Genomic DNA, 72089 nt, shown 5'->3' on the forward strand with positions numbered 1-72089 from the left:
GATTAGAGATGATGCTTATGAGAGCTCAAGATTGTATAAGGAGAAGACTAGAAAGTGGCATGACCAACATATACGAAACAAGAGCTTTAAGGTTGGAGACAAGGTTTTTCTTTTCAACTTAAGGCTTTGTTTGTTTTCGGGTAAACTCAAGTCCAAGTGGTCGGGTCCTTTTGTGATATCGAAGACTACTCCTTATGGTTCTTTTAAGTTAGATGCGGATGGTAACAAGTTCATGGTCAATGGTCATCGTTTAAAGCATTACTTTTGCAAGGAAGAAGTTGGTCTCATTGAATGTATTATGCTTGATCCTTTAAATCCAAAGCCTCCCCCTTGATAAATTTTCCTCATGGTCAAACTAGTGACCTCATAAAGAAGCTCTTCTCGGGAGGCAACCCGAGTTTCTAACTCTTTTTTTTTTTCTACTTTTCTTTTTTTTATACCGATTTCACTCTTCTTTTTTCCTTTTGAATTTTATTTTTTTACCCTTTTGGTTAATAGGTGTTTGGATTATGAGGGGTAAAGACTTTTCTATGTTGAAGTTGAGAAAAGAAAGGAATTCAAGGATGCTTTGCGGGACCCAGTGTGCGGGCGCGCAGCCTTGTCAGAACCCGCACACATTTGGTCTAAATTTAAGTTTTGAGGCAGAAGGTTTGCACGACCTAGTTCGCGACCAGTGTGCGGGCGCGCGGGGGTAATGTGGGCGGGTGTGCAGCCCTGTCTGAACCCGCACATATGTGGTCGACATTTAAAAAAAGAGGCAGAGAGTTAGTGCGACCCAGTGCGCGACCCGTGTGCGGGCACGCATGTTTCTGTGCGGGCGCGCAAATCGCGTGTGCGGGCGCTCAAAGCTAGGTAAATCGGGGCTTAAGTTGCTTTTCCCCATTTCACCCTCACATTTTCGTGAACTCTTCATTCATGCTCTCTTCTCTCTCCTCACAAACTCAAACCCTAACCCTTCAATTTCACCCATAACTCACAAATTCCTTTGATTTTCCTTCAAATTAATCAAACTTTTTCACTTTACTCACAAATTTACCCACTTTCTCTCTCCAAAATACCAAAATTTCACTACAAGAAAAATGTCTTTTCGTAGCAATTATTTCGTAGCGATTGTACATTTGTTACAATATGCAAGGATGTTTGTGAAATAATTAAGGAAGTCGTATCATTTTACAATCGCCATGGTTTTCCCATATAAAATCGATACAAAAAACATAATAATACATATCCACACTATTTTTACACATTTATATAATTTTGAGAAATCGTATCATTTACAATCGCCACTAAATCCTAAAAATCGATAGAAAAGCCTTTTTAACACTAGATATATAAATAATGTTTAACAAATAATACATAAAATATGTCATACCTTATTGGTGAAACATTTAATATAAGAGTTTGAGGTTACATGTTCGAATCTTGTAAAGATCATACGCATGTTTATTATTTTTGAAGAAAATGAGTTAAACATTTATTGTGATTGTAATCCCTACACTAATCACCACGATTGGATGTAGTTTTTCGTATCGATTATTGAGGCCAACCCTAGCGATGAAAACCATTACTAAATGCTAAGGCAACTGGGGGTATTGTATCGAATGACCATTCGTTGGGAAAGCTTTTTGTTGCAATTACAATCGATACTAAAGGTGAAAATAATCGCTACGAAAAGGTTATTTTCTTGTAGTGTTTCCTCCATTTTCATGGTTGTGAAAGCTTTGTTGAAGGTGGTAGTCTTGGGGGTTCTTGGTGGTGTTCGAGATTCTCCTTAGTGGTATAACTCTAAATTTTGCTACTTTATTGCTTATTTTCACTTGTTTATGCAAAATTTTTTAGTTACTTAGCATGGTTTAGCTTAAGTGAGTTTTATGTGATTTTGGATTTCTTTGCTAAGGATTTGTTGGTTTTTAGTGTGATATTTTGTGATTGTGAAACATTTTTGTTGGCATTATTAATTTTGAAGCTATTTTCATGGAATTTATTTGAGTAATTTTGTGTTATTGTTAGTATTGATTATAATGCAACTATTTACATGAAAATTGCTTGTTATCATAATGTGTTGTGATTGTGTGGATTGTTGTTGATCCTAATTGTTGTTGGAGCTATATTTGTGTGGTTAGTTTTTGTTACTAACCTTTTGCAAATTGTTAAAGCTCGGTTTGTTGTTGTGGTTCAAATTTGGTTGAGTTCGAAGTGAGTTCCCACTTGGTTTAGTTGTCGGTGTGTTCTTTGAGATATTTGCATTGCTTGGTGCCGCAATGAACAAAAGAAAGAGTAGAAAGGAGCCCCGGTTGAGAGTCGAGGAGCCTAGTGCTCAAGCTCAAAACCAAGCACCCAATGTTCCCCCTTGAATGAAATTCTTAAACATGCTTCATTCTACCTTCTACAATGACCTTCAAAGCCGAAAGCTTAATCCCTCAAGACACTATGATCAACGCTCTATGAGAGCTTTGGGGATAGATGATGACATAAGATCACTCCTTCACAACCTAGAGATGAGTGAGTTCATTAAACACCAACATTGAACATACAAAGAACCCACTTTTGAATTCCTAGCCTCCTTTGTAAAAGAACCTAATGGGAACAACGAATTCCAAATATCCTTCCAATTATTCAACAACTACATACCATGACTCTTACTGATCTCAATGCCTTGTTGGACTTTAACCCCAATGCGGTTCTCCTTGCCCCATCCTTGAGCCTTTTCCCCGAGCATGACGCATTCCATTGGTGGCGAACGATTATCGATTTTGACGAGTTCAATACAAGGTATTCGGTGCAAACCAAACCATCCACCCTGTTCTCCGTATCCTTCACCGCATCTTGGGGTATGCGGTGTTTAGTAAGCAAGTTTTGAGCAAGCTCTCACATGAAGAGCTCTTTAATCTATGGGTTGCTACTAGAGAGGAGTTGAGAGGGCGGCTCAACATGGGGTATTGGTTCGTCCTGTGCTGCGAGGCAATCAAGTCAAGCAACAAGACGGTTGAAATCGCCCTTGGTGGGATGATCACTAGGATTGCTAAGAAGCTTAATCATGAACGCTTCTTTCCCGCATGTACTCAAGTTGGGTCCGGTAAGGATCTATTCATTGATATCCAACAAATGAGAAGGTCGGGGTTCATCCAAGGAACTGCCGATGCCAAAAAATTTCATGCTTGGTATGTTGAGCGCGAGCACCATTGCATCTTGCCTTACACCAGCCGCAATCTTTGGAGCGGAATGCTAGGAATGTATGGGAAATTCCGCAAGACAATGGTGTGTTACCCACCGCTTTGGGTGGCGCAAGGAATTTGGTAGTAAACCAACAAAAACAACAACAACAACAACAACAACAACATCAAGGCATGAGTAGCCTTGAGCAGCAAATGATGAGCATGCAACTTGGCATGCAAAGCTTGATAGAGAACCAGCAAGGTATGTTCATGCAAACCCAAGCTCTCTTTGGTGCGGCCGTAGATAGTGATGAGATCACCCCCCCCCGGTCAATTACCCTTATTGGCCGCCTCAGCAAGGCCCAGTCCCTTAATGGAAGGGATCGCAACCTACTTGGCCCTATTGGCAAGGGCCCTCCTCCCAAGGCGTTCCCCAGGTAGACTACCCGACGGAAACCGGGTACGATTATCGTGCTCCGAGAGGGAGTGATTTAAGGGGTGAACCCAACTATCCTTATGTCGACCCTTCCAACCCTTTCCCTCTTCAAATTCTCGCCCATTTTGACCCGTTGCCTTAATGGCAACGAACCTCTATCGAGGTCACTATGGTTGGCCCCCGGGTTTCACCGGTGGTTGAGACCCACATGGCATTCCTCGGACGGGTTCTCTTATGACCCCAAGGATGATGGGGATGATGACGAAGCTGGCCCTAGTGGCCACTAGCCTCCCTCGTTTTTATGTCTCCCATTTTCCCCCTCCCATTTTTTTAATTTGGCGCACCGCGGACGGTGCATTGTTTTAGTGTGGGGGGTATAAGAAGCAAAGGGATTTTTTTTGGTGGTGTGGGGAATGGTTTAGCATCATGCTAGTGTGGGGGGGGACTCCATTGTAGGTGGTAGAGCTTGTATGGTTTGGTTAGTTCTAACATGTTTTTATGTTGATTGATTTTCTTGATTGTGATGATGATGTTTCAGGGTGATTTTGATGAGATTTTTCTAATGAATTTTCAATGAAAATTTGAGTGTTTGTGTAGGTGATGGCGCTCCAAAGAAGGAAAATCCAAACTCCCAATAATCCAAATTTCCCTTGATCCAATCTTTGTAGATAGTTTTTTATTTATATTTCTTCCTTTTGTTTAAAGTTTTAGTCTCCTTCTTTAATATTTAACTTTTTTTTATCTTAGTAGTTTCTTTTGTTTTGGCTTGCTTTTCAAGCTTGGAAACGGAGATGAAGGAAGGTAAGGAAAACTCGAGCTCCCTCGGTGAGATTGTATAATTTATCTTGTCTTCATTTCAAGCGGCGTTTGGTGAGACCTTTCCTCTTTTATTTTCTTTTTCTTTGGGTTTTTAGTTTAGGTTTAGCTTAGGAAGAAGTTGAATGGTTCGAGGATGTTTACTTTTGGTTCTACGGAACCTAGGATCGTTGATGTTGTTATCGAACGATCACTTGTATGACGATTGGGATTTAATTGGATTATATGCCTCATTTGTGAACCTTTTTTATTTCTTCCTCTTTCTTTTGTTTTGTTTTCCCCTTTTTGTGTTACAAGCATAACTATGACAAGTTGGAATGATTTTTGATTTGGAATTTGCTTATTCTTTTGGATTGGTTTTCCTCTCTTGATGATGTGTCTTTGAATGCTTATCTTCCTAGTTGATGAGGGTTTTCACGGTTTGAGAATTCTTGGGGTTGAGTTAGACACATTTTAAGCTAAGTTAACACGGCTAAGAACTTTTTAGGACGTTTGAACCCCTAGCTCACGGGAAAGTTGTAAGATGGTGTTGCTCTCTATAGTGGATAGGATTACCTTTAGTTGGTATTTGCTTACTTCCCACCCCTTGTGAGGCCTAATATTGTTCAAGCCTTCATCATTCTTGTTGAGCGGCATTTAAGATCCTTGACTATGCGTATCTTAATCCTTGTGTTGGCCTCTAGTTCCCGAGATCGTAACCAAGAAACTCTATAGGAGGAAAAAGGGCGTTTCTTATTTTTGGTTACAAATTTGGTTTTCATTTTTGCATCAAATTACTTGCTAACCAATTTGAGCCTTATTTCCCTTTATTGACTTAACCATATTACAAAACTATCAGCCTATGTCTTACCGAACCTTGTAGTTAGTGAAGCATTGGCTTGTGAGGTTTGAGTTTTGAGATTGCTAGATATGAGCAAGAAAATGCATAAATTGGTTCAAGTATAATTTTGACAATTGAACATGTAAAGAATATGCAAAGGCTTGAGAAGAAAGATGCAATTCCAGAAGACCAAGTTTTAAAAAAAATAAAAATAAAATAAAAAATAAAAAATAAAAAAATGATGATGAAAAATGAATGGATGATGAAAAGGGATGAAGTGATGTTGTGAGGTTTGTATGGAAGGTTGTAGTTTGAGTTTAGGTTCACTTCTTAGGTTGTTCATGAGAGATGGCCATTCTTTTACTTTACTTAGGATTTGCCACCAAAATTTTCAAATTGATTCCCAACCTTAACCCTTAGCCATGACATTACAACCCTAGTTAAGACCCTTGGACTTTAGAGGAGCGAGGTCAAAGACCGGTGGAGGGAGATAGATTTCAACCCAATGGAGAGAGTATGAATAGTTGAGATGTCGGGATGACCTTATGATTCCACATAAATTTTCTTTTTCCGGTTCCCTTGAGGAATCATGAGGAGCTAACTAAGGGATGAATTGAAGCTAGTGGAGAGAACGCGGACTGTCTTGGTTGGGGCTAGGGCGGAGAATGAAATCATTAGTTCTCTATACTTAGCTTAGGTTTGTCTCTTTCAACCTTGAGCATCTTAGAACGTATTTATGCCACTCTTTTATCCTTTTTTCTCTAAGGATTCTCCCCTCATTTGCACTTGTTTGGTCCTTTTCTATGCATTTTACCTTAGTTTTGTTTTCTCCTTTCCTTCTCCTTTATCTTTTCTTTTCTTAGGTTTTTTTGCCTTCTCTTTATTTTGATTTCCATGCTTCTGCTTTATAGGTATCATATGCCGAAAGAAGGAGGACTTCAAGGAGCCAAGTAAGCTATTCTGTGCGGGCTACTGCGCGGGCGCGCAGCCAAGCTGATGAAAAAGAGCCAAACCAGAGAGTTTCCGCGACCTACTGTGCGGTCTCCGTGCGGGCGCGCATCTTTACTGCGCGGGCGCGCCTCGTTTCCCTGTACCCTCAAAGTAGCGGCCGCACAATATTGTGAGAGGGCGCACATTACTATTGCGCAAGCGCGCATACTTCGCGTGCGAGCGTGCACTGTTGGGTTTCTTATTTCTTTGTGCCTTGTTGCTCAAGTTTCTTTCTTTTGGGGGAGCTACATATATATAGTCCGGACACTTTGTAATGCGTTTTTAACTTAGTTCTAATTCCAGAGAATATTAGCTTAATCTAGAGAGAGAAAGTGGATTATTACTCAAGTTTCCTTATTATATTCAACTTTGGTCAAGTTTAATCTTCAATCAAGCAACATTTCAAGTTTTCATCTTTCATTAATCCTTTCTTTAGTAATCTCTAATCCTTTCTTCTAGCTTTATTTACTTGCTTTATTCTTGCTTATTTTTGTTATTCCTATTAGTTCATCTAGTTATTATTGATTTCATTGTTCTTAATTCTGTTTTGTTTTGAGTTTCTTGAGTTTTTTTCTAGTTTTGATATTATGTTTAATCTCCCTTCTCTAGGCTAATTTCTTAGATAGGGAAAGGGGGTGGAAAATATTTGTTGATATTGGATGAATGATGATGGTTGGATTGAACTCATGCCATAAATTAATGAAAGATATGATTTTTGATAGCTTGAGATTATTGTAGCACTCTGTTTGATGTTTTCTAGTTTAAATGCATGAAAGTGATTTGAACTAGATTAAGATCATCTCTATTTTAATGATTGTATGAGAATGAGTTATTAAAGTGGAGTTTTTATGGATTGTGCTTCTTTATTCACTTGATTTGATTGTAACTAATAGGATGCATGAGAATGATGCTTATTAGTATAGACCTTTTTCATTGATTTTCCTAGACTATTGCATGAGAATGAATTGTTTAGGTAGAATCTTGTGTTCTTTGGCATGTGTTTCATGATTATCATTATTATTCCCCTCTTTCTAATCATATTTGACACCCCCATATCCGTAGTGTCTTTTTCCCTTTATTTTAATCATCATTTTCTTGCTTATTTGTAGTTTTAGCTCTCTTTACTCAACAAAACAAAAAAAAACAATCCCCTTTTTTTTACTCTTGCATTAGTGAATATTGATGTTGAATTAGTGTGCTTCCCTAGTGGTTCGACTCTTTACTTGCCACTAACTAGTTTGGTGAAAATTTAGGTATTATAAATGATTAATTTGTTTAGGGTAGTAGTTTAACGACCTATTTAACCCTTGATCACTTCACCACACTCAGGCGACATAATGTCATGTTAAATACCAAAAAATGTGTTTTTAGTGTTAAGTCTGGGAAGTTTCTCGTATTCTTGATTAATCAAGGGAGGATAGAGGCGACATAATGTCATGTTAAATACAGGCAGTGATTGACATAAGTCACCCCACACCGTCAAGGAACCTTAGAGGCTTACCGATTTCCTGGCTACGCTTGGGAGATTCCTCAGCCGGTCAGGTGACAAGTGACTTTATTTCTTCCAAGCAATCAGGAAGAAAACTATATTTGAATAAGGAGATGATGCTGAGGCGGCCTTTCAAAAGTTAAAAGAACATCTACACTCCTTGCCAAGGCTTGTTAGCCCTTTGCCAAAGGAGACGCTATATATGTACCTAGCTGCCTCAGATCATGCCCTCATTGTCCATCTCCTAGCAGTGATAGACGGTATTTAGCTCCCAGTCTATTTATTTAGCCATGTCCTTAGAAATGCCGAGCTCCGGTACCCTATGTTTGAAAAATTTAGCCTTACACTTTACATGGCTGTTAAAAAGTTGAAACCATACTTCTTGGCACATCCGGTGGTGATCTATACAGATCAACCCCTCAAGCGGTCAATGACTACGCTGGAGTCATCCGGTAGAATGCTCAAATGGGCTATTGAAATGCAATGTCTTGAAATCACCTATGAACCAAGAAAGGCAGTGAAGGGTCATGCGTTTGCCGACTTCATTGGCGAGTTGACAAGATTATTTGCTCCGGATAACCTTGATCAGGTTTGGAAGGTGCATGTAGACGGAAGCTCTACTATGAATGGTTGTGGTGTAAGCATAATTTGTCAGTCTCCGGAAGGAGATAAATATGAATATGCACTATGGTTCAAGTTCTAAGCCTCATAAAATGAGACGGATTATGAAGCCCTGCTAGCCGGCATCCTCATGTGTAAAGCGGATGGGGAAACAAAAATTGAAGTCTATTCTGATTCTCAGCTAGTCGTTAGCCAATACCATGGTGAGTATGAAGCCACCCATCCGGCTATAATCAAATATTTGCAGGCGGTCAAAGCTGAAGCTGGGACACTTAAACAATTTCATCTAAGTCAAGTGCCCAGGTCTGAAACAACTAGGCAGGTTCTCTATCAAAATTTGCATCCTTCGCCTCATGTGATACGCCTCGGTCAGTCTTCAGGGAATTGATGGGAAAACGAAGCATATCTAATGACGAGCCCATAGGAGTGCTAGGCTGAAGTTCTACTTGGATGGATGGAATCAAGGCGTATCTAACAGTTGGCACACTCCCTGATTCACCCCAGGAGGCGACCGTACTGAAGAAGTGTGCTGCAAACTTCGAGATAAAGGAAGGAGAGCTCTTCAAAGCAGGGTTTTTAAAGCCTCTATTGAAGTGCGCTACCTAGAAAGGGGAAAGAAGTTCTCAAAAAATTACCTTTGGGATAATGTGCCTCTCATGCAGGCGGTAGGTCTTTAGCTGTCAAAGCCAGGCGGCATTATTTCTTGCCCACTTTTGAGTCAGATTCCATTGAGTTTGTTAAAAAAATGTGATAAGTGTCAAAGATTTGGCAAGCTAATCCAATACCTGACTACTGACCTGACGGCAATCCACATCCTAGTCCCGTTTGATAAATAGGACATGGACATTCTAGGTCCTCACACGCCTGCAACAGGTGGAAAGCACTATATTCAGGTGGCTGTGGATTATTTCACCAAGTGGGTGGAAGCAGAGGCGGTCAAGGGCATCAAGTCAAAGGTTGTCATCTCCTTCATCTGGAAGAACATTATCACCAGGTTTGGGGTTCCTATGTCTATAGTGTTTGATAATGGACCTCACGCCTCGGGTTAAAACTTGGTTGGGAGATCAAGGGATCTTACATTGTTTTACATCATTCGCCCGACCCAAAGTTAACGGCCAAGTTGAAGCCTTAAACAAACTCATCTCAGACATTATGAAAAAGAAAATTAAAAGAGCTGGTGGTTTATGGGATGAAGAATTAATTCATATCCTATGGTCCATCCGGACAACTGAAAAAGGTGCAACCGACAAAACCCCAATTCTCATGGTTTACGGTGCTGATGTCGTCTTGCCCATCGAGCATTATGAGCCGACTCTACGAGTCATGTTATACGATAAAAAGGAAAATTGGGAGGCCATACGGCTAGCATTGGACTCACTCTCGGAGCATAGGGAAAATGTTGTGTTGCGTCAGGAGATTTACCTTTTGAGAATGACTCGTGCCTATAACAAGAAAGTGCACAAACAACCCTTAAAAGTTGGGGACTTTGTGTTACGTAAGATGGAGGCAATTGGTAGGGCTAATGAGCAAGGAAAGCTAACTCCTAATTGGAATGGCCCCTACCGGATCTATGAAGAAGAGAGAAACGGCACTTACCGGCAGGAAACTCCAGACGGTAGGCAGCTGCCTAGGACTTGGAATGTAGACAACTTGAAAAACTACTACTTCTAAGACTTGTAAATATTTTTAAATAAAAATCCTGTCAATAAAAAAGTTGTGTTTTGTTTTTAAATTGCTTTAATTACTTACTTTGGATATATATACATGCGTAATGTTCGACCATCATTTGTGCAATATACAGACGGTCCATAGAATCAATTAAACTAAGTTAAAAGAATAGTGGCTAAAATTATATTTAATTTAAGAGGCCAAAGGCTGCATGAAAATTTATTTTATAAATTCATCTGCTCCCATATGAGTATGGCGTCCGGCAACGCTCTTTCGGGTGTTATCGTCACAGAGAGCATTCTATCGTTTGCTCTACAAGCATATGCAGACAACGAATATTGAACGACCTAATTGGTCAACTCATAGTTGTCTGAACAAAATAGTCTAATACAACGATTAAGTGTAAAGACCGGATGTTAAAAGATATCAGCCGGTCGATAACTGAAGTTCTCTGTTAGACTATTCGACGAAATTGTACTAGTCACCTCGATAGGGCAGACGAATTAGGTGCAAAGGATTGTAGGCACCCTAGTCGACTTTAAGTTGTCTAGGGAGCATTAGAAAGGCGGACAATTGTCTCTGTCCCATAAATTGTCATGCGGCAATTTCCCGCCTGGTTCATTAAAAGATGGTTTATACTGGATTGCGAGTACCCCAGAACCCGGTTGGGTAAAACGGTACTTTTTTATTATGTGGACAACTATGTACTTGGTTTTGGGCAATCACTAATGTAATTGATTGACTTAGGAACATTTCATACTCTTTAAAGTATCAAACATTCCCAAGTCAATTAATTAAAGAACTACTAAAACCAACCACACAACCCCTAGGGGAAAGAGTAGTCAGTATACTAATTGTCGCATACTATAAAACGTTAGGCAAACATTGCCAAATTTAAGTGCAAAAAATAAAACAAAATTAACAAATTCATCAAGCTGACTAAGTCTGCAAATTTCATTCAAGGCCGGTCAAACCCGGATAATAACATTAATCGGATAAACATCCGGGACAAAGGAAAATGAAAATTGTCACCTAACTCCTTAGTCGATAAAAACACATAAATACTCGGCTCACAAGCCGAAAAAATTTCATTGACATACTGCCGCAGAAGAAGGGAGGTTGCATTAAGGTTGTTGAGCCTGCTCTGACTAGCCCTGGTCTGATGGGAGGCTTGCTTCATTTTGCGCATTAGGGACCTGGCCACCTTGGACTTGATCAATTTGAGCTTCATTAGCCTGGACCTGATTTTCCTGGTTAGCAGCCGGCTATCCCTCATTATCAGAGACCTAAAAGCCTTGTTAAAGGGCCCATGCCTTAAAAGGAGGTGGGGCCGACTGATTGAGCGCCTAAGAATTATACATCAAACTCAATGTTTAGGTGGAGTAGACCCATGCAATTCGCATCTGGGCTTTAGTGTCCCGCTCATTTCAAGCCACCAGCCGTTTTTGATCCTTGGTTATCACGTCTTGGTGCTGATTTCTTTACTGGACGAGCTCGACACTCAAGCGGCTGACCTATAACCTTAGTTGGGCATTCTCCTAGTTAGCTCCCTCCAAGGCCTTGAGGTCTGATTGGGAATTCTTCAAATCCAGCTCTAACTTGGCCACCCGGTCGTTAGCGGGGTCATTAGCAGTCGTCAAGTTCTTTATCATCTCCTCCTGTTTCAACTATACTACTTTAATGTCAACATCACATTTTATTTTACTATATTAATTAGAGTTAAGAGCTTGAACGGCGCAATGTTTAGCATTTTTTACCCCTTCAACCTTCCGCCTGAAGGGGACCCGTAGCCCGACTACTCTCAGCATCGCCTGAAAAGGTGGGGTCATACGGTTATCCAAGTGATTGAATAACTTTAAAAAGTGAAGTTCTAGGTAATAAGTTACCTCAGCCAGCAGGCCATGGATCCGGTTAAAATCCACTGCCTACACATTAGGCACAAAGTGTTTCTCTATCCATATGAGGGTCCGCACCATCCTCTTGGAAAACTCCTCACCAAACAAATTACTTGCTGAGAAAGTTGTGTAGGCGGCACCCGACCCATGTCGGCTTCTCATCGAACCTTCAAACGGGTTGACCCTAGTCTTGACTCGTATATACTCAGCCGGCTAGGGGGTTCGATTTGTGTCTTACATTGGACTCAAAGTTGGGAAGACTCCACTTTAGCCGATGTAGAGCCGCCTACAGCAGTGGGTGGCTCGCCACTCTTTGATTCTTCAGAGACATCCGGCTTTTTCCCTTACTATGAGCTTTCACTCAGAGCCTTAATTATAGCCCGACTTTTGGCCCCGGTTGTGGGTCTGCCAGGTTTGGATGAAGAAGACGTGCGGGGAGGATCTTTCCTTGCTGTTTTAGAAGGGGTCTTCGCCATCTCATCCCCCGGCCGTTTGAATAGCTTTGTAATTGAGCGGGGAATTTATTTGCTTCCACTCTACAAATGAAAAATGAGTTACAAACGAAAAATTTATACTTCCTCCGTTCTTTTTTATTGCACCATGAGGGATTTCAAACTTCCCAATGCATTACTTTAGCTATTAATATCTTCAATTTTACTTTTGTAAAAATTATAAAAATTTGATATTTGAAAAGTAAATTTTGAGACGAATCTAACTAGATCCCACATGACTATGTTTTTTCCTAATGGATAAATCACAAATGATGGTCAAAGAAATTAAGTGAATAGTGTAAAAGTGCTTATGGTGCAATAAAAGAAAAACGGAGGAAGTATATTAAAGGAAAGGGGTACAACCGGTAAGTAACTAAGTTAGTATAAAAGCTAGAAAGTCTAGTAGGCGGGCTTACCCCTCCTTTCTTGGCCTCCTTAGCTTCCAAGGCGACCTTTCTCTCAAGCAGCTGCTCTTTCCTCTGTTGAGCAGCCGACTTGGCAGGCGTCATTTATGGAGGAACCATGTTCTTTGCTTCTTCTGCAAAAAGAAAGGAAACAATTGGTTAAAAAGACCAATTGAGGCAATTAAGGCATCAATACAAACGACAAATTGCCGGATATGTAGTAAGTCTACCCTATGGGAACATGGTGCTAAGCCCACAGGCGGAGAGGAATGCCTCAATCTTCAAAAAATCCGGATGGGGTATCCAGTTCTTTGGAACAATTATTTGAGTCCCATCCTCCAAGGGTTCAGTCTTGGTTTCAAAAAAGCCAGGCTCCATTATTTGCTCGTAGGCCCTGGATGACTTCTAAGTAAGGGCGCATTTTTTCCCGAGCAGTGCCAAATCTTGATTGTAACGGCGTAGAAACTGTTTGTGTCCAAGTGTTGGAGAGGAGATCAAGTAAAACCTCTCCTACCAGCCGGACCACTTGGACGGCTTGTCCAAAGACATCAGGTATTGCGGGTGTATGGTTAGAGTGTACCACGCCCCATACCCGCCTGGGGCCCGGCTCATGTAATGCATGTGACCAAACGACGCAAAACTCGGTTCTATGTTTTGAAACTCGTAGGCGGCGATGTAGCTCAGAATGTTTATCCACGAGTTGGGGGTAAGCTTCCAGACTCCCAGGTCATACCCTTTCAAAATTTTCTTATTCCCTTTGTGAAGGGGAAAAGTAGAGCTTGGCTTTTATCACGGCTTCAAAGCAGCCGAAATCGTTTTAGGCATTTTTAAGCTCATCCTCCTAGGCAATCGTTGCCTCAGGCGGCGGTACTTCTATCCTCCATCCTTCCCCAACCGGATGAGCCTCCGGAAAGGCTCAAAAGCTACCCTTATAACCGCCAAGTCCCAGGAAGCATCTTAGTTTCCAAGGGATAGGGCTTATCCGATCCTTTAGGCGGCTGCTGGTAGTCAGCCGCCATATTCTCTTGGCCAAAGCCCGATGCCTCTACCCTAGATCTTTCGGTGGCTTCCTGATCGCCTGACCCTTCTTCATCAAGAGGCATCATCCTCGCCGTCTGCCTCTTCTAAGATTGTGTAACTATGGATTTTAGGGGTGCTATGCACGGGAGAACCCGCCGGCTCCTGCTCCTCCTCCGAACCCTCATATTCCTCCTTAGAAATAACTTCATAAGCAGGCACTCTCCTAGCGCGTCGCTTCCTAGGATTGACAGTCGTTTGTTTAACTCTAGCCATTGTGTCCTTCATAGACACAGAGATGGAGAAGTCCGATGAGCAAAGCAGGTCCGAATGTCCAGAAAAGGCACCCCTGGTTCTAGATTCAATTGTATTTGGAGACCGGGTGAATGACCTAAGCGGTGTTGTGTGGGTTGATAGAGAGTCCATTTTAGTTTTGAAGCTTAACTACAAGCAAAAAAGTTTAAAAATCTTGGAGGGAGTAGAGGGGGTTACCTTTAAACTTAGCTCTGAAAATCTAAAAACTACTACACGCAGTGATCGGATGTACTCCTCTAAATGCAGGCGGAAATCCCAAATTTACAGCAGACGATGCAGAGCCTCTCTCTTTAGAAATTCTCTCTCTTTCTCTATCTAAAAAGTCAAATGCTTGTTGAAAATGAGGAAAGGCAGAGGGTAAAAATTTCTATTTATAGAGTAATAAAACGGGGGCATCCCCGTTAGACCCTGGAAGGTGAAGAATTTTTATTGTTCACGTGCTACTTGTGAGGTGATGCAGGGGAAGTGGGATGTTTGTGGTTTGGTGTGGCTGATGGAGCAACGACAAACTCCATAAATCACAGCAACAAATCTCCAATTATCCCCAAATTGCAAACCCATACGGGGCGGACTCTTTGTATTACGAAGCGGTCGATCCTCTTTTATTTACTTTCTCCAATTTGAGGCAGAATGCGAGAGCGGCCTCTTCGATGGGTGTACGCGGACGCTCCTATGAGTCATTAGAAATCACGTGATTTCCTTGTGGATCCTTAAGCATTTCGAAATCCAACGGCTGCGATTAACTTACTCTAATCAACAGGTGAGATTAGAGATGATGGTGTTTGAATTGGTGATTATGGTCGTTGATGATGACAATGCGTGAAGGATGATGAAGATCAGGGATCAGAGCAGCCACGAAATGATGAATTCGTGGGGGTCTGATTGTTTTTGGGGGGTTTTGGTTTATTTTCCTTTTTTTATTATTTTTTTTTTTAATTCACTCCCTTCGTTTCAAAGTGATGTTCCTGTTTCTTAAATTGATGCAAATTTTTACCCATCTTTGACCCCAAATATCTTTAATCTCACACTAGCAAAAATTATAAAAGTTAGATATTAATTATCTACTGACCAAGACGAATCAAACTAGATCTCACATGACTATATTTGTTCTTATAGATTAGGAGAAATTTGGATGATTCTCTCGTTTTTAAAAAAGTAAAACATTCCAAACAAGAACATCATTGTAAAATTGAGGGAATATTTATTTTTCTATTTACCTTTTCTTTTCTTTTCTTTATCTTCTTTTATTTTAGTTTTGTTATTTAATTAATATTATTAGTTTTACTTTTCTTTTTATTTTCTTTTAATTTTATTAATTTGATTAGTTTAATAGTTTTATTTTAGCTTTAATTCTAGTTTTATCTTGATTTTCATGTTCTTCTTTATCATGTTAGTTTAGATTTTATTCTAGGGATTTCGATAAAGATTAGGAAAATTTGAAAATAATAATCCCACCTTTTGCACCTTATAACCTCAAAATAATCCTACCTTTTCGAATTCTAGAAATAATCCCACCTTGTAACCCTACCTTCCCAAAATGAACCTTTTACCGGTTTATGAAATTAAAACATGTTTTAGAAGGTGACTTGACACTTGTCACCTTCTAATTAGTCCTAATTTTAAATAGTTAAAAAAACAAAACAATATAAAATAAAAAATAACAAAATTCTCCCAGCCCTACGACCACCCCCTTTATCACCACCATCACATCCCATGCCGCTGCACCTTACCACAATCATAACCTGAAACCCCCACCAAACTTTGAACTCGAAGCCCCACCAACCTTGAACCCAAAGCCCCACCTAACTAGAAGGAAATGGAAGTTAACAAACGTCTAGATCGATAGCGAAACAGCCTCGTCCCCACCAACCCACAAAAACAACCTCCACCCCCGATTTAGGCTGATTAGTGGGTTGAGTTGCAAATTATAGCGCTATTTTTGTTCAAATTGGAGGCCATTTAGGCTCATGGGATGTCATTTTTCGTGATTATTGGCGTGTGAGGCAGTGGGTGTTATACAGCGGGGAGGCATAGGGTTTGTGGTTGTTTGCGTGTTGGTGGCGAGCTGTTTGGTGACGCGACGCCGCTGGTTTGTTGTTACGAGGTTAGGGATGGTGGTTGCACTGTTAGGGGTGCAGTGGGGTGGAGGTCAGGTGGTGGTGTGGGTGGAGGTTAGGCATGTGATTAAAGGGGGTGGGGATGGGAATAGGTTGGAATTATGATTTTGGAAGGGGTCAAGTGGTGGTGTGGAGGTGGTTATGGTGGTTGACATGGATGTAGCTATGGAAGGGGTGAGATGAGAGAAGAGAGTGTAGAGAAAAATAAATAAAATAAAATAAAAATCTAACTTGTTTTACAGGTTGAAGGTAAAAAGGTTTATTTTGCAAAGATGGGGTTACAAGGTGGGATTATTTCTGGAATTCGAAAAGGTGGGATTATTTTGAGTAGATGGGCGAAAGGTGGGATTAATCTTTTCAATTTTTCCTAAAGATTATGTTGATGAATTGAATGATTTATTGTGATTTGTATGCAATTGATTCTTGATTATTGTGTATGGATGATGCTTATATGAATAAGAATCTTTCTAGCTAATTGATTCTGCGTTCTTAATTGTGCTTTCAATCAATTGCACGAGTGAGTTGTTTAGAGTTTAAATTCCTCCATACCTAAGCTAGGCTAGTTGTACGGGTGTGAATTAGTTTAGGTAACATGCTTAATTGCGCAAGAGTTAGTTGAGTATGCTTATTGTTCCTAATTTAGGTCATTTTCATCTAATTGCAATGTTGTTGTTGAATGCATTAATTTAATGGATTCTAATTTCCTTAGTCTTCGTTGTTTGCTCTAAGTAGTGTTTAGATGTTCCTCTCTCTATATCTCGATCATCCTATTAGTCTAATTAGCATAGATTAATACACTCAGTCTTCGTGGTTTGACCCTTTACTAGCCACTAACTAGTTTAGTGTAAGTTTAGGTATTATAAATTTCTAATTTTGTTAGGGTTAGTAGTCCCAACAACATATTAACTCTACGACCAAATTTTGTCACCGTTACCGGGGACTAAGGTGTTCTTTTATTTGTGTTGATTAGATTAGCTAGGTTTTTGTATATGATTTGTTTTTTTTTTTTTGTTTGCTTTTCTTTGTTTTTTGTAAAAAAAAAAATGGCCTGTTTACCTTTTCCTCTACTAGATGATGAACCCTTCCATGCTGACTTTGATAGATTATATGGTTTTCTTAATTTTTCATGGGTGTTGTCTTAGTGATGCTTGTACTATAGCTTATTGGGGAATGAATGAGTATACTAGAGGAATGATTGAGAACATGTATAATGGTAGATTCCGTCATTTTTCAATGCATGATGCTTGGAATTTCTACGTTTGGTTTGCTAGGGATACTTGTGATAGGGATTCTCATGTTTCTAACTTTGATATAAATTGTAAAAATTCTTCTAATTTTTGCATGAAATCACATGATGTGCCTAATGCTCCTTAAGAAGAACCTATTATGCATGTTGACCCCTCTCCCTTATATGCTCATTATGATGAGGTTTGTGCTAATTTTGATGGTATGCAATTTGATTTTGATCATGAACCTCAACCCAATATCATTGATTCCCAAATTCTTTCTCAAATACAATATCTCACCAAACAAGTCCAAGAGCTTCAAGAGGAACAAAAATTGAGAGAAGTGAGACTTGCCCAAGTGATGACTGTTAAGGTTGATGTAACTTGATGTGAGGCACCTCATTTGGAGTGTGAGAGTGTTTTTGAGGATGATGTGGGACAAGGATGTGAAGGTTAGGGAAGATTTTCTTATGATGAGAGGATTTTTTAGGATTTTGATCCTTTTCATTCCCTATTTGAGCTTGAGTGCCATCCATCCCCATATTCACCCCCTTTGAGAGCTTCCCTTGGTGAGGATCTGAGTGAGCCATCTTCAATTTTGAATGAGGGATTTCATGAGGATGATGATGATGAGTTTAAGCTACCAAGAGATATTGAGAGTCCCTTGAGTGATGGTGGAGGAGTCGAGAATGAAGAAAATTTTGATTTTGAGGATTCCAACCCCCTTCCCCATATTGATGAGTCTACTTTTCATATTTGTGACCATTATATCTACTTGTCTTTGGACTCCTTTGATGTTATTTCTAGTCCATTCATTGAAGGAGTAACAAAACATTATAGCCTTTTGAGAGAGTTCATTGGCAATGCTTCATGGTAAAGGGATGAGTTTGAGAGAAACCTTTATCCTTTCATGCATGGTTTAGAGACTCTAGTCTCTGAGGATATTGAGGGAGTTGTTGTTTATCAATGTGATAGAGAGGATGGTGAGGTTATTTCTCTTGGAGAGTTTTTGTTTGAGGGATATGTGAGTCATGACTGTTCTTTTGAGTATTCTATGATTGATTTTCATTCCCTCATTGGTGATGTGAGGATTTATGAGACCATTGTTTCTCCTCCCCTTTCTCATGTCCCTTTTTCAAGGAAATTTAACCATATCTCCTACTATCCTATGTTCCTCCCCTCTTTTGTCAAAAAGCCTTTTTAGGACCCTCTCTTCTTTGAAGAGCTTCTTCCTTTTCATCCTCCAATTATTGAGGAAATAAGTGATTGTGCCACCGAAAAAGATTTTGAGGAGGTTTTGCTATTTTATTCTTTTTCTTATTCTTCTCTTCTTCTTCTTCTTCTTCTTCTTCTTCTTCCTCTTCTTCTTCTTACTTTCTTAATTTTTCTTTTAATTTTTCTTTTTTCTTTTGGCATCCTCCTCCTCACTTGCGTTCAATAATCTTGTTGCAAGCTCTTATTTTGTCAGTTGCGTACTTGTTATCTTATGAAATAATTAGTAGTGCATTTGAAAAGCTCTTGCGTTTGTTGCAAAACTATTTACTAGGCAGTCTCGCTTGGACGTTAAACAAGCCTTTCTCGGGAAGTAACCCGAGTTTTTATTGCTTTCATTTTCTTTTCTTTTTATATTAGATTTTCTCTCATGGAAATATTTGTGTGATTTTTCTAGGTACATGACTTGATATATTCTTATGCAATGGTTTGGATCAAGAATCAAGGAAGTTTTTACTCCTATTTTTGCTAGCACACAAAAATCAAGATTCAATTTAAGAGGAAATTGGCTTTGAAAGGTTAAATTGGTTCATTTGCGGGTATTTACACCCACCTATATCCAGTTATTCCTTGCTCTTCCTCTTATGGTTGGCGACTTGGTGGACATTTGTTGGTTTGTTGGATTGATTTCTTTCTTTTCCCCTCCCTTGGACTCTTTGGTTTATGTTTGACCATATTATCTCATTCCAACTTGGGGCGGTTATTCTATCATGTTTGGTGGGATGTTGATTCATGTATGTCGTGCACTTGAGTATATGCATTTCCATGTATTTTCTTATATTTCAAAAAATCCAAAAAGATTTTTTTTACTTTCAAGGTTATTTTGGCAAATTGTTTTTTGTTTGTTCTTGTTTTGGACATTCTATTTTGGGACTTGTATTCTTGAAAAGTTTTTCTTCCTAAGTGGGAAATGTGTGCACAGTTTGAGAGTGTCATTGGTTACTCTAGGATACTATAACCTAAGGTAGCCGGTTTAAGAACTTTTGGGTTCCATGAAGCCTTAGTTCACGGGAATGTGGTAAGATGGGGTTGCTTTTCATAGTGGATTTGAAACCCTTGGTTGGTAATTGATATATATCCCTTGTGAGTTTCATTTGTTCTAGCCTTCATCATCTTGTTGAGCGGCAATTTAGGATCCTTGGCTATGCATGTCTTAATCCTTGTTTTGACCTCTAGCTCCCAAGATCATGACCAAGCCATTCTAGGGGAGGAAAAGAGCACCTTTTCTTATTTTTCTTTCTCTTATTTTTGTTTTGTTACATATTTTGTTTTTATTTTGCATTTGCTCCTCTTGCTAACCCTTTGAGCCTATTTCCTTTCTTAATTATGCCACATTACAAGCCATATGACCTTTTATTTCCCTAAACCTTAGTTTTGTGAAGCATTTGGGATTGAGAGTATATTTTGTTTTGTGATGGTTTGTTTGAAAATGAGAAAACAATATGCTCTTTTAGACCAAGCAAGAAAGTAAATTGTATATATTATGTTTAATAAAGTAAATACATTCAAGAAAAATCCGTCCATAGTTAAAAAAGGCAAGGACATCAAATAAGAGTTAAAAAAATACATAAAAGTTAGAAAAGATTCAAAAACACAAAAATATTTTAGTTGGCTTCGTTTTTCTTCCCTTGTTTAAGTATTGAGGACAATGCTTCGTTCAAGCTTGGGGGGAGCGTTACTTTGTTTTTGTATATATTTTGTGTTGGTGTTGAGTAAGCTTGGGGGAGATGGCTTTATTGGTATTTTTGTTTGAGGTTTTGTGACTTCTTGAGTTTGTTTTTGAGGTTTGATCACCCTTTTGCTTCACTTAAGAAATTTCACCAAATTTTTTAAATTTGTACCCTGCCTAGACCCCTAGTCTTACATTACAACCAATAAAATAACCTTAACCTTCTCAAAGTTTTTCATTTTTTTATCTTTTTCCGGTTCCTTCGAGGAATTATGAGAAGCTAGCTTAAGGGTTGATGTGAAGCTAGTGGAGACAATGTGGCCCGATTGGTTGGAACGAGGGTAGATAGAGTCCTCATTAGTTCTCTATGCTTAGCATATGTTATGTTTCAATCAACCATTAACATCTTGGAACGTGCATACATTGTCTATTTAGAAAGATTTGCATTCGTTGGTGCTTGTTCTTATCTCTTGTCCAAATATGAACTTTGTGTTTTCTTTCTCTTTGTATGTTTCTTTTTATTTTCTTTTTACTGCCTTGCCTTGGTTATTGTCAAGAGTTGTGGGTTATGCTCTTAGGAAACCTCATGAGAGCACACTCGTCCTCTAGGGCAATCTGGGGGTTTAAATGGCTTGTCTTTTGTTGCTAAAATTGAGCGTGATTCCTACGAAAGTGAGTTAGTGTACATTCTTGTATTCTTTAGTGTCTTAGCTTTGCTTGAATAAATCACTCCCTTTCTGTCATGTTTCATGTTAATTTGCTCGAGGACGAGCAAAAGATTAGCTAGGGGTAGGACGAGACAAAGAGCAATCAATATGTAGTGTACAATCCGGCTGACCCCTTCTTGGACAAAGCATTTAACCTTCCGTCCAATATGTACCTGGATGAATCCTGGGGGTTCATGTATTTTTGGTTTTGGAATGTCCAACATACCCACGATTGGGAGATATGGTTTATTGAAATCATGAAGAGTTTGCAAAGCCTGTTCAATGTTCCTTGTCAAAGTGGTATAACCACCACTATCTCCACTAAAAAGCCGCTAGTTTCTAGTGACCCATAAGGCTCATAAGGTTGCAATAAAGGTAGATATTGTGTTGCTATGGACACCATCCCAACTATAAAGAAGTAGGATATATGTTTGAATCCATTCCCGAAGAGTACCGGAAAAGGATTCATTAGTTGTATAGCCATCTGTTACATGGACATTATTCCACGCTAATTTGGTTAAATCACATAATTTAAAGATGTGTTTTGTGTTCTCAACATCCAACCCGCAAAAATCGCACAATATAGTCATTTGCATACCTCGTTGTGCTAGTTTTTCTTTCGTGGGGATGGCGTCATAGAAAAGTTTCCACAAGAACATACTCCATTTGGGCGGAATGCGTAGTCTCCAGATGATTTTGAAGAAATCCTCATTTTCCTTACTATGATCTGGATCCTGAAAGTTAGTCTTTTGTGATAAGAAGGCATACCCCATTTTCACTGTGAACTTCCTGACGAGTGATTAGGCCAATACATGAAGTCTTCCCCCCTTTCTTTGGAAGCTACATTCCTTAAATTTCTTGTGCACTATTCCACTCAAATCTCTCTCTTATAAGAGAAGCGTTCCAAGAACAAGAAGTTTGGTTAATAAAATCCAACCTTCCATCTCCAACTGTCACGAAGAGTCTGATTTGACTTGACCACTGGTCTCGTTCCATTAACCCAATTATTGCTACAAGCAGCAATATTAATGTCACTTTTATGTCACTTTTAGGGTATTTTTATGCTTATTTTTCGATTTAGTTTCTAAATAATTTCCCTAGTTTTACGCATTTGGTCGGGTCTAAATCTACCGCAAGTCTACGGGCCAATTACAGTAAATATAGGGTGAGCAAGGTATCGTATCCACAAGGAGGTCTACTCAAGTACCAAATTAAGAAACTAGAATATTATTTAGACAAAGAAAATATGAGAAAAGTAGTACTAAACTATAAACGATTAAGGCTTGCAAACTAATAAAACGATAGACAATAATAAGAAGTAGTTCTAGGTTTCGGGTTTCGCCAATTACTCTCTATAATGAAATTAAACTAATTGCAGGGTTGAACATATATAATATAACAATGATAGAATTACCAATAGTATATAATCTCCTCTTCCAAGGTAGGAAACGCATATTTAAATCAACATTATGTCTACTTCCGTGATCACAACAATTGAAATAAACTCATTAAGAATAGGAATTCAAAAAGACCACCCCAAGTGTATAACTATTCCTAAAATTTATACTACTTGACTTTTGATAATCCCACGAACTAGTATTAAAATTTCACTTCCGCTAATAACCCAATACCTTAAACATACAATCAATTGGCCAGATTAAGAGTACGAATTAAACAAGATTATCAAATTGCAATTATATAAATCAAACCCAAACAAAGTAATTCAATTCATTGATAGATAATAAAGGACTACATCCCTAACCTAGAACAAACGAAATTAGCTAGACATGGAAATCAAGAGAACACAACTAATTAATGAAGAGTCAATACTAAACATATAAAATCAAGCAAAAACTAGTTAATTGCATAAAATTCAGTCACGGCTCTCGCGAGGTGCTGCTACTCCGTCCTTAATCTCCGGCTGCTCTTCGTCTCTTCGTGTGTGCGTGATACCCCCTTCTGCTGCGTGGCTGCTCTTATATATCAATAAGTTTTTTGAGGGTTTTTCGTGGGTTTGCCTCTTGCTGCCGCCGCTACTTTCTTTTGGAAGTTTTGAGGTAATGGGTTTTCAACCCACTTTCATTCTTTCTTTGGTGAAGTGTATCACGTTAGGAAGTCAAGTGGGATTTCTTTGTTTAATTATTTTCTTTTGCTCCATTTCACTTAACTAATGAACATTGACTTGAGCTCCTTTCCCTAAAATAATAAAAATAGATTATGCTCATTATAATTATCAATTGGAAAACATATTAAAATACAAGGGAAATCAAATTCATTGATTAATTCTTAAAACGAGCTTATTATGAGTATAATTCACTAAATCGAGTATTACAATTTAAAATCTCATAATAAGACAACAAAGCATTATAATTTTATAAATTTATACTCTAAAATAGCATTAAAATGATACAATAAAGTATATAAAATATTGACTTATCAACTCCCCCACACTTGAGATTTGCTAGTCCTCAAGCAAATAATAATAATAAATCGTATCAAAAAATTTCAAATTCAATTTCATTCCATCATAAGATCATATGTTGTCACAATCAACAAGAATGGATCAAGTGTGATATGAAACAAGAATTAGCACCCTCATTGACCAATCATTTTTACCGCTTCTTTTCCCCAAATTTGAATCCACCCTAGGGATGCTCAACCGTTTAGCTCATGCCTCTCTTTGGTTTGATGACCCTCGTCAGGACTTGCACCAAATCTAACCCTCCACCAATTTGTAGACCAATAGTATATATAGATCAAAAGGACTTTCATATGGTTGTAACGAGGCTAGGGTTAAGGGTGTGAATATTTAGGAATGTGGTGGTAAAAATGCCAAGCTAAAAGAGTAATACACAATCTTTAAAAGTAGAGATCATATTCACTCTTACCAATATATCATCACCGTACTCCAATTTTTAAACTATAACCCTTTTTTCATCATTTTCAACTTATTTCGATTGTATGATATTTTTGCTTTTTTTTCAACTTTTTTTTCATTTTTTTTTCGACCCTTCTTTTCAGACTTTTTTTTTCGAGGCTCATTTTCATTTTTTTTTTTTTTCTTTTCTTTTCATACTTTCAAATTTTTTTTCTTCCCTCTTCTATTACAAAACTTAAGACATAACTCAATAATAACATCACTCCTTTTAGCAAGGCATAGGTAAAGGCCATAAGCTTGTAATGTAGGGTTAACCAAAAGATGGATATTACGGCACAACAGGGCTAAGCAACAGGAAAATGTAAAAGAGAAAAAATATGAGTGAGCCTAAATTCTGAAGGTTCTAATCATGAAAGAAAAAAAATAATGCCTTTATCATTTCTCATACACCTTGGTCTTTGATCTCAGGAAGCTAAAATGCAAGTCCCAATTTGAGCAATCAAGAAGAAGGATAAATATGTAGAAAATTGAGTCTTACGAGGTTTGTGGCCCTCCTTTCGGGATTCATCGCATAAGGGAAAAGCAATCCATCTTACCACAAAGTCACAAAAAAAATGTCACAACCAATGTCATTGAAGGACTTTTGCTATCTTTACATACCATATATTTTTTTTTTATTGATCCAAAACAAGTCAATTAGTGACAATCAAAACGGAACTCTTTTTTTTCATGAAAATTCTACAGAAAATTTGGCAGCACTTCCCCTAAAACAGGCATATATCAAAATTTTTAAGTCATTCAAAACCTGCACAAAATCCCAGCCATGCTTCATACATGGAAACACATAACAAAACTAAGTATAACTCAAAATACAGAGGGCATTTGCAGCAATTTCTGACCTCTCCCCCACACTTAAGGACAAACATTGTCCTCAATGTTAATAAACAGAATTGAAAAGCAGAGAATTGGTGTATTTATAGCACCCAAGGACACAAAAACAAAGAAAACTAAGCATAGAAAGAGACAACCTGGTGGAATTTGAGGCTTGGTGTTTGTAGCAGCTAGAACTACTCTGGTGAGCAGCAGCTACACCTCTTGACACATAACAGCCACATCCCTGAAACAGCATATTCTACCAGAGCAATAGTTCCTTTCTCTTCATTTAGAAGTGTCCAAATCACCATCATATTTTCAAAGCTGAAACAAAACAAAACAAATAGAAAGAAAAGATAAAATAGGAACGAGAAAAACAAACAAAAACCAAAAAAAAGGAAAAGAAAAAGAGCTTGGGTTGCCTCCCAAGTAGCGCGTGTTTTAAGTCACGAGCCTGACTCTCATAAGTGTTCTTAACCAGGGTCTTCTAAGAAGTCAAGTCACTTCTTTAGTCATCATCTCATGCCCTATCTCACAGCCTAAGTAAGGTTTGAACCGCTGGCCAATTATCTCCAAAACTTCAAAATTACCTCTTTTCTTCCATGGTGGGCATGCTTCAATAGCATTTGCAATCTCTATTAAGTCTGCATATTCATCTTCAGTTGTGCCTGCACTTGATAGACATTCTTCGAGGGTATTTTCAGAAACAAAATTTGTTGATTTTCTATCTACATCAGTGATCTCATCAACTTTAAAGACGTGATCAGAAACAAGAGAATGTTTTGTTGGTTGGGACAAATCGAAATGCACCTCTTCTTCACCAATTTTAAAAGTTAGCTTGCCATTTTTAACATCAATTATAGTACCAGCAGTAGCTAAAAATGGTCTTCCTAGAATAATGGGGACATTAACATCCTCATCCATATCAAGAATAATGAAATCAACAGGAATGATAAACTTATCAACTTTCATTAGCACATTTTCCACAACTCCTAGAGGATATTTAATGGATCTATCAGCAAGTTGTAAAGACACGGTAGTGTGTTTTAAATCATTTAAGCCTAGCTTCTTGTAAATAGACAAAGGCATGAGAGAAACACTTGCACCTAAGTCACATAAAGCTCTAGAAAATTTAATCTCACCAATAGTGCAAGGAATAGAAAAGCTACCTGGGTCTTTCAATTTAGGTGGAAGCTTTTGTTGAATTACAGCACTACATTCCTCACTTAAAGCAATAGTCTCATAGTCCTCCAATTTTCTCTTTTTAGACATGATTTCCTTGAGAAATTTAGCATAAGAGGGTATTTTCATCAAAGCATCTACAAAAGGAATATTAACATGCAATTTTTTGAACATTTTAAGAAACTTTTCGAATTAATTATCCACTTTGTTCTGTATAAGTCTCTGAGGAAAAGGAATGGGAGATACATATGGCTTAAGAGGAACAGGTTTATAATAATCATCTTTGCTATCTTCAAGTTGCTTTTCAATTTCATTCTTGGCATTTTCACTTACAAGCTCACTGGTTTTAGATTGAACATTTACATCATCAAGGGTTTTACCACTTCTTAAGATTACAGCTTTACATTGCTCTTTAGGGTTAACTTCAGTTTTACTAGGCAAATTTCCTTGACTCCTAGAATTAATAGCATTAGCTATTTGTCCAATTTGAACTTCCATATTTTTGGTTGAATTAGCTAGTTGATCACTTTATTTTCCAATTTTATGATTCTCTCAGAAGTAGCATTAGCAAGTTTTTCAATAGCCAATTCCCATGATGGTCTCTCTTGTTGTGGTTGTTGTCTTTGAGGGAAACCAGGTGGATTTTGTGGTCTAAGGTTATTAGCTTGGTTTCCTTGATCTCTCCAACAAAAAATAGGATGGTTCTTCTAGCCAGGGTTATAAGTATTAGAGTAGGGGTCATTTTGTGATCGATTATAATTAGAAACATATTGAGCTTGTTCAAAATTAAGACAATCATTACTGGCATGTGCACCCCCACAATTATCACAAGACAAATCAGGACTAGAAATAAGACTAACATTACTCATTTTACTGAAAATTTTAGTCAAATTATCAACCTTAGCATTTAACATGTTAATACCATCCACATCATACATCCCTGTACTCTTTTTAGCAACTGATCTTTCACTAGAACAACCATAATTATTAAAAGGAAGTTCTTCTAATAACTTATTAGCCTCTTCTGTTGTCTTACTCATTACAGCACCACCTGCTGCAGCATCTATAGTACTTCTAATAGAGTGATTTAAGCCATTATAAAAAGTTTGCACAAGTAGCCAATCAGGTATTCCATGGTGAGGACATTGGTGTTGCAAATCTTTAAACCTTTCCCAAGACTCATATAATGACTCTAATTCATTTTGAGTGAAATTAGTAATATCATTGTGCAATTTAGCCGTTTTAGCAATTGGGAAAAATTTATTTAGAAAAGCTTGAGATAAAGAAGTCCAAGTGGTAAAAGGATCAGACGATTTAGAGGACAACCATTTTCTTGCCTTATCTCTAAGTGAAAATGAAAACAACCTAAGTCTAATAGCATCTTCACTTACACCATTTATCTTAATGGTATCACATTTTTCAAGAAAATTAGCTAAATGTTCTAATGGACATTCAATAGGTGACCCACCAAACTGATCTTGCTGAACAATATGGATTAAAGCAGGCTTAAGTTCAAAATTATTAGCTTGGACAGAAGGTCTTACTATACTTGCAGAGGTTGAACTAGCATCGGGCATTGCATACTCCCGTAACATCTTAGGTGGTGGTTCTACCATGTCTTCTGTTTATGAGAAAAGCGAATCCAAGTTAGGAATTAAAGGTTCTTGTTCAGAAATCTGGAGTCTCCTCAACGCGTGCAACGTTCTTTCGATTTCTTGATCAAAAGGGATTAAAGAACGATTAGTATGTGGCATACACTAAAAAATAACCTTAAAAAGTAGAGTATAATGCTGAAACAGAATATCGAAAACATAAACTCAAAATAAAAAAATAAAAATGCAGATTTTTTTTTCTCCTGTAAACTGCTGCTGTGTGCAGTAGCAGTAACAGAATTTTTTCTTTTTTTTAACAAACTGCCAACGACACAAAACTGAAAAATAAACTAGTAGAAATAAAAATAAAAATATGTGATTTAATACTGGCAGAAATAAAAATAAAGTCTAAACTAATACGAAAGTTTCTACGGTATGATATTGAATTATTGCCTCCCCGGCAACGGCGCCAAAAACTTGGTCGGGTCTAAATCTACCGCAAGTGTACGGGTCAATTACAGTAAATATAGGGTGAGCAAGGTATTGTATCCACAAGGAGGTCTACTCAAGTACCAAATTAAAAAACTAGAATATTATTTAGACGACGAAAATATGAGAAAAGTAGTACTAAACTATAAACAATTAAGGCTTGCAAACTAATAAAACAATAGACAATAATAAGAAGTAGTTCTAGGTTTCGGGTTGCGCCAATTACTCTCTATAATGAAATTAAACTAATTGCTGGGTTGAACATATATAATATAACAATGATCTAATTACCAATAGTATGTAATCTCCTCTTCCAATGTAGAAAACGCATATTTAAATCAACATTATGTCTACTTCCGTGATCACAACAATTGAAATAAACTCATTAAGAATAGGAATTCAAAAAGACCACCCCAAGTGTATAACTATTCCTAAAATTATACTACTTGACGTTTGATAATCCCACGAACTAGTATTGAAATTTCACTTCCGCTAATAATCCAATACCTTAAACATACAATCAATTGGCCAGATTAAGAGTACAAATTAAAACAAGATTATCAAATTGCAATTATATAAATCAAACCCAAACAAAGTAATTCAATTCATTGATAGATAATAAAGGACTACATCCCTAACCTAGAACAAACGAAATTAGCTAGACATGGAAATCAAGAGAACACAACTAATTAATGAAGAGTCAATACTAAACATATAAAATCAAGCAAAAACCAGTCAATTGCATAAAATTCAGTCACGGCTCTCGCGAGGTGCTGCTGCTCCGTCCTTAATCTCCGGCTGCTCTTCTCTCTTCGTGTGTGAGTGATACCCCCTTCTGCTGCGTGGCTGCTCTTCTATATCAGTGAGTTTTTTGAGGGTTTTTCGTGGGTTTGCCTCTTGCTGTCGCCGCTACTTTCTTTTGGAAGTTTTAAGGTAATGGGTTTTCAACCCACTTTCATTCTTTCTTTGGTGAAGTGTATCACGTTAGGAACTCAAGTGGGCTTTCTTTGTTTAATTATTTTCTTTTGCTCCATTTCACTTAAGTACTTAACTAATGAACATTGACTTGAGCTCCTTTCCCTAAAATAATAAAAATAGATTATGTTCATTATAATTATCAATTGGAAAACATATTAAAATAAGAGGGAAATCAAATTCATTGATTAATTCTTAAAACGAGCTTATTATGAGTATAATTCACTAAATCGAGTATTACAATATAAAATCTCATAATAAGACAACAAAAAATTATAATTTTATAAATTTATACTCTAAAATAGCATTAAAATGATATAATAAAATATATAAAATATTGACTTATCAGCATTATTTCTCTCTTTTTCTTATATTCCTTATTTGATCTTTATTTTGTGTATTTTAGTAGTTTTTAGTTTATTTTCGTAATTTATTTTATAATTCTTAATTTACAATGTTCTTTTTTTTTAATTGAAAGAATTTATAATGTTCTTAATCTAGGTTCTTGTTAATATTTTTCTTCTCGTTTTCCTCCTTCTATTTACTTTTATTTTCATACTAATTGTCCCATCGCGTGCAAGGCGCGCGATACTCCTAAAAGGTAAATTTATGGTGTTGATATGGTGTTCGTATTTCTTAGTTTTAATGTAAATTTAGAATTGTATTTGTGAAAATAAATGATTTTAATTTATAATTTAGAATTTAATTTATTATTGTGTAAATTTAGTATTGCATTTATGAATAATGAGGTATTCTAATTTACAATTTGGTATTGTGTTTAGTATTGTGTAATAATTAATTTTCAACGGATGAAGAAGGGTAGACCTTACTTTCACACACATCGAGAAATTAAGGTAAAATGTTTTTAATTTATGTAGAGTTGAGGTGAATTAATTTGTTTTTTAGAAAATTAATATTATATAAGTATAATTTAATTAGATTAATAAGAGTTTTTATAATTATTAATATATGTATATCAGTTTTAATTTTTACCAAACTTTAGGGCATCCAAGTTGTAGTAAATAGAAATTAACATTAACATTTCAAAATAAGACATATATATTTTCATTATTTAGATAATTACACAATACTTTTTCCCTTAAATTTTTTTTTAAAACCAAAAAAAAAACATAAGCTACTATTCTAAAGCACCTCTAACAGATTTTTCTTTAATATTTTCCTTTTTTTCTGTTGGCTCATCCTTTTCCTTTGCACCATCTTTCTGATCTTCAATTTCTTGTTTAGTATCCTCCCTTTTCTTTTCAGCTTTACTTCCGTCATTGGATTTGCTTTGAACTTCATGACTGTCAGATTCAACAATCATAACTGGCCATTCACCAAAGCCACCCCTTACAATCTGTCGCTTTTTTTCTTAGTAGTTTCTTCCTTTTCTTTTTTATTTTTCGTCACCCTTGAAATTCCTTATTCCAGAAATTCTAAGTGATTGTTCATCTTGTTCGACATAGCGGTGGCATACACCCGGAAACTTGCAGCATTATCTTCTTGTGATTTCGACTCATCAAATCTCCAAATTGGTTGTGCAAATACGCTTCCAGGAGTGGCGGAGCTACCAGTGCTAGCCATTATTATACAGAAATGAAATTTTTTTATTTAAAAAAAAAAAAAGCAAAGTAGAAAAAGAAGATGAAAGACAGAGCAGAAGATTAGGGAAAAATTTATGAACCATGCAAAAGATGTACCACAATTAACTAATTAAGAGTACATATTAGTTTGTTTTATGCTGATACATTATTTCAAAGTATAAATAGGGCATTGAAAATACACCTAAATAACAAAATATAAGGAAAATCATAGGGTTTTAGAGCATGAATCAGGGAATTACGAGAAGAAAATTGTAAGTATGGTCTAAATTCATAGAATTAGAAGAAGAATAGGGGGATTTAGTCAATCAAACAATCCCACATTTTGATAGTAATTAAGAGTACACTAAATAGCAATAATGACAAAATATTGAAAGAATATAGACTTTATGACTTCCAAATTACAAATTTTAATTTATACACTTATGCATTTGCTGAAATTGAACCTTTAAATTTCCACCATTTTCCTTTTTTCAAGCATAATGTCCGAGAATTAGAATAAGAGTTTTTACAATTATTAATTCATATATATCAATTTTAATATTTAAAATATAACTGGTAAGTTGTTACTCTGCACAATCAAACAATAGTATAGTATCATTTGATTTGGCTAATTTTTTAGTTTCAATAAGTCGGATTTTAATTTTAACATTATATTAAATGATTGTCACTCAACTAACATAACAAGTCCTTTAAATTAACAAAAATTCTTATGAAACTTGTTTTGCTTTATATTCACTTAGTTTTAGGAACATTTGTTCGTTTAATCGATATTAAAATTATACGAAGTAATTCGGTAAGTTGTTATTCTGAATTATCAAACATGAATAGAGTTGATATATGACTTTAATTAAGCATGTTTAGAATTAGTTCTAGTTTTTTTTGGAATCAAGACTTTTTCATGAAAAAATGTTTTAAATTAACTTAACCTTGGGAATATGTGTAATTAAAACATCTTTTAATTAACTTTATACTTATGTACTTATATGGAGCAGAAATGTTTATGACATCAAATTAGATGTTTAAAGTTCTTTCAATAGGGTAAGTAAAATTAGAAAACTCTCCTCACAAAAGAATCACATCATTTAAAGTAAAAAAAAAAAGGGAAAAAATTTTGATCGTTCAACTTCCAAACTCTCTCCCCTGTTGTGAAGCTCGCAAGAAGCCATAATTGAAGCAAAATTTGTGGTGAATCACTTTGACAAACTGCGGATTAAGGTTAGTACTCAACTTCGATCTTGATTTTGTGAATTATTTGGTATAAATTCTTATGTTTTGGGGTAATGAATGCTTTTCTTTGGGGGGGTTCAATTATGAGTTCAAAAAGGGAATTATGATGTAATGTTGTTCGATTTTGGTTGAATTATGCTTGAGTTGCACTTTATGTATTGTAGATGCTAAAATTTGGATTTTTTTCACATATATAATTCGATTATATGGTGTTTGTGTGATGCATGTTACAGTGCTTTTAAATTTTTACCTAGGTTTAAAATTGTGTTGTTCTTGAGTTTATGATGATTTGTTGTGCATAAAGTTTATATTGAAGTGGATGTTGATTGTTGTAATCTCATGGATTTAATCATAGACTTTGAGGATGAAGTATAGAAAAAAGGGGTAGTTATAGTTAATCCTATCTTTACTTATGCATATAGAGGGAAACATTGGCCTATTGATGATGATGGTGGTATACAGAGGATGTTTAGGACATTCCCTGGTGCTAAAATGTATGAGATTTTAGTGGGAACTGGTATCCTAATGTAGTGTTTGACATAGAAAGTCTAGAAGTGATACTTTGTGCATTCTGATATTTGAAGGTGATTATTGTTTGCAAAGAGATCTTTACGTAGAAATTATTTTCAAGCATTTTTTGATTTTTTTTTTGTCCGAAAAATCATATAAGGATGCGAGACTCAAAGGAGCTTGATGCTTCTATTGCTAAGTATGAGGATTTTTGTGTTCTGCATGGCCGTATCATGGAGGTCATTAGAGCCGGAGCGCATTGACTGAAGATGGAGATTGAAAAAAGAACGGCTGAAGTTTATCAATTTTGAGAAATGCGTCTGAAGGTGTGGAAGAAGTTGTTGCTCAAGCACCTCATGTGGTTCTTGAATTTGTGAGGTTTTTAGATCGAGTAGAGAAAACAACGGCCGAAGGTGCTATTCAACTTCAACGGTTGAAAGAGGATAAAGAAAAGGAAAAGAATGAATTGGATGAGGTTTTGAAGAAGTATAAGAAAAGGGCTAGGGAATAGGAAAGGGCTAGATGAATTAAGTTGTAAATCTCAATTGGTTTGTCAACCAAATCAAATTGTAGAATATGAATACTTAAATTATTATTAGCCAATTATAATTATTTATTTTGCATCTTGATTAAGTATTAAGTAATGATTGATTGATGATTGATGATTTACACTAATACAAAAAAAGCAAATAGAACAGTTAAAATAGGCCTTATAGAACGCCTTAGAACCGTTCTTCTGCTAAGCGATGTGTAAAGTATATATAACGGTTCAAATAGGCATTTTATATAATGTAAGATAGAGAACGGTTCGTAGTCACAACCGTTCTCTTTCCTCTTCTTAAATTTGAAAAATAATAAAGGAAAACAAAACGGGTGTACTATATTTCAATGCAAAAGAGAACGGTCATGTTAGAAAACCGTTCTCTAATGTGTATTTTCTAAATAAAAAAAAATATCCGCCATTTTCTCCCTGTATTTCTGTGGTGTTTTCTATACAAATATTATACCGTTATACACCGTATTTGTAATACATATGGAATTTATAAAAACATTCTAATTGAGAAATTTTTTTTTTTTTTTTTTTTTACGGGAAGCAAGAACTTAAATTAATTAAGGAAAGATAAATCATGGGTTACAGCAGCAAAGTCAGCAATGGCGCATGGAGGAGTTTCCTTAATCCATACCATCATTTCAACATAGTTCCTACTGCACTTCGCCAAAACATGGGCCACCCCATTGACATACAAAGAGAAGCAAGATAAAAATGTCTTTTATAATCAAACCAAAGTTAGAAAAGTCACTGGTGCCTTTTGATAAGTAGTTGAACAGTTTGATATTGTCCACCTCCAAGACCACATTGTTGAGCCCAGCCTCTAACGCAATAAGGAGAGTGTGCCTGACAGCCAAAGCCTCTGCGACATCGATCTTGAAACTTCCCAGCATATTGCAGCATGTAGCAGCCATTATATCACCAATATGGTCCCTCATGACACCCCCAATGCCGATTGAACTGTCTTTAAAGCAGGCAGCGTCGTAGTTAAGTTCCCACCGTAGGAGGAGACCACACATGATTGATTTCCTGATTCCGTATAATCTCATAAGGGAGGACCTCATTTGCTTTCTCATACTCACTAACGATCCCATCAACTCTGATAATCACATCTTCAATCAAAATTTCGCTGTGTTTGAAAGTGGCAGCATTTCTCTTCAGCCATACGCCCCATAGCAAGCTCCAAAAGATGTCCCACCAAGCCTTGTCTTTATATAATTTAGCAAGGTAGCAAATCCACTCCCAAATTGATGACTTAAAACCAACTCTATCATCATATACTCACACAAAGTATAATACAATTCACAGATTTGAATATCATAAACCAAAAAATCAACATACAAAAACTAATTCAAGTAGTAGTATAAATTAATAGATATATTCATTCCCACTCCATTATTCCATTGTCCATAGCTCCAAAATGATACCAACTCAACTTCAATTGAAATTGATTTATCTCCTTCGTAATTGAAGAGCTCTTTCCACTTCAAATCCTTATAAATTAAGTATTCCTGCACCAATAATAGTATAATTAGATATAAAAATTCAACTATAAAAATAAATTCAATAATCTAGAACATGCAATATAAAAGGTTTAACCTTATAAACTTTGTCTTCATCTACATACAATAATTAGCCAGTACTTACAGAAATGAATCCCATTCTAAAATGAACTAACAAGAGACTTTAATCTTCAAATATTCAAACTACGATTAGGTAGAATTTATGTGAATAGAAACAATACTTAAATTTCAGATCTAAAATTTAATTAAAATTTTATTATTGCTCATATGTGTATATTATCTCAACAATGGATTATTATCACTACCTGTTTCAATTACATGAATTGCTTCATTGGACTTTTGTTTCAATTTATCATTTTCTGATTCATGCTTCAGTACATGCTTGAATGGTGACGAATTGGTCCTCCGTGAGATGGTGGTAAACTCGAACCATATTTATTGTCGCTGCTATTATGAAAGATTTGCACCCTTATGCGCAGTTACGTCGGGGTTTCTTATTGGTGAGTATTCATCAACTTCTCCATCTTTGAATCTAAAATTAACTCTGAAAATATTGGATGTTTATTTTAATTGAATTTGATTAGAGAAATTAGATCTGTGGAAGGAAGAGAGGGAGAGGAAATTTTTAAGCAAGAGGATGAGAGAGAAAACATGGGTAGCGGCTGAGTTAGAAAATCTCAGAAAAGAGGAGTGTTGTTAGGGTTTATGCTTGTACTTTTTTTAATACGGGTAATGGTAAATATGGAGTAAAATAGAACGGTTGCGTCAGGAGCGTTCTATATTAAAAAGCCATATTTTTTCCTTTTTAGAAATAAAGAACGGTTAGCATAGCTAACCGTTCCACATGTATTAACATACAGAACGCCTCTAATATAAATACGTTCTATATTATTCGGGAGAATGCCTACCTTTGGTAACCGTTCTATATTTTGCAATCTCTAATCTAGTTTTTGGTGTAGTGTTAATAGCGTATTTGCACCACCAATTTGGAGATTTGATGAGTCCAAATCACAAGAAGATAATGATGCAAGTTTCCGGGTGTATGCCACCGCTATTTTAATTTATTTTTTTTATAACAAATTACAAATACAGTTAGTAGAGAACAAGTCTTAAATATATATGGTATACAAAAGTTATACTATAATATTACTATTAAATTTAAAAAGTTATACTATAATATTACTATTATAGTTATACTATAATATTACTATTAAATTTATTTAAATTATTATGAATTAAGAAATGTGAGTAATTTTATTTTGTGCCATGTGTACTATTAAACAATGTAATTATATCTGGATTACTATGCTACTTAGAATGCTAAGATTTGAACTTAGTAAGTTATTGTAATGTGCCTTTTGCAAAAATATCATGTTTTGGTGTATGTTGTTAGTTTTAAACTTTAGCCAAGCTAGCAATAAATAACTGAAAAAATTGTACATGCATAGGCAAGCATTTAAATTACTATATTTCTGTAACTATCTATGATTTAGATTTCATTATTCCAATAACTATGAATCTACGTGATGAGAATGCATTAGATTCGTCGAAAGTAAAGGCAATTTGTTGCGAAAAAAACAATGGAAAATTCGAGAATTCACTATTTCTTTTAAAGTTATTATTTACTTACAAGAATTTCATCAAAACTAAATGGCCTAAAAGAGGTGGAACAATAATATTAAGCTTTAATTTAATGAAAGAACAAGCTTAAGAGCTGCTTCCATGGAGAGTGAAAATTCGGTTCAAAGGAAAGAGAAAGATATAGTAGAACTGAACGCTGGAGCAAGAAAAGGGTAAAAGAAAGACTACATGCAAGGGTATTCTCAAAAAACAAACAAACAAACAAATATCTAACCCTCCCAAAGAACACATGCCTTAAAACAAGCTTAAAGCTTAATATTTCAGGCTATTAAATTAAAATAAACAAAGAATTATACATTAATAGTAAAATATACGTGATAGTATCTGTATAAGTATGTTTATAAAGGCGCGCAATAGTACAAAATGGAAAATTTCGGAGGTTATATCTTGATGATCGTAATGTTGCGTTAGAATATAATGACTTATTTGTTGTAATTATACTTAGAGAATTTAGTGTGGTTTTTTTTTTCCTTTTAAATACAAAAATAATATGTATTGTATATTGAGATACGATCAGTTATATTTTCATTGTAAATACGATTAACATATTAACACCTAGAATTTACCTGATTTTTTTAAAAGAAGATGAAAAAAGTTTTAAATTTCGAGTGAGTCATTTAAATTTAGAAGTCTATGTAAACTTATAAGTCCTAATATTATTGTTTGGGCCAGTTTTAAAAAAATTTCTTTCTTTTAATTTTAAATAACCCTTATGAATTTGGGCTTCTTTTGTACGTATTTAACAATATTTTAAATAAGCCTTATAAAATTTCAGTTTGTTTTTTTTTTCATCTTGTATCCTTTTTTCCCCCCTTCATTTTTCAGAAATTGCATTTGGGTTTTCTCTCATCCTGTTGTTCTATCTGCGTGGGAACAACACCATTTTCGAAGTGTTTTTTTTTTGTAAGGCTTTGTTTAAAGGTACGATCTTTACCTTTTTTTGAAAATTGAATTGTTTGATTGATCATCTTTGATTTCATTTTATTCTGTTTATTTTATGTTAGTATAAATTATTTTGATATTGAATTAGTGAAATTGTTTATTTGTTGTTATAATGTGTATAAATTCATTGCAGTAGTTTGGTTTAGAATTTGTGCTAAGTAAGTAGAATGATTGTTAACTTTGTTTTGAATTTACGTGGTTGATTTATGTAATAATTTAGGGTTTTGATATCAAATTAGTTAAATAATTATTTGCTGACAAGTTGAATTATAAGTTTATTGGCAGGGCATCTTTTTCTATTTGTTTAGTAGTTCAAATGAGGCAAAATTGATTGTAGGGACTTAAGTGAAGGTATTGACAACTTTTACAAGAATGTATCTAGATGACTTGTTCTTGTTCTTTCTTCTTAAAGATTTGAAAATTATAAAAAAAATCTTTAAAAAAAGAGATAATTATAAAGGGCTTTGTAAATTCTAAAATGTTGTTGAAAGAATCCTATAATTATGCAAATTAGTGGAAATGTTTATTTGATGGTAAAATTAGTGTTATAACAAGATACTTCTAAAATTATGTGATGAGAAAGAAAAATAAGGTTAGTGTTCTAACAAGATACATTTTTAGTGTTCTTTACTTATTAATAGTGTTGTTTGAGTTTTTTTGAATGAGTTTCAGTCAGGATTAGCTTGTGTTTCTGAAAATGTAATTGATTGGAATTGGTGGCAATGCATCAAACTTGCGAAATATCCATAGACTCGAAGATATCCATTTAATAATTTATAGTCATAACCTTTAAAGTAAAGTTCATGTGTAAATTCAATAACTAAATTTATTCTTTATTTTTCTAACTAAGTTAATTGCCCTATTTTCCTTAAATGATTTTTCTTAATTGGTCTTTCTCGCTCCATTGCTAATTGCTGTAATTTTCTTGAATTATCTTTTTTAAGGGGCATCTCTTAGTTTCTTTTTGAATCAAGACTTTTTTTTTTGAAAAAGTGTTTATAATTAAGTTAACTTTGGAAATACGTATAATTAAAACACCTTGAATTTTTGAATGAATTACTTCAAAAATGTAGATTGTTATTAGTAATTAACTCTATAAAAGTCTAAATCATTTTAATTTGTGCATGCTCGTTTTTTGAATTGCCGGATTTTTTTTTTGTTTTTTTCTTTGTTTCTTCTGTGTATCAACTTAGCTGAAAGTTTGTTCAATTTTAGAATGGAAAATAAGAATATCAGGTCAGCTTCCTCATCTGCAGTGCCTACAACTGTTCCTTTTGCTGGTTATGCCACTTGGATACAGTTACCTTTGATACGTCGTCGTTTAAAGAATTTGCAGACTCGGAAGAGTGAGTTGGAGGAAGAAATGGCAATATTGCACGGGTCGATGCTGCGGGTGGATGAAGATATTTTGCAAACAGGTAGAAGAATGGAAGAACTTCAGGCTGTTTTTGATGCTGCTAGGATGGATGACCAGCGTTGTTGTGAAGAGGCTAAGCAATCTGTGTCACAACAAAGTTCAGAAATAGTTAATGGTCGCCCAAAATGGTATCAGGGTAGGAAGTGTTAATGGAAAGACAGATTATGGGTGAATGTTTGCCTAACCTTGTTTTTTTATAGGGGGAATTAAAACTGAGTTTTTGTGTACTTCTGTTGGTACAAGAATTAATAATGTAATATGTTTTAGTTTGATGTTCTTTTGATAAGTGTAGATGTTATTAGGAGAATTCGGCCTTTGGGTCAACCCGGCTTTTTAGTAGGTTGAATTTTTGTTTAAGCCTTTGTAGTTGGTTCATGTGGATTTCTAAAATTCTAAGTATTTATCATTTAGGTTTTGATTAAGTTTTTTGTTTTAGTTGTCTAGTGTCTGATTTATTTATTTGCATCTTATTGACATTTTTGTAAACAATTCAAGATTGAGAATGCATGATTTGTAAAATTTTTTTGATAAGTGGTATATGTTAGTGAGAATGAGACATCGGGATGTTAGCTTGTCATTGTTTGTAAGAATGAATGATACAATGATTTTTCTAATAATGAAGAAATGTTATCTTGTCATTGCAAACATTAATTTGGGAACAATTGCTAAACATGGCTTAGAAATGCTAGCTTGTCATTGCAAACAACAATGATTTGTTTAATTATTCAGTTTTAAAAAATCGGATTTAATTTAAACATTATATTTAGCGATTATCACTCAATTAACATAACAAGATCTTATAATAAACAAAAAAACTTATGAAACTTGTTTAGATCTATATTCACCTAGAAATAGATACACTCGTTTGTTTAATCAATATTAAAAATAACCTTTATAATTTGAATCGTAATTTAGTACTAACCTTTGTAAATAATAATTTAACTTTATGTTTTTCTATATGTTTGCGAGCAATTTTTTTTTCGTTATATTCGTGTATTTTGTTATGTTCATATAAGTAATGTAAATATTATTTTTATTGATTGTTATAGAAGTCAACTTTATCGTGTAGTTGTTTGTCGACCTTAAATTATAGTATAATACTATCTTTTTTTTATCTATTTTAAGAATGCTCTCATGTAGTATATTTAAGAAGTTTTAATTATTAAAGAATTAGAACTTTTTTTCCTTGGTATATTTAAATTATGTGAATAGTAACAAAGATTCTATTTTTTTGTGTAAAAGGGGGTTGGCAAAGAATATGAATTGACATGTATGTGAAAGAGTTGCAATTGACGGTTATATAATCCAAGTGGTCTTCATTTGTTTTTATGTCCACAAATCATCTCTTTGTATAATTTTTTATCTTGTTAGAAAGAAAGTTTTCTTTTTTCCTTCAATAACTTGTTCTAAGCCTAGAAAATGTGTGAAAACAATGAAAAAGCTTCATTTCTGCATGCATGTCGTTGCTTTCTTGATCAAAAGAAGGCAATGTTAAAGAACAACTCTGTGCAATCCTGAAATTTCAAGTGGACTTGATACTCAAGGTTGACGAGTTGCTAAAAGAGCTCATTGAGATAAACAAGCAACATGCGGATTGTGGTAATGATGATGATTTAGTTCCTCCTGCGAAGTCGGGCTTTATTATTGGTGAATCATATCAAATGCAGGGTGGGATTGATAATGGAAATGGTGATGTGGCTGGTGAAGTTAAGGCCGAAAAGTCGGACATGCAAATAAGTGATGATGAGGAAGTGATTAAAGAAGTTGTCCATGATAAAGTAGCTGACTTGGATAATCAAGTGGAGCAGCATTCTGTTTCAGTGAATAAAGTAGAAGAATCTCTTGCTGTTCCCATGCAAGAGGAAGAAGAGGAGCAGAAAACGGAAGAAGAAGAAGAAGAAGAAGAAGAAGAAGAAGAAGAAGAAGAAGAAGAAGAAGAAGAAGAAGAAGAAGAGGAGCAAGAAATGGAGAAAGAAGAAGAGGAAGAGGTGGAACAGGACGATAATGATGATGAGGATGAGGATGAGGGTGAAGTTGATGAATATGGTTTTGAGGAGGAAGTTGATGATGATGGAGGCATCAGTCTTCTAGTTCTGGTAGTGGAAATTACTTTAGTAGTGATGATGAAATTTATGATTATGAGTCGATTGATTCAGATGCTTATCGTCGCTCTCCTAGAAATTTTGATGGTATTTTCTAGCTATGGAGCTTAGTTGGTGTAAGATTTAGGTATGGAGCTTAACTAGTTCAGAATTTTGTCTATGGAAATTGCTCATTGTAGGAAGTTATGAATGAATTTAACATAAGTAATTTTTGTAATTATGCAAATTATGTTTCTTTAAGTTTAATGATTATAATATATTTATATATAAGTATGGGTTATTAGTGTGTTTCATGTTTTGTAGTATTGTCAGTGTTTGTATGGACTAAATTTTAGTGTGTTTTTCAAATTGATAGTTATAATCAATAGTTATTGTTTCGGGGTTTTCTTGATGTCCTGCGGGAGAGTTACAATTCCGAGACTGGAACCGGACGCCTTTACCTGCAAAATAACGGAGACTCCTGTGAGCTCCGCCTCCAACGGTCAAGTTAGTACCTGATTAAGGAGTAATTAATGCGGAAATTAAAGTAATAAGGTCTCTCTAGGTGAGAGTGTTTAATGTAGGTAATCTGCTTTGTTAGCGAGATCAGCCGGTTATTACTGTGTGTAATTAATGTGTTTGTTCCGTAATGTTTTTCGCGTGTTCCCTTAATGAGGATTAAGGGAGGTATTTATAACCTTGGGAAACGTGTCCATCCTAGGTTTAGGTAAACCTAGGGCCGATTGGGCTTCCCTCGGAAGTTGGGCCTGGGTGGCCGGGTTCTCCATTAGGCATGGAGTATGCCACATGTCGTGACATAACAGGTCCAAGGTGGACGAATAAGCGCGTGCCACGTGGCAAGCCCTGACAGTTCCAACTAGGAGACACTTGGCAGGACCTGATTGGTCCACGTGGCGCACTCCGATTGGTAGGAGCAAAATCCCCTAATCATTTGCCCCTCACAGGTGGCACGTGATTGGTCACGTGTTACCTGTGACAGGTGTCGCACTGTAACGGGCGACGGCCAGCTACAGGTGTCAGTCGGCGAAAGGACGAGAGATTATCCCGCCCAAATTTTGAATTCTAAAAGTGACTCTTCGCCTTCTCACTTCGCCTATATAAGGGAGAGTTTCCTTGAGTCATTTTCACACTTTGAGAACTATTTGAGAACATTCGGACCCCTGAACTTGCTCTGACATTTTGGACTTTTTCTGCCTACCGCCTGTTCTGACAAGCCGACTGCACAGGATTTTCAGAACTTCATCAACCGTCACTCGTTCAGGTAACTCAGTTCTCTTACTCTTAATTTTCTTTTTATTTTCTGAAATGGCACCACGGAAGCACACGACACGACCTAGGTTAGTGATCAGCCGGTCACCGGGGACGGCTGAATCTAGGACTAGGAGTGCCGCCTGCCCCTTTCCGGACCCATCTTTGCCCTTTATACAAAGTCCGACTGTATCTGTGTCTATGCAGAGCAGGATGGCCAGAACGAAAAAGACAGCTAGGATCTCAAATTCAGACGGCTCCTCCCACAGGGTGCCGATTAGTGAAACATCTGACCAGGCGCCAGATGTTGAAGTGAGACAAGGCGGCCTGGATGCCGGCAATTCTGTGGGGGGAGTCATAGTGACCCCTTCCAATTTAACAGTTAACAAATCTGCTCCTTTTCAAAGAGAGGAGGCGGGCCCCTCCGGGAGAGGGGAGGAGTCGTCCTCTTCAGACTCGTCCGAGGACGATTCCTCGTCAAGCTCTTCTTGCCATGCTTCTTTGGGTACAGAAGAGAAAAACAGCCGCCTGCAAGAGGCGAGACTTTCTCACGCAGTTGAGAAGGGGGACAATTGGGCGGAACCATCCGCCTCTTACCGAGAGCTAAACACCCCCTACTACTGCACGGTACCTCGGGGCCGAATCACAGCCATGCAAGAGAAGGTGGAGAGCTTTATTGCAAACCACACCATGGGCCCCGACTTTCTAGTGTTTGTGCCGGATCCAGAAGACACAGTCGTCTGGCCGGCTGGTTCCAGTTATGAAAGCTCCTGCTTTGGCTGCTACGAGGCGGCCATCAAGGCAGGGCTTCGCTTCCCATTACATCCGGCTGTTCAGCGGATTTTGGATGGGTATGAGTTGGGGTTATGGCAGTTAGCCCCAAACTCTTGGGTCAACGTACTCGGCTATGTGGCCGGGTGCGAACTGCACGGGGTGGAGCCGAGCTTCGAGGCTTTCGCCCATATGAACTATCTCAGCCGGACCCCTAAGACAGGCGGTACCGGCTGGTATCAATTGACAAGCCACAGGGGCTACCTCATGACGAGAGGTAAAGCAAACAAGTGGAAGGACTGGCGGAGCACCTTCCTCATCATCGAGAGTTCTGACATTGAGCAGAACAAGCGCTTCAATAGGTGAAACAGGAATCCGCCCCTTCTTGCAGGCGGCCGTAGCATGCCGCCTGTTCCCCCCAAGGCTAAGAAAGAGATCCTTGATAAAGGACTCTTTAAAGTAGAGTCGAGGGTCGACTCTACTTCAGGGGTACGAGAGCAAGTACCCCTGCACTGCGTCCCGAGCTTCAAGTGGCTCTATGACGAGTACTTTTTGGCCGCCTGCGGCCTCAGCAGTCGGTGCTCAAGAGGTAGTCGGCCTGTCGAATACTCTGTTGTTTCATACATTTGTTGTTTATCTTTTATTAACTTTGCTGTTTGTTTTTGCAGCTGACGCCATGAGCAAAATCACCGCCTCCAAGACTGCGGCGGCCATGTTGCGGGCCTCTATTATGCAACAAGCTTCAACCGACTCCCCCAAGAAGGGGGCACCCTTGGTGAGCTCCGAACCTTTCACCCTCTTTTTGGAGTGTTTATGCATATACTGACTTTTTTTTTTCTTCTATTTTAGACGGGTGCTCCAAGAGCTTCATCTTCCCAACAGCCGGACCCCAAGGCCCGGAAGACGACTGTTGGGAGCTCTCCTGGTTATGCCAGGAAACAGGTGGCGGCTGAGAAACAGCCGGCCACTTCTTCTAAAGCTCCAACTGGGCCGCCTAGAGGTATGAAGTTGTCCTTGTAAATTTTAGACTTGCTCCTTTTTTACTAAGTCTAATCCGTTTGTTTATGCTTGATGCAGCCGGCCCCTAGGAGCCTGACTTGGTAGAGATGGCCAAGTCTATGATCAGGGATTGCAGGGGTCCTTGCTGAGGTATACTTAGCATATTTTTGAGTATTTGAATTTCTGGACGCCTGTTTTCTTTTTTGTTTGGAAACTGACGCCTGTTTTTTTTTGTTTTTTACTTAGGCCCTGCTCCGAGTTAACGGCCTTCGCAAGCCGCTTGATCGGAAAAACAAAGAGGTAAAGGCTGCAAAAGCTATGGCCGCCTCTGACTGTGATAAGACAATGTTTCAAATTGCCCAAAATGAAGTACTGACCATTGATATTCTTTATTATCAGGCGCAGGCTACCGCCGCTGTTCGGGCTCAGTTAGAGGCGGCCCAGAAGAAGAATGACGAGCTGGAGGCGACCATCACAAATCTCCAGTCCGAGCTGAAACCTCTTCGCCTGAAAATGTACTCTTACGAAGCCATGGAGAAATCCTTGGCGAGCGTAAAGGAACGCCTGGTGACCCAGGAGAAGAGTCTTACCCAAGAGCTCTCGGAAAAGGCCGAGCAAGAGAAGAAAGAGCTGGTCCGGGAGATGATGGAAGACTCCGCTCAAATCCAGCGCATGACCTGGGGCCGCCTCTTCCCCAGTGCCGACTTTGCCTCTTGGGAAAGAACGTACCGCCAGTGCTCGGATGCATATAATCAACAGATCCTGGCGGCTGCTGAAGAAGAGGCGTTGGGGGAGGAGTCGGAGGAGGAGGAGCCGGTAGTGGCGCTTGTGCCGCTTGGGGGTAAGGCATCAAAAAAGGATGCAGATGAAGCCGAGTCCAGCAAGAAGAGTGCTGACCAGGCGGCAGCTGCTAATACTGAACAGCCCCCTTCTTAAGCTTTATGTATTCTTTCCACGGCCTGCGTGCCGTTTGCTTTGTATTTACCCGGCCAGGGGGCCGGGGCTTTGAATATTTTGCTGGTCTTTAATGACCGGCTTATTTTTAATGAATTTTTGTTTTGCTTCAAATTTGTCTAAGTATTCCATATCTAATATCCAATTGTTTACTAGACCGACTGTTTTACATGGCCGAACGTTGCAGACAGGTACGGATAGTCAGTACGCCGCCTATGCCCCTGGACGACTGGTTGTCTGTTTCCAGGATAGACGATCAGTCGGCCTTTTATCCAATCGGTATTCGAACTATTTTGTCTGGATCCTTTTTAGGCAGGCGGGCCTGTCTTTTTGTAATTTTAACCAAGTAGGAAAGTGGTCTGACCAAGTAAATAAAGTATTACCTAGTCGCCAAGGAATTGAGTAGTAGAGAAAACAAGCGGCGGGCACCGGTTGTTTCCCTTTATTGCCAATGTTGTTGGCTTTTAACTCATAATTTTTTAACCTAGCAAGAGTAGTGATTGAGGGCCTCTGCTTGTTAAAACAGGCGGACGACTCATACCTTTTAGGCTCCATACTAAGTTTTAGTGACTATTAAGTTAACATAGGAGTTACTTAGTCTTCGTCACAATCTAGATTGAGTAGTAGAGGTACCAGGCGGCGGAGGACGGCTGATCCCCTTGATTTGCCAATGTTTGTTGGCTATTAACTCAATAGGTTACCTAGTAGGAATAGGGGTTTGAGTGCCCCTGTTTGTTAAAAACAGGCGGACGACTCAAACCTTTCAGGTTCCATACCAAATTTGAGGGAGTGACTTATGAGATAACATTGGAGTTACTCAGTCGCCGTCACTTTTGTTTGAGAAGTAGAGGTACCGGGCGGCGAAGGCCGGCTAGACCCCTTGATTCGCCAATGTTTGTTGGCTATTAACTCAATAGGTACCCCCTGTATTTATCCCAAGTAATACAGGCGGTCATCTGACTCAGATGTCAACTGCTACCACTGGTTTGGTTAGTGATAGAGTTATCCTTGTCTCAAAACGGCTACGTGGTTGCCCTTGGGGACAGTCGTATAGGTGCCGTGTAATTAGTTTATAGAACAATGTTCCACCCAAAAGGGAGCTGCTCTCTGCGACGAATTTCATCCGGATGGATGCCGTCGGACGCCTGCTATGATGTTGGGACAGGTCGTATTAGTTTTGTAGATTTGATCAGTTGGCTTGGCGCCTGGTCTGATCATTCGGCCTGTGGCCTTGGTAAGTTCTTGGTGAACGTAGGTGCTAAGTAAAAGGAGGGTAGCCGCCTGTTAGGCACAGGGTCGGCCAGACCCTAATCTTTTTAGCCAAGTATTGTGAGTAAAATACTCAATGGAGAGTAGCCGACTGTTTGTTAGTAAGCGTGCCCCTCTTAGTACAAATTGAATAGCAAGTGCACTTTTATTAAGTAGCTCTTGACTATTTACATCATTCAAAAGAAATATTTCTTAAGATTATCTATATTCCAAGTTCGAGGCAACGGTTGTCCGTCTGGTGTCTCCAGACGGTAGGTACCGTTCCTGACTTCCTCATAGATTCGGTAGGGTCCTTCCCAGTTGGGAGTTAGTTTGCCAGACTCATTAGCCCTACCAACTGCTTCCATTTTTCTAAGTACAAAGTCCCCTACTTTGAGTGGACGCCTGTGTACTTTTTTACTGTATGATCTAGTCATTCTCAGGCGATAGATCTCATGGCGCAAGACAGCATTGCCCCTCTTTTCAGGAAGTGAGTCTAATGCCAGGCGCATGGCTTCCCAGTTTGCCTCTTCGTCATATAGCATCACTCGAAGAGTCGGCTTGTAGTGTTCTATTGGAAGAACAGCTTCCGCACCGTAAGTTAGGAGGAATGGAGTTTCTCCAGTCGCCCCTTTTTCAGTCGTCCTAATGGCCCAGAGAACATGTGGTAGTTCATCCGCCCATAGGCCGCCTGCTCGTTCAATCTTTTTCTTGAGACCGTCTGAGATGATTTTATTAAAGGCTTCTACCTGGCCGTTTGCTTGTGGACGGCCGACAGATGCAAAGTAGTTTGCAATTCCTTGATCACCCAACCAGCTTTTGAGAACAGGCGTCTCAAATTGGGGACCATTATCAAAAACCATAGACATGGGAACCCCGAACCGAGTGATGACATTTTTCCAAATGAATGAAATTACATCTTTCGTCTTGATTCCCTTTACAGCCTCCGCCTCTACCCATTTAGTGAAGTAGTCGACGGCAACAAGTATGTACCTCCTTCCGCCTGTAGCAGGCGTATATGGACCCAGAATCTCCATGCCCCACTTAGCAAACGGTAGTGGGCTGTGAATGGTAGTGAGGTCAGTAGCCGGACGGTGAATTAGTTTGCCAAACCTTTGGCACTTGTCACATTTTTTCACCATCTCCATTGCATATGCTTCCAAAGTAGGCCAAAAGTAGCCCTGCCGCCTTGCCCTTTGAGCAAGCATCCTACCACCTATATGAGAAGCACAGTAACCAGAGTGAAGATCATCTAGTATCTCTCGTCCCTTTTCTGGAGTAACACACTTTAAGAAGGGTTGAAGGTACCCCCTCTTGTGAAGTTCTCCCTTTATCATTTCAAAACAGGTGGCTCGTTTTTTCAGTGCTTCCGCCTGTTGAGGATCATCCGGCAGTGTACCGTTTGTCAGATATGCCCTGATTGAATCCATCCAGGTTGAGCTTCTGTCTAGGATTCCAATAGGGTTTTCCTCCATGCTTCTCTTCTCCATTACTTCCCAAAAAACAGTTCGAGGAGTATCAGAGGAGGCGGATGATGCTAATTTTGACAGTGCATCCGCCTGGTTGTTTTCTGATCTCGGCACTTGGATCAGATGGAAATCCTCAAGGGAGCCGACTGCTTGTCGAACCGCCTGTAAATACTTGATCATGGCCGGATGGGTTGCTTCGTATTCGCCATTGTACTGACTCACTATCAATTGTGAATCGGAACAGGCGTCTATTTTTCTTGCCCCTGCCGCCTTGCACATGCGGATCCCGGCTAGTAAAGCTTCATATTCTGCCTCATTGTTTGAAGCCTGAAAACTGAAGCGTAGAGCATACTCGTACCTGTCGCCCTCTGGCGACTGACATATGACGCCTGCTCCACAACCATTTGAAGTAGAGCTTCCGTCCACATATACCTTCCATACTTGGTCTGGAACTTGAGAGTCAGGAGGACGAGTCATCTCTACAATAAAGTCAGCAAAGGCTTGCCCCTTCACTGCTTTTCTAGGCTCGAAAGTAACTTCGAGGCTCTGTATTTCTATGGCCCATTTGATCATTCGGCCTGACGACTCCATGAAGGTCAGCGGCCGCTTGATAGGTTGGTCTGTATACACGACAACTGCATGTGCCAAAAAGTAGGGCTTCAATTTTTTAACAGCCATGAAGAGTGCAAGACCAAATTTCTCCACTAGGGGATACCTCAACTCGGCATTTTTCAGTACGTGACTGACAAAGTAGACCGGGAGCTGACAGCCGTCCCTTTCAGCAAGGAGAACAACGCTTAACGCATGATCAGAGACGGCCAGGTACATGTAGAGAACCTCTTTGGGCAAAGGGCTGACCAGCCTCGGCAAGGAATGCAAGTGAACTTTTAATTTCTGGAAGGCGGCCTCAGCATCCGGCCCCCATTCAAACCTTGCCTTTTTCTTAATTGCCTGGAAAAAGTATAGGCATTTGTCGCCTGATCGGCTTAGAAATCTTCCCAAGGCCGCCAGACAACCTGTTAACTTCTGAACCTCTCGGATGGTACGAGGCGACTGCATGTCAATGACCGCCTGCACCTTCTCAGGGTTCGCTTCTATTCCTCTCTAATTGATAAGGAATCCGAGAAATTTCCCAAACTCAACTCCAAATACACATTTCTAGGGATTGAGCATGACATGGTGCCGCCTGAGTGTGGCGAAAGTTTCTCGGAGGTCCGACAGATGATCATTCTGAAGTTTAGTCTTGACAATCATATCATCAATATATGCCTCGACGTTTCTCCCAATCTGATCAAAGAACACAGTGTTTATCATTCGTTGGAAGGTAGCCGGGGCATTCTTAAGACCAAACGGCATGACCGTGTAACAGTATAACCCCTGATCAGTGACGAAGGCCGTCTTCTCCTGATCTTTCTTCCATAAGGGAATTTGATGGAAACCAGAATAGGCGTCCATAAAACTCATCAAGGCATGGCCGGCTGTTGAGTCGACCAGGTTATCAATTTTAGGCAGAGGGTAACTGTCTTTGGGGCACGCCTTGTTTAAGTCTGTGTAGTCTACACACATTCGCCAGGTGCCATTCGGCTTTTTAACAAGCACCACATTTGCAACCCAGTCTGGGAAGTAACATTGCCGAATGAACCCTGCATCAAGTAATTTTTTAACTTCGGCGGCTGCCGCCTGACTTCTTTCTTCGCCATGGTTCCACTTCTTTTGCCGTACCGGCTTCTTTTTCGGATCCACGGCGAGTTTATGTACCGCCAGATCAGGACTAATGCCTGGCATTTCATGGACTTCGAATGCAAAGATGTCCTTGTATTCTTTCAATAGGCTGTGAAAGTCGTCACCAAGGTTTCGCAGAGCAGTCGTCCCAACTTTGACTGTTCGGTCAGGACGTGAGTCGTCTAAGATCAGGTCCGCATGCTCACCAGCCGGCTGAGGGCGGAACTCATCCGGCCGCTCCTCTGCCAATGATTGCTATTTTCTTGCTTTTCTTGCGGACTCTGTCTGGGACGCCTTTCTCTTTTTGCCGCCTGCTTCTTGAACAGGCGCACTCTCCTTGACATTGTCAAGGTCTGTTTTTTCACCACTTGACCCAGTGGCCGTAACAGTGGGCTTGACATCCGAGAGATAGCACTCTCGGGCCATCCTCTGATCTCCCCTTAGGGAGCCGACTGTTCCATTATCCCTCTCAAACTTGAGCAACATAAGAGACGGGATTATAACAGCCTTGGAATTATTCAGGGTTGGTCGACCCAGAATCATGTTGTAGGCCGAGAGTTCCTCTACTACTAGGAACCGGACTACCATGTGTCGTCCTTCCCCTTTTTCGCCCAGACGAATGGGTAAATCTACTCGTCCCAGTGGGTGGACGACTCCTCCTCCAAACCCTACTAAAGGGTGGGAGGCCGGATGTATGCAATCAGTCTGATATTTCAGTTTCAACAGACATTTGCTACTGATGAGATCTGAGGAGCTCCCGGTATCTATGAGGATTCGGCCAACTCTCTGGTTGGCCACTTTACATTCAATAACGAGAGGGTCGTCATGCGGCCCCCTTACCCCTCCTAGATCTTCTTCAGTGATGACAATCACAGGAAATGTATATTTGGACGGCCGTTCTTGGTGAACGGAATTTACATCTAACCGCCTTATATTATCTTTGTTGCCCCTAATAGTGGGGCCGCCTCCTGAGAAGCCGCCTGCAATGGTGTAGACGACTGCATCATCTGTATCGGAGCTGTCGGCCTGCTGATTCTTTTTGGCCGACAGCTTTTTTGAGGAAGTGTTCCCCATAGATTTCTTGACATAAGTGTCAAGATCACCTTGCTCAGCCAGGCGGTCTAGGTACCGCATAAGACTGATGCAGTCATTGGTGTGATGACCAACGTCATCATGATAAGCACAGATTTTATCTTGGTTCCGGTTGTTTGCAGAACCCTTCATGGGGACCGGCTTCTCAATTGAGATCCGTCCCTTGATTTCTTTTAGGATAAACTGGTTATCCTTGTTAAACGCATACTTTGGGGAGTATGGTTTGAATTCTTTTTTCTTTTTCTGGGCCGGCTGTTTAGAGGAATCAGCCGCCCAGACCTCTTTTCTTTTCTCATCTTTGTTAGACGACTGTCTCTGTCGTCCTTCTCTTTTGTCGAACCTTTTCCCGTCCGACTGTTTTATCGTACAAAGATCAGTCGCCTGTATATAGGCTTCTGCTTCAATCAAGGCCTCTTGAAGAGTCGCCACCCTTTTTCGAACCAAATCAAATTTGAAGGTAGACCCGTCTTTGAGACCTCTGAAAAAGTCGGTATAAGCCACCTCATCCGGTAACCCTTGAATCTGTATTCTCATCAGGTTAAACCGCCTGATGTAAGAACGAAGCCCCTCCTTCTCGCCCTGCTGAATTGTTCCCAAATCAAGGGTCGTTTTCTTCGCAGGGATGTTCATGGCGAAGTTGGAGGCAAATAAGTAAGCAAGCGTCCTGAAGCTATTTACACAACCAGTCGGCAGGTTGCCGAACCATTGCTGTGCGATTCCTTTGAGAGTCGCTGGGAAACACTTGCACCAGGTGGGATCATCCAACCCTTGAAGGTACATCAGGTTGGTGAATGCCATCAGATGGTCTTCTGGGTTAGTAGTGCCGTCATAGGCGCCTACTAGTACATTTTTCACTTTGGCCGGCTGAGCGGCTTCAGTAATTTCCTTGGAGAAGGCCAACGGCTGTTCACCAAATCTAAGCAACCGTAGCTGCCAGTCCATAGGTTGGACGTTTTTTGCCGCAGGTCCACCAAATGGAGGTGGCTGCAAAAAATACTGTTATTGCGGCACAAATGGTAAGTTTTGTACCGCCTGAGCACTATGAAAGCCGGACTGACGGGAGGTGCCGCCTGACTGACTCTCACGGTACGACTGAGTATGCCTCATCGAGGCATTTCGCAAAATGTCTTGAAAATTTGAAGTAGAGGCCGACTCTGACAATCGGTCACTCTTCTTCTGCTCTAGCAGTAGCCGAGCATCTGTGAATGTTTGCTTCGACCCGTCCGCCTGAATATGACGAACAGGTTTCCTATTTCCTGTAGGATAACGGAATTTTGTGAAATCAAGGGCAGGTGGCTCCCGCTTCCTAGATTTAGGATGAGGAGTCGCCTCTCGCCCTTGAACTGGCTTCCTCTTCAGTGAAGTGGAGGGTTTCTTGGCCGACTGCTCCTTGACTGGAGCAGTCGACTTCTTGTTGATCAACTCTTGAATCTCTCCCTTGAAGTCCCTCATGAAGGTCATGAGTTCGTTCCTTGTGATGGGAGCAGACCCATCAGTCGGCTGTTGCCGAACAGGCGGTGCGCCTGCTGGCTCGCTTCCTGTTTGAAGATGCTCCCGTTCCCTCCTTTCGGTATGACGGGTACGTCGGGCCCTTAGGGTCCCGTCTGAAGCTGTATGAGCTTCAACTTCAAATTCACTTTCGGTATCATGGTCCGACTGAACTTGAGGGTCGTCTAGGGGACGCCTCTCTTCAGGAGTCGGTACAGACTTGGATGCCATCTCTGAAGTACTCTCCCCACAGACGGCGCCAAATGTTTCGGGGTTTTCTTGATGTCCTGCGGGAGAGTTACAATTCCGAGACTGGAACCGGACGCCTGTACCTGCAAATTAACGGAGACTCCTGTGAGCTCCGCCTCCAACGGTCAAGTTAGTACCTGATTAAGGAGTAATTAATGCGGAAATTAAAGTAATAAGGTCTCTCTAGGTGAGAGTGTTTAATGTAGGTAATCTGCTTTGTTAGCGAGATCAGCCGGTTATTACTGTGTGTAATTAATGTGTTTGTTCCGTAATGTTTTTCGCGTGTTCCCTTAATGAGGATTAAGGGAGGTATTTATAACCTTGGGAAACGTGTCCATCCTAGGTTTAGGTAAACCTAGGGCCGATTGGGCTTCCCTCGGAAGTTGGGCCTGGGTGGCCGGGTTCTCCATTAGGCATGGAGTATGCCACATGTCGTGACATAACAGGTCCAAGGTGGACGAATAAGCGCGTGCCACGTGGCAAGCCCTGACAGTTCCAACTAGGAGACACTTGGCAGGACCTGATTGGTCCACGTGGCGCACTCCGATTGGTAGGAGCAAAATCCCCTAATAAGTTATAACCTTCAAGATAAAGTAGTTTATGTGTTGAGTTAATAACTAATGTTTATAATGATAGGGTGCAAAATATGCTAAGTTAATTTATTTAACTCAAAAGTAGCTTTTCAAATAGGTTGTCCACTTGTGTTTGAATTGTGGAATGTTCAAATATTACTTCTAATTGTCCAATAATAGAGTAACTATAAACTAATAGTTAATGTGTTTTTAAAGTTAATTATATGCAAAGCTATATGAAAAGTTTTACCCGGTGTTTTTTAAATTTTTGAAATTCTATTAGATGTTGAAAATCTTTTAACTAAAACATGTACAAAAAGATAATTTCCTTGAGTTGTTCATCTTAGGTTCCACTCTTATATTTCTTAATTTATAGAATGTTTAAGAAATTATCTACACTTAATTTTAAATCTCATATATATCAAAAATACAAATAGACATGCATGTATTCAAACAATAATGCCTCTAAATGGAGTTAACAATGATTAATATATATGTACAATAGAATGTAAATGATTTAATTAAATTGAATAGTATACTTAGGATTTTGGAATTATAATTCATGATTTGGATAAATTTTTTGTTTTAGATTGGTTAATAATTTAGCTAAAATAGTATAATAGAATGTTAATATTGTTTAAATATTGGTAGGCTGATAAATCATTAAGATTACTTTATTTCTCAAATATTGAATAAAGCTAAAGTAATCCTATATAATGCCAAAGCTCACAACTTTTATATGTTTATCAACTAAATTGCATTGGTATTAAAAAATGTAATTATTACTACTATTGAATATTGGAGATAAAAAGTTTATGTAACTTAATATTCTTTATGAGTATTCTTGTCAAAGCCATATGTTTCGATACATGTGCATTATTAATAAATAATTTAATTAATGTGATATCATATTTCTTGCTCTATATATTGCATGTTTCCATATCCTAGCTTAAATTTTCAAGTTCTATAAATTAAATTCATAGTCATATATAGCTCAAAAAGCTGCATCAAATTTGCATGGCTGATTTTTCTTTCACGTTTTATGTTCCTTTTGCAGCACAGAATAACAAAAATCAGTTATGGTTTAATAATATTTTCCTAAACTCTTTTTCATTTTTTCTGGTAATGTATTGTTAAGTATACTTTTCTTAGTTTTGATTTTGATGAATCTTGTATTCATATGCAGTATATTCCTAATGGGTTTGAAGAATTGTTAAATGATGGAAATTTAGGAGTTGAATTGTCAGTTCATGGTGATTCAAGACTTTGGTATGTTACCATGGTACATGAAGAAGAGAATGATGAGTGGAAAGTTATCTTGGGAGATGGCTGGTCCAAATTTGTGAAGGAAAATAGTCTGAAGGCTGGTGATGTTTTGAATTTTAGCTATTCAGGGCACAGTTCATTTCTTATTCAGATTTTTAGAAGAACAGCAAGTAAGAAAGTCCAAGGTTCAGAATACAATAAGGGTTCTTCTAGTTCTGGTAAGAGGCGAGGACGCAAAGCTGCAATCGAAGGGAATTCAGAAAAAATGATTGAATTAAATGCTTGGATTGATGAAATTGTTGTTGGTTGTCGTTTTCCGAATTTTAAGTTCATTTTCAAAAAAGTATATCTTCAGAAAGCAAAGATTGCAGGTTTTAACAAGCTTAAACACATATCCTAACTTTTTACTATTTTTTGGTAGTTTTTTTTAATAAAATTTTGTTTTGGTTTTGGTGATGTTGTTTGTAGAATGTCCCTTTGGATTTTTCTAAGAAGATTTTAAGTGGATTCGGTGAGACAACTAATGTTATTCTTCAAAACTTTGATGAGCAATTTGAGGTGGAGCTGAAAATTGTGAGGAAAGGCAATACAATTACTCAATGCTTGTTGAAGAATGGTGTAAGGGAGTTCATTGAAAGGTACAATGTGCAAGAAGATGAAGGTGCATTCATTAAGTACACAAAAGGTTCTGAATTAACGTTAGAAATATTCTAAGGTTGTTTTTTGCTGATGATGTAAGGATGTAAATTCTTGAATTAGATATTATGTACTAAAATTTCTGATTTGCTTTTGGGAGAAAAACTTATTGTGAATTAGGTAATGTGTTTAAGTTTTTTTCTGCCACATGAACTATTAACTAATGTAAGGATATCAAGTTTATTATGCTTCTTAGAATGTTAAGTTTCGAAAATAGTAAGTTATTGTAATGTGTCTTTAGTGAAAATATATGTTCAGTTGTATATTGTTAGTTCATAAACTTAGTTAATCTACCAATTAATAATTGAGAAAACTGAACATTATAAGTAAACATTTAAATTACTAATTTTTTGTAAGAATAGGATAACATGATCAGGGTATGCATTGTAAAAAGGTAGTAATAGAAGCTATATTACAAAGAAGTTCATTATTTCTTTAACATAAAACAAAAAGAAAAGAAGTATAATTTCAAAGCTTATAAGCAAAACAAGTAGAATCCGGTAGTCAATGTAAGCATACAAACCCAAATAAAAAAAATGACATGTTTAAATTGCATAGTAGTAGGAATAGTCTACATGAATACATGTAAACCAATAATTGAGGATGCATTTCAATGTCTACAAATCAACATACTGATCTTTAATAGCAATCAAAAGATAGCAAACAAGAGTATATCCAAAGTGTCAGGAGAAACTTACTGTAAACTAAGTGTTCTGATTTGAAGCCTTGGATTGATAGGATTGGTATTCAATCACGGAATATAGATTTGTTCAGTCATCCTAGCACCTCTGTCCTGTTTAATGCTTGAGATGGAGTAATTGTGATGTTCATAAGTCTGGGTTTGAAAATTTCAGCAATATTTTGAAAGTCATCCTATTGAGCCTCAAAAAAATTAAATTGATGTAATTTGTAATTTGTAAAATATAAAATATAATTATAGTTTAGATGTAACCAAGAAAAAGGATATAATTTTTTTGTCTTAAAGCAGTAAGTTGGAAAGATGCATTGCTATCATCAGCATCAAATGTCAAAATTCACTATGCAATAGTTTTGTTAATTTATATTAGACATGTAAAAATATTATGTGTCTAGCAAAAGAATCTAGAATCTTACCTATCAGAAAAATTGAATTTTCGATCAGGACATTGAGGGCAATAAAATAATACATTAGCAGCAACACCACAACGTTCACCACAGTTGTTGCAGTCGATGTAAGCAACTACAATAGCCAATTGCAGCTGTAGAATTGTGATTGTAAGGGAGTACAACTCTTGTTTTTACTGTGTCGTTAACACGAAATCAGTTGATATGAGTAAAGATGAAAGCTAAAGGCATAATAAGTATAGTGCATAACTAATAAAATATTATTACTAGCATTCTAGTTTCTCATACTGTCTTCACCAATACTTTCAACATTATCTTCTTAATTTTTTTAAAAAAGTCAAATAATTTTTTAATTACAAATAAGAGTTTCACTGAGGTTTCTAAACCCCTAGGCATAAGCCCCCTAGCCAAGCTAGTTTCTTAACCTTTACTTTGCTTGAAATAATTTTACAGATTCTATAATATACATCTATACAAATTCAATTAACTACTGCTTCATGCCTGTTGATTTTTCCTTTCCAAACTGTCCAATTATTTGTTGGCATATGCTGTAAACCAAAGTATAGCTTAAACCCTGTAAAATTTGTTTTTGAAATCTGTTTTAAGTCATCCAGCATCACTAATTACAAGTAACTAAATTCCTAAAATCCAAAAGCTTCTAAATTGCAGAAGCTTATTCCTTGTTCCGAGTCTTCTTCAAACAGACATCCAAAGTGTCAATTTGTGTTTGTGAATGTTATACTTGTTTCTAACCAAATTACACTAACTCACATCAGGTTTAGCAGGCTGCAAACATTGATAAGATGATTTCACAATATAACTTGTAGCATTTTGCTTCTAGGTGTTTCCAGTAAAGCCTCTTTTAATCTGGTACTTCACTTTTCAAATCTGCTTCCATTGCCATTCAGCTTTTGCAGGACAACCCACTCTCTTTTGTTTGTGTTTTTTTTTTCTCTCACATAATGCTGATTCACCCACCTAAGCCAAAAACTTCATTTTTATTAACATCATCCCATATTTATTTCTCTGTTGCTACAATATTTTAGGTAATACAATCTTGCACACCCAGACCACCTTGTTTCTCAGGCCTGCAAGACTTCCCATTTCAGCATTACTCTTTGGTCATAACCAAGAGAATTTACCATCGTCATTGCTTTTACAAGTGCTGCATCCACCAAGACTTTTATTATAATTTTAATTGCTAGAACTACACCTACCAACACAACTTCCACTATTCTTGTTGCTTGCAGTTTATGTGAAGTTTGTGGATTGAATTAAGGTTAGCATTATGTAAAATAAAGTTAAGGGTACAACGGTTCCATTCGTAAATCATCATTTGTTGATATTGTTGATATCGGGTGTTGATATTAACAGGGCTACAATAAAATTAAGGGTACAACGGTTAACAACAAAATTAGAAAATGGAGTTCTTTTATAGCTTTTTTCTTTTTATTTTTTTTTAAAAAAAAATACCTAACCCACCCAAAAAACACATGCCTTAAACCAAAGCTAAAAGCTATTTCTTTCATTATGTATTACACAATGCAATATATGTCCACATCACCACTTTATTAATCACAAATTTTATTAATCACATAAACCACAATAATATGAATGAAAATGAAGGAAGTCAACTAAAGTCAACAAAAGTAAACAACTCTTGTTGACATTTCCGAAAAATAACACCATATCTAAATTTCAAAATCAAACAAACAAATAACATGTCCAAGAAAACCAACAAACTAAAATCGAAAAAATAACATAATTTTAAAAAAATTACACCCATAAATCTTGCACACACGCTAAATACAAACAAATAACATAATATATAAAAACGTCACTCATAAATATGCTTGCATGCAAAATCAAACTTATATCAAGAATTGAATTAAAACCATAACAAAAGTTTAAAATCAAACAAGCAAATAACATGTCCAAGTAAGCCCACAAACTAAATTCGAAAAAATAACACAAGTTTTTTAAAAATTACACCCATAAATTTTGCATCAACCAACTTCATAAAATATTGAATGCTTGAAAATTACCTGAAAATTTTCCAAAAGAAATTATGGATCAGAAATGCTTCAATCACCTGAAATTTTGCATGTAACAAAAATTTAGATTAGTAAAAATTACACCCATAAATTTTACACACACACTAAATATAATCAAATGACATAATATATAAAGGTTTGACTCATAAATATGTTTGCATGCAAAATTAAACTTAGTATATCAAGAGTTGAATTAAAACCATAACAAAATTTCAAAATCAAACAAACAACTAACATGTCCTAGTAAGCCCACAAACTAAATTTGAAAAAATAACATAATTAGATAAATATGCTTACCTGCAAAATCAAACTTAATATATCAAGAATTAAATTAAAACCATAACAAAATTTTAAAATTTACAAAATAGATAACATGTCCAAGTAAGACCACAAGCTAAATTCGAAAAAATAACATAATTAGAAAAAAATACACTCATTAATTTTGCATTGAATTAAAACCAAATAAAAATTTAATTTTAAAATCAAACAAACAAATAACATGTACAAGTAAGCCCACAAACTAAATTCGAAAAAATAACATAATTAAATAAATATGCTTGCATACAAAATCAAATTTAGTATATTAAGAATTAAATTAAAACCATAACAAAATTCCAAAATTTTTAAAATAAAATAACATGTCCAAGTAACACCACAAACTAAATTCGAAAAAATAACATAATTAGAAAAAAAAATACACCCATTAATTTTGCATTGAATTAAAACCATATCAAAATTTCAATTCCAAAAAATCATATAACATGTCCAACTAAGCCCACAAACTTAATTCGAAAAATTAACTTAATAATAATTAGATAAATATGATTGCATGCAAAATCTAACTTAGTATATCAATATCAAGAATTGAATTAAAACCATACCAAATTTTCAAAATTAAACAAACAAATAACATGTCCAAGTAAGACCACATACTTAATTCGGAAAAAAAACATAATTAGAAAAAAAAAACAACCATTAATCTTGCATTATTCAACTTCAAAAATATTGGATGCTTGAAAAGTACATGAATATTCTCCAAAAGAAATTTGTGAATCGGAAATGCTTCAATCACTTGAAATTTTGCATGCATAAAAAATTTAGAAAATGAAGTGCTTTTATATCCTTTTTTTTCTCTTTTTTTTTAAAAAAAAAAAAATACCTAACCCACCCAAAAAACACATGCCTTAAAACAAGCACAAAAGCTAATTCTTTCACAATCACATAAATCGCAACTATATGAATAAAAGTGAAGTAAGTCAACAAAAGTCAACAAAAATCAACAAAAGTAAAGAATTCTTGATGGCATTTCCGAAATTACCAACAAAAAAGAAGAAAATTTTGGTCAATGCACTATTCCTTTTGAAGTTACTATTCACTTTCACTAATTTTGCCAAAAAGCCTTAATCTTTGTCAAAACCCTTAATCTCCCTCAACTTCTCACTTATAAGGGTTCGAGATTTGTTTTCTTTATTTTATTTAATTTCATTTGATCTTATTATTTCTTTTAGTTTTAATATTTTATTTTACTTTAATTTTATCCTTATTTTACTCTTAGGGTAGCGTTTAGTTCTCTTTCGTGGTTATTTTTATCTTATTTTTCCCTTTTATTCTTTTATTTTCTATTTAATAAACTTTTTTTTTATTTCGGTATTTTAGAGTGTCTTAGTTTAATTTATTTATTAAATAAGTTTTAGTTTATTCTTGTATTTTATTTGCTTTGGTTTTGTATTTACTTTTATTTATTCTAATTAATTTTGAGTTCTTTCAAAATAATAATAATAATAATAATAATAATAATTATTATTAATAATAATAATAATAATTTTGAGTTTATTTCATAGTTTTATTTGTTTGTGTTTTATTTATTTTTCTAGTTTTAGTCCTATTTATATATTATTTTTTTATTTCTATTTTTTTTATATTATTTGTCTCTGTTTAACCCTGGGTTTTGTTTGGTGTTTGTGTGTAGGTTCGAGTTTGAGGTCCAAGCCAAATTTCCAAGTCAACTCACAGCCACCCCGCAACACCGAAGCACGACCAGCAGCCACCGATTCTAACTCTGCTTCACGCACCAAAACAGAGCAGCCCCTGCTTCACCATTCACCAATTAACCCATAAAAACCAAGTGGCCTCCCTGCAACATCCTTCACACCAGCCACCATCAACGCAAGCCACAACAACAAACAACAATCACAACCCCGCAACACCCAAATTAGCCACCAATTTACAGCAGCCCAACCCTCAAAACACCTCACGCACACCGCCAACTTCACCTCAATTAACAAATGCTCCTCTGCTACGTCCGTGATGACACCAACAACAGCTCCATCAGCCACACCAAACCACAAACATCCCATTTCCCCTACATCACCTCGCACCTATTAACCTCCAATTTGCAGCCACCAAACCACCACCCACCAGCCGCTTCACTCGCAACAACCCCAACAATTGCTGCAGCCCGCAACTCAACACCATCAAAACACCACGACAACCACAACTCGTCGTTAGTCGTCAATAACAGCAGTGATAACCTCCATAGATCGCAGCAACAAAGCTCCAATTAGCCCCAAATTGCAAACTCATAAGGAGCGGACTTGGGGGTGTTTGTTTAGAGGGATAAAAGAGGGGGATTAGGATAAAAGAGGAGGGATTAAACAAGTCTTTTGTTTATTTAGAGGGATTGGGATTATGAAGGGGATAAAATGTGGATAAAAAAGGGAGTTATCTCTCCAAATTAGTAACTACGGGGGTGATATAAGAGATAGAGACTAAATTTAATGGCTAAAAGACATTATTAGCCTTAATAAAAGAGAAAGAAAAAGAGGGTGAAGAAAGAATAGTAAGGGTATTTTTGTATTTTTATTAATTATTCCAATCTAATCCCTACTCCTACCAAACAACGAAATACACAATTTTTATCCTTATCCCATCTATTAATTCCACCTTTTTATTCCACTTTCTTATCCCACTTAATCTCATCCCTCATATCAAACGTCCCGTCCCTGTATTACGATGCGGCCACTCCTCTTTTATTCACTTTCTCCAATTTGAGGCAAAATGCAAGAGCGGCCGCTCCGATGGGTGTGCGCGGACACTCCTATGAGTCATTAGAAATCACGTGATTTCCTCGTAGATCCTTAAACTTTTCGAAATCCAACGGCTGCGATTGACTTGCTCAAATCAACAGGTGAGATTGGAGATGATGGTGTTTGAATTGGTGATTGTGGTCGTTGATGATGATGATGCGTGAAGGATGATGAAGATCAGGAAGCAGAGCAGCCACAAAATGATGAATTGGTGGGGGTCTGATTGTTTTTGGGGGAGTTTTTGTTTATTTTTCTTTTTTATGTTCTTTTATTTTTAATTTATTTATTTTTATATTTTCCTTTTCCTTTTCTTTATTTTCTTTTATTTTAGTTTTGTTATTTAATTAATTTGATTAGTTTTACTTTTCTTTTTATTTTCTTTTATTTTAGCCGGAAATTCTAGGCCTCACTAATTATAGTCCAAGAGGACTCAACTAAGGGTATTTTCGTAATTTAACAAAAAGACAAAAAGAAAAAAAAAAGACAAAAAAATACCTTATCTGTGAGTACCAACGATATATATAAAGCCCAATATCATCCTGAGTAGTATCGAAATACCATCATTTATAGTTGGTATCCTAACTACAACGCATTGGTATCATCATAGTACTGCAGTTGGTATCATAAATAATACGTATTTTGGTTGGTATAAGTAGATTTATAGTTGGTATCCTAACTACGACTTTGTTGGTATTCAGCTGCGTTAGAATGGTATCAGAGCCATACAGTTTAAAGTTAAATTAAGTTGTTAATAATTAAATAAAACTGGAGAATACTAGGCCTTCTACTGAGTGTAAGAAACCTGATTTTAAGTATTATTATAATATTCCTGAAAATACTAGTAATTTTGGTCCAGTCCTTAATTATATATTAGATCAAATTGGCGAATTAATATTGAAAGTTGATAACATAAATGCTCGTTGTATTAATATCGAAAATAAGATATCAATACCCACAACCGATATTAATAAAAAAGTAAACGTTCTAAACGAAGAGGTTGAACAAGTTCAACTTGCTTTAACAAACGAAGTTGGGCATCAATTTGGAAAAAAAATTTAACCTAATAAAGAAAAAATAGTCCGGTATAAATATAAATATCCTTTTCAAAATCTAGATAAAAATAAAAAGTTTACTGTAACGCTCCCTAAAAGACCTACTAGTAACCAAGAAAAGAATAAAGAAACTAAACATGAGCCCTCATCTTCAGGAGAAAACATTAAATGAATTACAAGTTCTATTCGACAAAGAATAAGACCCTAATAAGCTTAAGGAAATCATGAACTTAATTTCTATAAAAGGGATTGCTTCTGATAATGAAATAGAGGAAAATAATTATGCTACTTTAGAGGAAGATTTATATCAACAAATGGGATTAATGAAGTTAAATGATCTAGACTTTCTACCCATAGAAGTTGTTCAACAAAAGATCGAAAACAAACTAGGTAAAAGAGTAATGGATAATAATGATGTTGGAGAAGAAATTATTAATGAAAATATTAATGTAAACAATGTTATCCAAAGACTTAGGTACCAAGGAGAAGGAAGTTGCACACGACCAAGGTACATACCATGGAAGACTACTCGGTTTAGTGTCAAGGTTATGCCTACTCATATACCTAAACAAGAAGTGACTCTTGAACCCATAAGTCAAACTGGTTATAAACTTAAATTGAACGGTGTAAGAGATAGACAAGACGTTTTAGATCAATGGAAGAAGAGTATGAGTAGTGTACTTAATTTAAATACTGAATGGACTTCAGAAAATTTCTTAAATTATATTGAACATAGTCTCTACGGTTGTGTACAAGACTGGTACGATGGAATAGATGAAGAAGTAAAAACTGCATTAAGAGCTAGTGAATCACCTACTAGAATGTTTAGGCAGTTATGTCAATATATATTGAGTTTTCATTGGTCCTAGAGCCGATCCTAATGAGAAACGAATGGAATATCAAAGAAAAGTAAGTAACTTATCCATCTGTAATATGAAATATGTTGATGATTATATTATGGAATTTGAAAAATATTATTATAAAATTAGTGAAAATGAAACAAATCTTGGAATGTTCTATGACAAACTACCCAATCCTCTTAATGAGGAAATTAGTGAAAAATATCAAGAATGTAGAGAGAGATTTTTAGCTAGGGATGCCCTAGGTAACAAAATTGCTTTCCTTAGAAAGTGGATTGAAAAGAAGTGTAGAGAGGTTACAGGAACTCAAAAAATGAACAGACAATTTCTCACTTGTTGGGATTTCCCAAATAACTATGGATGTGAAAGAAAATACTATAATAAAAGAAAGATCTATAAGAAAAATAAATTTGACCGATCAAGAGGAGAAACCTATAAGAAGAAGTGATTAGGGGATTTTTCCCCACCAATCACCATCTGACAAGTGGACCAATCAGGTTCCGCCATGTGTCCGTCACATGGGCCAATAGGAGCCTGCCACGTGTCAAGCAATGATCCGTCCACTATGGACCAATTACGACACGACACGTGTCCTTCCCATGACATCTGGGATAACCGGTCACCTAGGCCCAACTTCCGAGGGAAGCCCAATCAGCCCAAGGTTAACCTAAACCTAGATTGACACGTTTCCCGAGGTTATAAATACCTCCCTTAATCCTCATTAAGGGAGATAACACGCTAAAAACGCAGATTACACACATTAAATACTCTCACCTAGAGAGACCTAATAACTTTAATTTCCGCATTAATTACTCCTTAATCAAGTACTAACTTGACCGTCGGAGGCAGATCTCCAATCATCCGGAGCATCCGTTTGTTTTGCAGGTACAGGCGTCCGGTTCCAGTCTCGGAATTGTAACTCTCCCGCAGGACATCAGAAAACCCCGAAACATTTGGCGCCGTCTGTGGGGAGAGTACTTCTGAGATGGCATCCACGTCTGTACCGACTCCTGAAGAGAGGCGTCCCCTAGACGACCCTCAAGTTCAGTCGGACCATGATACTGAGAATGAATTTGAAGTTGAAGCTCACACAGCTTCAGACGGGACCCTAAGGGCCCGACGTACCCGTCATACCGAAAGGAGGGAACGGGAACATCTTCAAACTGGAAGCGAGCCAGCAGGCGCACCGCCTGTTCGGCAGCAACCGACTGATGGGTCTGCTCCCATCACAAGGAACGAACTCATGACCTTCATGAGGGACTTCAAGGGAGAAATTCAAGAGTTGATCAACAAGAAGCCGCCTGCTCTGGACAAGGAGCAGTCGGCTAAGAAACCGTCCTCTTCACAGAAGAGGAAGCCAGTTCAAGGGCGAGAGGCGACCCCTCATCCTAAATCTAGGAAGCGGGAGCCACCTGCCCTTGATTTCACAAAATACCGTTTTCCTACTCCAGGAAATAGGAAACCTGTTCGTCATATTCAGGCGGACGGGTCGAGGAAAACATACACAGACGCTCGGCTACTGCTAGAGTAGAAGAAGAGTGACCGATTGTCAGAGTCGGCCTCTACTTCAAACTTCCAAGACAGTCTGCGAAATACCTCGATGAGGCATACTCAGTCGTATCATGAGAGTTAGTCAGGCGGCACCTCCCGTCAGACCGGCTTTCATAGCGACCAGGCGGTACCAAACTTACCGTTTGTACCGCAACAACAATATTTTTTACAGCCACCTCCGTTTGGTGGACATGCAGCAAAAAATGTCCAACCTATGGACTGGCAGCTACGGTTGCTTAGACTTGGTGAACAGCCGTCGGCCTTCTCCAAGGAAATTACTGAAGCCGCTCAGCCGGCCAAAGTGAAAAATGTATTAGTAGGCGCCTATGACGGCACTACTAACCCAGAAGACCATCTGATGGCATTCACCAACCTGATGTACCTTCAAGGGTTGGATGATCCCACTTGGTGCAAGTGTTTCCCAGCGACTCTCAAAGGAATCGCACAACAATGGTTCGGCAACCTGCCGGCTGGTTGTGTAAATAACTTCAAGATGCTTGCTTACTTATTCACCTCCAACTTCGCCATGAACATCCCTGCGAAGAAGACGACCCTTGATTTAGGAACAATTCAGCAGGGCGAGAAGGAGGGGCTTCGTTCTTACATCAGGCGGTTTAACCTGATGAGAATACAGATTCAAGGGTTACCGGATGAAGTAGCCTATACTGACTTTTTCAGAGGTCTCAAAGACGGGTCGACCTTCAAATTTGATTTGGTCCGAAAGAGGGTGGCGACTCTTCAAGAGGCCTTGATTGAAGCGGAAGCCTATATACAGGCGATTGATCTTTGTAGTACGGTAAAACAGTCAGACGGGAAAAGGTCCGACAAAAGAGAAGGACGACAGAAATAGTCGTCAAACAAAGACGAGAAGAGAAAAGAGGTCTGGGCGGCTGATTCCTCTAAACAGCCGGCCCAGAAGAAGAAAAAAGAATTCAAACCATACTCCCCAAAGTATGCGTTTAACAAGGATAGCCAATTTATCCTAAAGGAAATCAAGGGACGAATCTCAATTGAGAAGCCGGTCCCCATGAAGGGTTCTGCAAACAACCGGAACCAAGAAAAATTCTGTGATTATCATGAAGATGTTGGTCATCACACCAATGAATGCATCAGTCTCATGCGGTATCTGGACCACCTGGCTGAGCAAGGTGATCTTGACACTTATGTCAAGAAATCTACGGGGAACACTTCCTCAAAAAAGCAGTTGACCAAAAAGAATCAACAGGCCGACAGCTCCGATACAGATGATGCAGTCGTCTACACCATTGCAGGCGGCTTCTCAGGAGGCGGCCCCACTATTAGGGGCAACAAAGACAATATCAGACGGTCAGATGTAAATTCCGTTCAACAAGAACGACCCTCCAAATATTCATTTCCTGAGATTGTCATCACTAAAGAAGATCTAGGAGGGGTAAGAGGGCCGCATGACGACCCTATCGTTATTGAATGTAAAGTGGCCAACCAGAGAGTTGGCCGAATCCTCATAGATACCGGAAGCTCCTCAGATCTCATTAGTAGCAAATGTCTGTCGAAACTAAAATATCAGACTGATTGCATACATCCGGCATCCCACCCTTTAGTAGGGTTTGGCGGAGGAGTCGTCCACCCAGTGGGACGAGTGGATTTACCCATCCGCCTGGGCGAAAAATGGGAAGGACGACACATGGTAGTCCGGTTCCTGGTAGTAGAAGAACTCTCGGCCTACAACATGATTCTGGGACGACCAACCCTGAATAATTCCAAGGCTGTTATAATCCCATCTCTTATGTTGCTCAAGTTTGAGAGGGATAATGGAACAGTCGGGTCCCTAAGGGGAGATCAGAGGATGGCCCGAGAGTGCTATCTCTCGGATGTCAAGCCCACTGTTATGGCCACTGGGTCGAGTGGTGGAAAAATAGACCTTGACAATGTCAAGGAGAGTGCGCCTGTTCAAGAAGCAGGCGGCAAGAAGAGAAAGGCATCCCAGACGGGGGCCGCAAGAAAAGACAGAAAATAGCAATCATTGGCAGAGGAGCGGTCGGATGAATTCCGCCCTCAGCCGGCTGGTGAGCATACGGACCTGATCTTAGACGACTCGCGTCCTGACCGAACAGTCAAAGTTGGGACGACTGCTCTGGGAGTCCTAGGTGACGACTTTCACAAACTGTTGAAAGAATACAAGGACATCTTTGCATTCGAAGTCCATGAAATGCCAGGCATTAGTCCTGGTCTGGCGGTACATAAACTGGCCGTGGATCCGAAAAAGAAGCCGGTACGGCAAAAGAAGCGGAACCATGGCGAAGAAAGAAGTCAGGCGGCAGCCGCCGAAGTTAAAAAATTACTTGATGCAGGGTTCATTCGGCAATGTTACTTCCCAGACTGGATTGCAAATGTGGTGCTTGTTAAAAAGCCGAATGGCACCTGGCGAATGTGTGTAGACTACACAGACTTAAACAAGGCGTGCCCCAAAGACAGTTACCCTCTGCCTAAAATTGATAACCTGGTCGACTCAACAGCCGGCCATGCTTTGATGAGCTTTATGGACGCCTACTCTGGTTTCCATCAAATTCCTTTATGGAAGAAAGATCAGGAGAAGACGGCCTTCGTCACTGATCAGGGGTTATACTGTTACACGGTCATGCCGTTTGGTCTTAAGAATGCCCCGGCCACTTTCCAGCGAATGATAAACACTGTGTTCTTTGATCAAATTGGGAGAAATGTCGAGGCATATATTGATGACATGATTGTCAAGTCTAAACTTCAGAAAGATCATCTGTCGGACCTCCGAGAAACTTTCGCCACACTCAGGCGGCACCATGTCATGCTCAATCCCAAGAAATGTGTCTTTGGAGTTGAGTCTGGGAAATTTCTCGGATTCCTTATCAATCAGAGAGGAATAGAGGCGAACCCTGAGAAGGTGCAGGCGGTCATTGACATGCAGTCGCCTCGTACCATCCGGGAGGTTTAGAAGTTAACAGGTTGTCTGGCGGCCTTGGGAAGATTTCTAAGCCGATCAGGCGATTAATGCCTATACTTTTTCCAGGCAATTAAGAAAAAGGCAAGGTTTGAATGGGGGCCGGATGCTGAGGCGGCCTTCTAGAAATTGAAAGTTCACTTGCATTCCTTGCCGAGGCTGGTCAGCCCTTTGCCCAAAGAAGTACTCTACATGTACCTGGCCGTCTCCGATCATGTGTTAAGCGCTGTTCTCCTTGCTGAAAGAGACGGCTGTCAGCTCCCGGTCTACTTTGTCAGTCATGTACTGAAAAATGCCGAGTTGAGGTATCCCTTAGTGGAGAAATTTGATCTTGCACTCTTCATGGCTGTTAAAAAATTGAAGCCCTACTTTTTGGCACATGAAGTCGTCGTGTATACAGACCAACCTATCAAGCGGCCACTGACCATCATGGAGTCGCCAGGCCGAATGATCAAATGGGCCATAGAAATACAAAGCCTCGAAGTTACTTTCGAGCCTAGAAAAGCAGTGAAGGGGCAAGCCTTTGCTGACTTTATTGTTGAGATGACTCGTCCTCCGGACTCTCAAGTTACAGACCAAGTCTGGAAGGTATATGTGGACGGAAGCTCTACTTCAAATGGTTGTGGAGCAGGAGTCATATGTCAGTCGCCAGAGGGCGACAGGTACGAGTATGCTCTACGCTTCAGTTTTCAGGCCTTAAACAATGAGGCAGAATATGAAGCTTTGCTAGCCGGAATCCGCATGTGCAAGGCGGCAGGGGCAAGAAAAATAGACGCCTGTTCCGATTCACAATTGATAGTGAGTCAGTACAATGGCGAATACGAAGAAACCCATCCGGCCATGATCAAGTATTTACAGGCGGTCCGACAAGCAGTCGGCTCCCTTGAGGATTTCCATCTGACCCAAGTGCCGAGATCAGAAAACAACCAGGCGGATGCACTTTCAAAATTAGCATCATCCGCCTCCTGTGATACTCCTCGAACTGTTTTTTGGGAAGTAATGGAGAGGAGAAGCATTGAGGAAGAACCTATTGGAATCTTAGACAGAAGCTCAACCTGGATGGATCCAATCAGGGCATATCTGACAAATGGTACCCTGCCGGATGATCATCAATAGGCGGCAGCACTGAAAAAACGAGCAACCAGTTTTGAAATAATAAAGGGAGAACTTCACAAAAGGGGGTACCTTCAACCCTTCTTAAAGTGTGTAACTCCAGAAAAGGGGCGAGAGATACTGGACGATCTTCACTCTGGTTATTGTGCTTCCCATATAGGCGGTAGGACGCTTGCTCAACGGGCAAGGCGGCAGGGCTACTTTTGGCCTACTTTAGAAGCAGATGCGATGGTGATGGTGAAAAAATGTGACAAGTGCCAAAGGTTTGGCAAACTAATTCACCGTCCGACTACTGACCTCACTACCATTCATAGCCCACTACCATTTGCTAAGTGGGGCATGGATATTCTGGGTCCATATACGCCTGCTACAGGCGGAAGGAGGTACATACTTGTTGCCGTCGACTACTTCACTAAATGGGTAGAGGCGGAGGCTGTAAAGGGAATCAAGACGAAGGATGTAATTTCATTCATTTGGAAAAATGTCATCACTCGGTTCGGGGTTCCCATGTCTATGGTTTTTGATAATGGTCCCCAATTTGAGACGTCTGTTCTCAAAAGCTGGTTGGGTGACAAAGGAATTGCACACTACTTTGCATCTGTCGGTCGTCCACAAGAAAACGGTCAGGTAGAAGCCTTTAATAAAATCATCTCAGACGGTCTCAAGAAAAAGATAAAACGAGCAGGCGGCCTATGGGCGGATGAATTACCACATGTTCTCTGGGCCATTAGGACGACTGAAAAAGGGGCGACTGGAGAAACTCCATTCCTCCTAACTTATGGTGCGGAAGCTGTTCTTCCAATAGAACACTACGAGCCGACTCTTCGAATAATGCTATATGACGAAGAGGCAAACTGGGAAGCCATGCGCCTGGCATTAGACTCACTTCCTGAAAGGAGGGGCAATGCTGTCTTGCGCCATGAAATTTACCGCCTGAGAATGACTAGATCATACAACAAAAAAGTACACAGGCGTCCACTCAAAGTGGGGGACTTTGTACTTAGAAAAATGGAAGCAGTTGGTAGGGCGAATGAGTCTGGCAAACTAACTCCTAACTGGGAAGGACCCTACCGATTCTGTGAAGAGGTCAGGGACGGTACCTACCGTCTGGGAACACCAGATAAACAACCGTTTCCTCGAACTTGGAATGTAGATAATCTTAAGAAATATTTCTTTTGAATGATGTAAATAGTCAAGGGCTACTTAATAAAAGTTTGCATACTTAATATTCAATTTTGTACTAAGAGGGGCACGCCTACTAACAAACAGTCGGCTACTCTCTATACTCAGTTTTTATTCTTACTTAAGAGGGGCAGGCCGCCTATACATTTAAAGTTGGCTACTCTCCATTGAGTATTTTACTCTATCTTCAGAGGGGCATGCCGTCTGTACCTTTACTGTCGGCTACTCTCCATTGAGTATTTTACTCTATCTTCAGAGGGGCATGTCGTCTGTGCCTTTACAGTCGGCTACTCTCCATTGAGTATTTTACTCTATCTTCAGAGGGGCATGCCGTCTGTACCTTTACAGTCGGCTACTCTCCATTGATATTTTACTCTATCTTCAGAGGGGCATGCCGCCTGTACCTTTACAGTCGGCTACTCTCCATTGAATATTTTACTCTATCACCATAGGGGCATGCCGTCTGGACATATAGTCGGCTACTCTTCATAGAAGAGGGCCGACTGGTTCCGAACACACAGCCACCCCCCTTATACTTAACTAAAAATGATCAGGGCCTGGCTGACCCTGTGCCTAAACAGGCGGCTACCCTCCTTTTACTTAGCACCTACGTTCACCAAGAACTAACCAAGGCCACAGGCCGAATGATCAGACCAGGCGCCAAGCCAACTAATCCAATCTTCAAAACTAATACGACCTGTCCCAACATCATAGCAGGCGTCCGGCGGCATCCCTCCGGATGAAATTCGTCGCAGAGAGCAGCTCCCTTTTGGGTGGAACATTGCTCTATAAACTAATTACACGACACCTATACGACTGTCCCCAAGGGCAACCACGTAGCCGTTTTTGAGACAAGGATAACTCTATCACTAACCAAACCAGTGGTAGCAGTTGACATCTGAGTCAGATGACCGCCTGTATTACTTGGGATAAATGCAGGGGTACCTCTTGAGTTAATAGCCAACAAACATTGGCGAATCAAAAGGTTCATCCGGCCTCCGTCGCCTGGTACCTTTACTACTCAAACAGGAATGACGGCGACTGAGTAACACCAAAGTTAACTCATAGTCACTCTCTCAAACTTAGTATGGAGCCTAAAAGGTATGACTCGTCCGCCTGTTTTTAGCAAACAGGGGCTCTCAACCACTACTCCTACTAGGTTAACCTATGAGTTAAAAGCCAACAAACATTGGCGAATAAAGGGGAACAACCGGTACCCACCGCTTGATACCTCTACTACTCAGTTACTTGGCGACTAGGTAACAATCATGTTTACTTGGTCACTCCTTAAAAATTTTAGTATGAAACTAAAAAGGTGTTCATACAGCACCGACTCACACTAAATTAAATATGGCGGGGAACAGTCGGCCTAGATGGCCTAAAGTCTCTATTCTAAAAATATGACAAGTAGGAAACCACTTTCCTACTTGGTTAATTTTATATGACAGAACCGCCTGCCTAAAGGAGATCCAGTCTTTAAAATGGTTAGAATACCGATTGGATAAATGGCCGACTGATCGTCTAGCCTGGAAACAGACAACCAGTCGTCCAGGGGCATAGGCGGCGTGACTAACTATCCGTACCTGTCTGCAACTATTGGCCATGTAAAACAGTCGGTATAGTGTACAATTGGATATCAGAATATTCAATACTTAAACAAATTTGAAGCAAAACAAAAAAATCATTAAAAAGAAGCCGGTCATTAAAGACCGGCAAAATATTCAGAGCCCCGGCCCCCTGGCCGGGTAAATACAAACAAATGGCACGCATGCCGTGGAAAGAAGACATAAAGCTTAAGAAGGGGGCAGATCTTCAATATTAGCAGCTGCCGCCTGGTCAGCACTCTACTGCTGGACTCAGCTTCAGCTGCATCCTTCTTTGATGCATTACCCCCAAGCGGCACAAGCGCCACTACCGGCTGCTCCTCCTCCTCCAACGCCTCTCCATCAGCAGCCGCCAACGCCTCTTCCTCAGCAGCCGCCAGGATCTCTTGATTATATCTATCAGAACACTGGCGGTACGTTCTTTCCCATGAGGCAAAGTCGGCATTGGGGAAGAGGCGGCCCCAAGTCATGCGCTGGATTTGAGCAGAGTCTTCCATCATCTCCCGGACCAGCTCTTTCTTTTCTTGCTCGGCCTTTTCCGAGAGCTCCTGAGTAAGACTCTTCTCCTGGGTCACCAGGCGTACCTTTACGCTCGCCAAGTATTTCTCCAAGGTTTCGTATGAGGACATCTTTTGGCGAAGAGGTCTCAGCTCGGCCTTGAGGTTGTTGATGGTCGCCTCCAGCTCGCTATTCCTCTTCTGGGCCGCCTCTAACTGAGCCCGGATAGCGGCGGTAGCCTGCTCCTGATAATAAAGAATATCAATGGTCAGAACTTCATTTTGGGCAATTTGAAACATTTCCTTATCACAGTCAGAGGCGGCCATAGCTTTTGCAGCCTTTACCTCTTTGTTCTTCCGGTCAAGCGGCTTGCGAAGGCCGTTCACTCGGAGCAGGGCCTAAGTAAAAAGGGGAACAAGCGTCAGTTTCCAAACAAAAAGAAAACAGGCGTCCTGAAATTCAAATACTCAAAAATATGCTAAGTATACCTCAGCAAGGACCCCTGCAATCCTGTCTAGGTCAAGGGTGCCGACACCCCTGACCGCCTCCCTTTCAGCTGGAGGAACGGCCTTGATCATAGACTTGGCCACCTCGACCAAGTCAGGCTCCTGAGGGCCGGCTGCATCAAGCATAAACAAACGGATT

At 38.4% G+C, this 72089-nt stretch overlaps 2 protein-coding genes across 2 annotated transcripts in view; one reads left to right on the forward strand and one right to left on the reverse strand.

The window, feature by feature from the left end:
* Positions 1 to 334, forward strand: part of LOC110725005 — a 390-nt gene extending 56 nt beyond the window's left edge. Inside the window, exon 1 of the mRNA XM_021904485.1 lies at positions 1 to 334. This exon is cut by the window's left edge and continues 56 nt beyond it. Within this exon, the coding sequence (XP_021760177.1) occupies positions 1 to 334 (334 nt within the window).
* A 26414-nt stretch (positions 335 to 26748) lies between these two features.
* On the reverse strand, positions 26749 to 27657 carry LOC110725006. The gene has a single exon (XM_021904486.1). The coding sequence runs from the start codon at positions 27655 to 27657 to the stop codon at positions 26749 to 26751; it is 909 nt and encodes a 302-aa protein (XP_021760178.1).
* Positions 27658 to 72089: the final 44432 nt, after the last annotated feature.

This window comes from Chenopodium quinoa, unplaced genomic scaffold (assembly GCF_001683475.1).
Source record: "Chenopodium quinoa cultivar QQ74 unplaced genomic scaffold, ASM168347v1, whole genome shotgun sequence".
NCBI classification, from domain to species: Eukaryota; Viridiplantae; Streptophyta; class Magnoliopsida; order Caryophyllales; family Amaranthaceae; genus Chenopodium; species Chenopodium quinoa.

Bases quoted from the DNA above. Each gene is read 5' to 3' on its own strand.
- LOC110725006 (XM_021904486.1), bottom strand. From the start codon at position 27,657: ATGGTAGAACCACCACCTAAGATGTTACGGGAGTATGCAATGCCCGAT.